The 72089-nt window shown below is 41.0% G+C and overlaps 4 protein-coding genes across 5 annotated transcripts; 2 read left to right on the top strand and 2 right to left on the bottom strand.

Annotated features, from left to right (window-relative positions):
* The first annotated feature begins 8265 nt into the window (after positions 1-8265).
* On the top strand, positions 8266-15365 carry znf710a (zinc finger protein 710a). Its single transcript, XM_040134166.1, has 5 exons — positions 8266-8310; positions 10418-11899; positions 12675-12866; positions 12962-13136; positions 13556-15365. Exons 1-5 carry the CDS (start codon positions 8266-8268, stop codon positions 13723-13725), a joined length of 2064 nt encoding a protein of 687 aa, XP_039990100.1. The 3' UTR covers positions 13726-15365.
* Positions 15366-15440: 75 nt separating this feature from the next.
* On the bottom strand, positions 15441-28050 carry idh2 (isocitrate dehydrogenase (NADP(+)) 2). Its single transcript, XM_040134167.1, has 11 exons — positions 27840-28050; positions 22116-22207; positions 21477-21642; positions 20406-20566; positions 20137-20280; positions 18920-19056; positions 18477-18628; positions 18221-18333; positions 17846-17943; positions 17670-17762; positions 15441-15860 (listed from the first exon to the last, which is right to left on the bottom strand). Exons 1-11 carry the CDS (start codon positions 27955-27957, stop codon positions 15776-15778), a joined length of 1359 nt encoding a protein of 452 aa, XP_039990101.1. The 5' UTR covers positions 27958-28050; the 3' UTR covers positions 15441-15775.
* LOC120793779 (retinol dehydrogenase 13-like) lies at positions 27340-35941 on the top strand. Of its 2 annotated transcripts, none has more exons than XM_040134169.1 (7): positions 27340-27427; positions 32642-32782; positions 32874-33065; positions 33181-33342; positions 33437-33553; positions 33693-33897; positions 35230-35941. In XM_040134169.1, exons 1-7 carry the CDS (start codon positions 27424-27426, stop codon positions 35333-35335), a joined length of 927 nt encoding a protein of 308 aa, XP_039990103.1. In that variant the 5' UTR covers positions 27340-27423; the 3' UTR covers positions 35336-35941. The 2 variants fall into 2 exon arrangements, with proteins under 2 accessions (XP_039990103.1, XP_039990102.1); XM_040134168.1 differs by lacking the exon at positions 27340-27427 and adding an exon at positions 31637-31891.
* A 706-nt stretch (positions 35942-36647) lies between these two features.
* On the bottom strand, positions 36648-39207 carry ankrd34c (ankyrin repeat domain 34C). Its single transcript, XM_040133531.1, has 2 exons — positions 39128-39207; positions 36648-38379 (listed from the first exon to the last, which is right to left on the bottom strand). Exon 2 carries the CDS (start codon positions 38327-38329, stop codon positions 36740-36742), a length of 1590 nt encoding a protein of 529 aa, XP_039989465.1. The 5' UTR covers positions 38330-38379; positions 39128-39207; the 3' UTR covers positions 36648-36739.
* Positions 39208-72089: the final 32882 nt, after the last annotated feature.

The raw sequence follows: 72089 nt of genomic DNA on the forward strand, positions 1-72089 counted from the left end.
TTTTGCATGTATAAATCACCTGCTATTGCCTGCAAAAAAGTCTCAAGGTTGTGTTAGGTTAGCATTTAGAAACAACTGGAAGTGTAACAACTTATCCCTCTCTATTTTACCTATACTTAGTACCAAATTATATGTTTTTTTTCCAGGGAACTTCTTAGGAGATTGTAAAAATAAAGAATTACTGAACATACATACTTTTGTATCAGCCTAGGAATAATTCTTTGTAGAAGATGGCTGTTGGTGTAACCTCCAAATTTACAGAAAACTTCTGGAACATTTTAGGAGTTAAGCTTTAAATAATTGTATTTCATGGAAAACAGAACATGTGTATTCATTTTTGTAACTGGAAATCTACGTGTTATTAAGGGAGGGGTTTTAAATGTTGAATTAAAGGGATAGTTTGACATTATGGGAAATACACTAATTCATATGTGCCAGACTGTCTTAACTTCCTGGAGTCTTGTTGTCCCCTGTTAACACTGCAACATGACTTTTTTACACTTTGGTTTTTGTATAAATTAAATAAATAAGATTTTACTTTTTAATCAGTGAGCTTTACAGATTCTGGTAGGTGGATTTTCTTACCTTTTCTAGCTGTTTCTCCCTGTTCCAAGTCTTTTTGCTAAAATAAGCTAAGATGAGCTAACCAGCTCCTGGCTGTAGCTTTATATTTAATGCACATGGGAATGTTATCAAACCTTCTCATCAAACTCTCAGCAAGAAAGCAAATACATATATTTCCCAAAATGTCTCACAATTTCTTTAAATATTGAAGTCAACACTGGCCAGTTGTGCATTTTGAGAGATATAAAGCTCTAGAGGGACTTAATCTTGCCTATTTGTCATGAAAACAACAAGTTAATTTTGTGTGTGAACAGTGTGATCATTGTCACTGTAAAACATTGTGATGTTACAAAAATACAATTCCAATAAACCAATAATATTACATGATGTATATAATATGATATCTACAGAATGTATGATTATGTACAATATAACCTATGCATTGTGTGGTTTAAATAGTACAGATACCAACATTATGTAAATCATGAGGTATTGTTAAAACTGTTGACTTAAAAATTGTCTTTTTTTTTTTATCCTTTTAATTATTTCTGCAACATAAATAGCACAAACCACATATATCCCCTTCTCTCTGGAGCGAATACACCTTGCATTAATAATGATAATAATGACAGTGTCCTGGCAGACACACTGATAATGAGTAATGTGAAGTAAAACACAGGGAGGTCAAATTAAGAATTCAATTTTAAATGCCAAATCTTTTTTGGTCCTCTGTTTAACCTACTATGAAGAGTTTCATAGTAATGGTCAAAGCATTTGTGTATACATTGTTTGTCTGCTCTTTGTCTTTTTTTCTTATTATGATTGTAAAATGAGGGATGCAGCCAGTCTAATTTAGTGTGAATGTTCATTTAACACAAATCAAAATAGCTTAATCTTTAGTATTTGCACAGTCTCTACTATAATTATCGATTTTTCAAACCCATTTTGGCCAATTCCAAATAAACATTTGTCTTTCCAATATATTGCTCCCCTCATTTTCTGCTCAGAATTTATTTCCACTGAAATGTTCCTGTCTTTCAGAGCTTTCAGTGTTTTTTTTCTTCCTTTTTTTTTTTTTTTTTTGCTATGCTTTTCTCTCCCTGCTTAATGCTCCTTTTGCTCTGTATCTTTTTCTGTCTCCCCTCCCTCTCTCTGTCCTTCTTTCTCTCCTTCCTTTTTTCTCTGGCTGCTTTTCATTCTGTTTTCTTTCATTGTTTTTCTTTTCTTTCTCGCCTAGGGACCCCATTTTTTTTCTCTTCCTCTATTCAGGTTTTCTTTATTCTCTTTTCTGAATAGTTGTGGTACTTTAAGGGGAAGGGGAAGGCGAGGGAGAGGGGAGGGAGGTTAGTTTCAGTCAAAGCTGCAGAACAAAACTTCCTCCCACACCACATGCAGTGTCTCTTGGAATGAGTTTGTCACTGACTTGAAGACACCCCCTACCCCCCCACCCCCACCCCCCCGTATACCACCATGGATGACAACCCTACAGTGAATTGGTATTAGGCCAGCAGACATACACATGTTCTATAGTGATGATTGTCCTCTTAAATATCAATGGGGCATGTTGGGAAGAGCCTCTGTGTCCCAGTCTCTGTTTGTGGTTAAGCGATGTTAGTTCAGTGTGCAGTATCACATGGTGACACATGATGTGTTGGTGCGTTAAACCAACCACAGCTGTGTGAATACGATTATCTCCCAACTGAGGTGCGTAGAGGGAGGCATTTGTGCTTCACAAGAACATCTTCATCACTGCAGAGAAATGACAGGCTACCTACCAGGAGGCAGTCCCATGCCGAGGAGCCCTACCTCCTCAAAGGCTTCGGTTTCAGTGGGACTGAACTCAGATAAGCACAAGTGCAGTCCACTACTAAATCAAAAATCATAAAATCATAAGCGCCGGTTTGTAAATTTGTCGACGTGCAGTAGCTGTTGATAGGGAAAATAACACGTGGGGGGAAAAAAAATCCAGTACTGCACTCCTGAAAGACAAAACCACAGCAGCCAGTTAATCTCCAGATATCATGACAGAAATCATTCCTCTTTCTTTATGATAGTAAAAGACTACAGCCTCCTGCACCTATGGTTTCCATCTCACAGTCACACACACTCACAAATTCTGCCCAAGACAATTTAATGCATGACTCAATGGCATTGAAAGTGGGTTGGATAAATTGGAAATGATTAAAAATGCAGAATTGACAGGGAAACCGATAAAACTTTCTCTCTATAAGTAAGAACCAAAAACCAGCATGATGGAATGGCAGGCTTGAAGGGGAGAGAAAGGTGAAAGACAGATGAAAGTGAAGAGAGATAAAAGCCGGAGTGAGGAGGGTGTGGGATAAAGCAGGAGGAAGGGAGGCAGAGATGAAAGCAAAATGAGAAAGATAAGAACAGAGTGAGAGAGACAGAGAGGGAAACGGAGGAAGAGATAGATAGTGTACAGAGCAGAGAGAGAGGTAACCATGGAAACAGGAGGAAGGTACAAAAGAAGAGATAGACAAAGGGTTTGATTTAAAAGAATGAAACTTGGACGAAAGAAAAGTAATTCCGACTGAAATTTGTTACCGGGAGGTGGAGGAATAATACAAAGGAGTGACGGCCATAGAGGGACAGTGGCTGTGTCCCCACTATCTGCTACAGCCAGTCTGAATGTGGTTGCCTCCAACCAGTATATAAGGCACTCCAGAGACCTCTAGTGTTAATAGGCTTCTGTGGTTCATTGTGGGCCTCACCTTGAGTAAATCCGGGGCCATTTCACTATGTAGGACACGGGCAAGATTGTCCAAATCTTGTGTTTCCTTTATGTACATCTGTCTGTCGCACAATGATTTCAGCACTGACAGAGGGGATATGGGGAGACCATACGTTATATTTCATAAGCATACTTTTCCATGAATCACATAGCAGGAAGAGACTTCAGAGCGACTAAAATAGGATAAAGTACCTTGGTAAAATTCCTCTCCCACCTTACTGCAATGAAAAACTGCATTCCTGATAAGAAGATATGAGTTCTCCATGGTCCTACATTGTGTTTGCTGACTTATTGAATGAACTTGAGGTGCATGTTGAATTCTGCACTGTTGACTATCCTTTCCCGTTGAATAAATGCATTGTGCCCATATATTAGGATTCATATTTGTATATCTATATAGAGTTACAGACAGACAGAGGGTTTTTATTCTGTGGTTTTTGAGTCTCTTGTGGCTATCCCTCTTTCTCCCTTCCCCCTCTCTGTTTTTCTCTCCTCTCTGTCTTTCTCTTTCGTCCTCTGTCTCTGTTTCTCTCACTCGCTCCCCCTCCCTCCCTCCTCCCTCTTTCTCTTGATCTCTCTCTCCTCCTCTCTCTCTTGCTCTCCCATGCCCCCCTCTTTTTCTCGCTCTCTTATGCTCTCTCTCTCTCTCCCTACTCTTTCTCTCTTTCCTTCCATAGCTCTCTGTCTCACTCCCTCGCCCCCCTCTCTGTTCCTTTTATATCCTCCTTGCTGAATGCTCTTCTCCTCTCCTCCCTCAACTCTGTCTTTTCTCCTTTATATTCAGTCTTTTTTTTTTCATGCTCTCCCCACACTCCTTTCTCCAATGTTGTATCTAAGCAGAGCTACTTCATTGCTAATATTCTGTCTTTCCATTTAGTACCCACACTACAAAACAGGGAGAGTAATCTTTTATTTAGGGTTTTTTGCTCTGGCCATCTCTGCATCCTGTCTTGTGGTTTCCGTAAGAATGATTTGTTGAGTGAAATTAAGATGTGATTTGTTTAAATTTCAATGCACAAAAAGGGGAAAAACAAGCAAACATGGAAAGCATTAATATTGAATCAGAAATGCAGAAAATGCTGCAGATATTGTTTGTTTATTTGTTTGAAGTTGCCAGCGATTCACCTATAGTCTGCCTCGTCGAATCATGTATGCCTCACATTTAAAGTTGCTCTCCTTCGCAGCAGCAAGTGAGGCAATACTGATAAAGACTGAAGCTTTGTTTTGTGTCCAGTCTGTTTTTACTGACCTTAATGGAAGAAGCTGGAGGCGTGCAACTAGGGTGTGGCTGCTTTTATACACTTTTGCTATATTCCATCTGCATTGCTTAGATTCAAGCTGTGTGTTTGTCTGTTCTGTGCTTATGAAAAAAATCCTGCTGTGCTTTTTCTTTTTTTTCTTTTTTTTTAGTGAAAGCTTAATTACGGCAGCTAATCATGCTTGAGACTTACTATTATATCAGCATGCCATGCAGAGGTGAGATTGATCCAGCACTGGAAATAACAGAAGGTGTGTGGGCTTGCTGCCTGAGACACGGGTCTGACAGGAACGGCCAGCTAAAACATCAACATCAGTCAAGTAACTCAAAGTTCAAAACACAGAGCAAACTGATTCCTCTCTTCTCCTTCCCGCTTTCCGATCATAAGAAAATCCTCACCTGAACACTGTAGCTATAACAACCCCATACACAAACCTACACGGCTTCCAGTCTGCCTGACAGTGAAAGGATGTTGAATTATAGCCATCACCCAGCACAGCGTCTCTCGCACACAGCCAGAGCAAACTCGGGCTGTATGCAGCCTGTCACTGGGCTGGATGAAGAAACAACACTGACAATGTGAGCTCCCTAACATACAGCAGGAGGAGTGGGCTGTATATATAAGAGACTAACCAGTGGCTGATACACTTTCTCCAGTATACTGTCATTTGCATTTGTCAGAGTGTGTACTCACACTTGTTTCAACCAAAAAAAAAAAAAAAAGAAAGAAAGAAAACAGGGAGTTGTCATCAATGAGCCCTCTGCAGTTTTATGATTCATTGAGCTTTTCTCAGGGGTAAAACAGACATATATCTGAATCTGCCCCCCCCCACACACACACACACACACACACCTTCCTCTCTTTCTTTCTCCCTCCTTCACTCCTTATCTCTCTGACTTGCTCTCTTCCTCTTGCTGAAAAAAAAAAAGTTAGAACTCTGACCTATATGACAGAGACAATGTGACACTACACTGCATGTTTGTCCTCCTATAGATAAACAACACAGAACCAGGCCGAGGCTCGGAAATGGACTAGTAGTCAGTGGTTAAAAAAAAAATACAGCATAAGTCATACGGACACCCGTGTCAGAAGTCTGTTGTCTCAGGGCTGTGGGGAACTGAAAGCGTGTTGGTGTCAGTGGTGTGTGTGTGTGTGTGTGTGTGTGTGTGTGTGTGTGTGTGTGTGTGTGCTTGTCCCTGATCTCAGACATCAGACAAATGCGCACACGCAACCACGCACAAACACACATTTGAAATCCCAGTTGAGGGTTAGTACACTTGAGAGCAGGGCAATGGCTTACTTCCCTTACTCTCTCCCTGTCACATATGCTGAGAGGAACCTGTAGAAATCTAAGAACTGAATGAAATTTTACGCTTATTATCCATCGTGGCTTTTTCCGCTGTTAGTTTTCCATAGCCCTACACACACAAATGTACCCAAAGTAAATGGACAAGCAAGCAGGTTTTGCTGTTATGAAGATTCAGGCCTGGAAAGGAGCCAGTGTATTTCTTCCCCAAACTTTTGTTGTCTGTGTCTTTTTCATTTTCCCCATAGGCTAGTTCTGTGTTGTTTTATGTACGTGTCCCTTGTTGTTTCTTCCATGTGGTTTCTTTGTCTTTCAGCCTCTTATCTCTTTGTTTCTTCCCTTGCTCTCCTTCTATTTTCTCTCCCATTCTCTCCCTCGACTTCCTGCTATCTCTCCCCCTCACTCACACCCTCACTCAATCTCTTTCTCTTTCTCTCTCTCCCCCTCCCTCGCGCTCACTCTCATTCCCTATCTCTCCCTCCTCCCCCCTCCCCTTTCTCTCTATCTTTCTCATTCTCGCAGCACTCCCAGCCGCTGATGATTGATCAAGGTTTTCAAGGTTTGCCCTTTCCTGTTATTTAGTGGGAAATGTTTATGCACAGTCCTCAGCCTTACAGTCACAATTGGCATGTGTCCACACAGTGTTTGTCGCGCTCCTCTGCAACTATACATACATGTATAAAATGTACTTTTTTTTCTCCCTCCCTCTGTTTACTATTTAAGAGGTAAGGTAAGCTCTGGTATAATAGAATACCTGTCTAATTATCAGGATCATCTTCAGTGCCGACTACTTAAGCACACAACCTGTACTTAGCCCGCAGGTACTCTGCCGCACTGTTTCTCAACACAGCCTGAAAGAAATCTGGAAGTTCAATAGTTAATGTCTTCCCTTGCTGTTTTTCCTTTTCCTCACTCTCTCCGTCTCTCTATCTCCTTTCCTCTCTCCATTCCCTTTGCCCCCCCCCTTCACCTCCTCCTCCTCTCCTTCATTCTGCAACCCCCCCTTTCCCTTTTCTCTTGCTGATGGACTCTTCTTTTTTATTTTCACACTCAACCATCCCCCTTTTTTTCTTCTCTCTTTTTCTCTCTCCTTCTTTCCTCCACCCCCCCCCTCTCTTTTCTTTCATTGCATTTTCTTTCAACCCTCCCTCTATCTCTCTTCCCATCCCCACCCCCCCTCCACCACTCCCCTCCCCCTCCCCTCCCCTCTTTCTTTTTTCTTTTATTCTTTCTTTCTCTTTCTTTTGCCACATCCTTTCTTATGCCTCAACCACCCCCCCCCCCCCCAACACACACACACACCCTCCCCCCCTTCCCGTCTCTCCTTTCCCTTCTTCCTCCTTTTTGCTGCATTCTCTTCTTCCCTCCCCCACCCCGGCTCTCTTTCCTCTCTCCCTTTTTCTTTCTGTCTCTCTCACCCCCCCCCCCCACCCCACCTCCACCCCTCCTCCTCTTCCTCCACTCAGCTTCACTCCCCCTCCCTCTGCTTCTTTCTTCCTTATTCTTTCTCCCCCACGTCTGTCTCCCTCCCTCCCTCTCTCCTAACTGCTTTTCTCTCCTTTCTTTCTCCTTCTCTTTTCTTTTGTCACTCAGTTTTTTTTCTTCTGAATTTCTCAGACAGTATACTTCAGGCTGTCTCAATAGTTAATTAGTTTGAATCTAGAAATAATGGCAGCAAACTACACGGTCTCTGGAAAGTTAAAATTTTAGCATTTCTCAGACATTATCTGTCTGACTGTTTTGCTACTGACAGACGCACCTCCACCCATAGTCTGTGTGTTTGTGTGTGTTGTGAGAGTGTGTACGTGCTTCTATGTGTGCCTGCTTACATACATATATATAAACATGTTTGCGTTTGTGTAAATTCACATATATCCGTCTGCACGCACAGAGAGGAACTACTGATTAGATTTTATAATTATTTGTGTGTTTGAGCACAGGCTCATAAAAAAAGGAAATGCAAAGTAAAAAGTGTGATCAAGAAGAGATAGAGCTTGTGTCTCTGTGTGCCTATAAGAGAAATGTGTGTTGAAGGGTCATGCTGAATTGTATGTAGTGAGAAAGGGAGATAAGATGTGTGTGTGTGTGTTTGTAAGAGAAAAGAGGAGAGAAAGAGAAGTGAGATGGGAAGGAGAGGGTGGGAGGAAGAGAAAGAAATGGGGTGATGCTGTGTGTGTCTGTGTGCAAATGTGTGTGTGTGTGTGTGTGTGTGTGTGTGTGTGTGTGTGTGTGTGTGGTGGGGTGGAGGGCTGTTGGAGGGGGGCAGGCACAGTCAGTTCTGATAACAGCAACAGTAGGAGGAGGATGAGCCGTGGGACCGCCCCACTCTCCCACAGATATAAATAGGAGGTGGATTTTTTTACTCCACTCATTTCTCCTGAAGGATGAGATCCCTGAAACACCTCAAACATCACTCCAGGAACAATGTGGTGAGTTTGTAATCTGAAGATGCAGAAAGATGTGTTGCTGCTAAGGGTTGGGAGGGGGGGGGGGTGTTACTTGTTTTGCAGTTTGTTAGTGAGATATTTACACTCTTGTCTGTGTGTGAGTGTGAGGGGAAGCCAGATTACTTTTCACATTCATATGAGTACCGCAGTGGGAACATCTTTTGATAAAAGATATGAGTTGTGTTTCTATCTGTGCTGCACGTTTCCTGCTACTGCTCTAATTGTTTGTCCTTAGGTGTCTTTCAGTTGCAACTTTAAATGTGAAAGTACGGACACTTGCAATTACTACCCTACCTTCTCTGACTCCTTGTCATTTGTCTTTTTCTCTTTCATTTTGTCAGCCTTTCATTTTGCTGTGCTTTTTTCTTCTCTCACCAGCTCCCCCTCCTTCCCTGCCTCCCTCCTTCCCCTCTTTCTCTCTCACTCACTCACTCACTCACTCTGTCTTTCTGTCTCTCTCCGCGCCCCCCCGCACACCCCCTCCCACTCCTTTTCCTTTCTCTCTTCCCTCCTCTCACATGCTCACTCAATCTCTCGTTCCCCTTCCCTCCCCTCCCTCTCCTCCCCTCTTTCTTTATCTTTCAGCCCCTCCATCTCATTTCTCTCTCCGTCTCCCTCCCTCCACTCCTCCCCCGCCCACAGCTCTTTCTCCTTCTCTCCATACCTCCCTCCCTCTCTTTTCTCTCACTCACACACACACACACACACACACACACACACACACACACACACACACACACACACACACACACACACACAAACACACATTTGCACTCTTTCAAATACACACCCAGTCTCTTTCCTTTTCTTTCTCACAAACACACAGTCTGTCTCTGTCTGACTACTTTAAAAGCAGTAATTATAAATGACGTGGTTATCAGGGCATCCAGGTCTACTCCCCTCTCCCAACACACACACTCACAACACACACACACACACCTTTATCCCTGCAATATCACTATCTCCTCTTCCATTTTCCCTTTTCTCAACCCTCTCTTTTCTTTTCTCTTTGTATTCTGTCAGGAAAGGAAGCAGCTCTTGCTTGTATGGCACAGAGTGAAGACTAGTGTGCAGTCTGAAAAGAAACAAGGGGTCAGAGCTTCTCTCTATACATTTTCCTACCAGTCAGATTTATGCTGAGAAATAACCTGAAATCAGTGGCTTACAATACTCGCTTCCCCTTTACCGCAGAGAGCCAGTTTGGTCATACCACATTTTTTTCCCCATAGTTTCACTGTTCTGCTTTTACAGGCGGCAGGGTAAACATGTGCATGTGGGTCTGAAACACTTCCGAACCATACAATTATGTTAGCGAGTCTTATGCATCGGTCTGGAATACAGAATGAGCTCGAAGTTCAATCGAATGTCTGTTATGGATATGAGACTGCCTGCCGGCATATATCATCTTGTTAAGGAAGCCCAGTGTGGCAGGCATTATGAAGTCAGCTACGGCGAGAGTCTCTGAGTGTAGAGCTGAGTAGCTTTGCTCCTCATGAATGGGACAGATAGCTCCAGTGATGAGCTGACTTTGGTCAGCCAGGCTGCCCCGGGACCCCACAGGAAGTGCTGAGGACAGTCCACGGAAGTCAACTTCCTGGCTGGACCCGCATCCCTTGTTGTGTTCTTTATTATTCTAAAGCCTGTCAAGGAAGGAAGCGGGGTGCTAACACAGATCTGCCTTATCTCCTCAATCTAATGTTCTGTGGATTCAGAGCAAAGAAGCAAGGCGTAGTCCGAATGCAGCTTTCACAGAGTTACCCTGAAAAATATTATCTTAATACTCTCCTGGAGTCCTGGGAAAGAAGACTGTATAGCTTCTGTTGTCAATCTGGGACACAAAATCTTCAAAACTAAATAACATGATAATTTCAATATTACAGCCACACAAGATCTTTTGTTTGTATTAATAGAAATGTTACCAATATCATGAGGCTACAATGGGGAAATGGGGTTATATGAGGAAACATTGTGTAAGGCAGGTTTGGTAACAACGGAATACTAAAAAAAAAACAACACACAAACAAACACAGAGACATATTACTGCCTCCAGTTCATTTTTTTCTGACTTATGCTGTATGATTTCTTCCAGGAGGAGGAGAGTAGCCGCTTGGTGCGAACCTACCCCAAGATGACCGAGCGCCAAGTGGATGTGGGCACGCAGACGGAGCCTGTGGTGGTGCTATCTCTGGCTCAGGCAGCTGTTCTCGGCCTCATCTCCCAGAATGAAATCTTTGGGGCCACCATTGCCCCTAATGGTTTTTACACTGGGGAGCCCAGAGAGTGCCCCCCTCCTCCACCTGAGGCGATGGAGTATGAGTACGCTGACCAGCTGATAGGGGCCAACGGGGACTACCTGGCTGAGCCTGCTGGGGAGCCGGAGCCCCAGCCCCACTGCAGTGAAAGAAGACGGCCCGGACCCCGTGGGAGGACCAAAAGGCCCAGGAATGATGGAGAATTAGAGGGTCACCCACACAAAGCACCAAGTCCACAGGCTCAGGTTAAAGGTGAAAGACTTGAGTCTGACAGCCCCCCTTCCTGCATTCACATGAACAGCAGGCGTAGTCCTGGCAAGTCAGAGGATCCAGTCACCCAACAAGGATCTCTGAAAGAGGAGCAGGCCTGCAGAAACTGTGCCTCATGTGTGAAAGATACACCCAGGCCACAAACAGACAGACAACCAGAACAGGAACAAGAAGAAAGCACCAGTAGAGACAGAGAGAGGAAGGAAGAGGAGCTTGTGGTGGCAGAAGAAGAAGAGGAGGAAGCATTAAACCTCAAGACCAGCGGAGAGACAGGCAGTCCTCTGGAGAACCGCTATTATGAGTCCAATGAGGTGGCCTACGAGTCCCTGCAAGGGGAGTATGAAGAGAATGGCCAGGCCATGTTGTGGTCAGACCCAGAGGGTCTCGCCAGGCGAATGCAGATTGACCGACTGGACATCAACGTACAGATTGATGAGTCTTACTGCGTAGATGTGGGAGAGGGTCTGAAACGCTGGAAGTGCCGCATGTGTGAGAAGTCATACACATCCAAATACAACCTTGTCACTCATATCCTGGGCCACAATGGAATTAAGCCCCATGAATGTCTACACTGTGGAAAGCTCTTCAAGCAGCCGAGCCACCTCCAGACTCACCTGCTCACCCACCAGGGAACCCGACCTCACAAGTGCACCGTTTGTGAGAAGGCCTTCACGCAGACTAGCCACCTGAAGAGGCATATGCTGCAGCATTCAGATGTCAAGCCCTACAGCTGTCGCTTCTGTGGCCGTGGCTTCGCCTATCCCAGTGAGCTGAGGACCCACGAGAACAAACACGAGAATGGTCAGTGCCACGTCTGCACACAGTGTGGTCTGGAGTTCCCAACCTACGCGCACCTGAAGCGCCACCTGACCAGCCATCAGGGCCCCACCACGTACCAGTGCACAGAGTGCCACAAGTCCTTCGCTTACCGCAGCCAGCTGCAGAACCACTTGATGAAGCACCAGAACGTGCGGCCCTACGTTTGCCCCGAGTGTGGCATGGAGTTTGTCCAGATCCACCACCTACGACAACACGCTCTCACTCACAAGGTACTGGCAGCGCACGCCCTAACACTTAAGGTACTGAAGCCCAGTGATGTGCCTTTGTCTACAGATTTATGTGATCAAAGCTAAACCAAGAGTGGACAGGCCTCATGCAACCGTACTAAGCCATCGCTGAACCTTATTATTATTTAAAATAGAAAATTCAAGATCTAAGCATGTACAGGATTTAGCAAAGTAGGGAAATATTTTAGCTTCTTTCACTCAGAGTCCTCTATATGAATCCTCATAGAAAAAGTGGGGGGTATATTGTACACTTGAATTACAGCCGTTTTTCCAAAACCAGTTGCTTTGTATACATAACCATCAAAGGCTTTGAGTTTTTTTGTGTGTGTGTGGCTGAACCCCCCACTTGCATGTGTTTTGTGTCGTTCGCAGAGCTACTTCCCTTTGTCTGATGAATCCTCCTGGTCTTTCTCTCCACCTCGTTATATACTTTGCTTTATTCTATAGGGAAAAATAATAATTTCTTTTCATAGCATTTGCTTTGTTAAATATTAAAATAAAAGTTAAATAAATATTGAAACTAAAAAAAATAAAAGTTTATCCTTTGCTAGACTTTTTACACTCCGTCTTTTAACACTTGGAGGGGCTAATTTAATCTACATGAGTTGGATCAAAAGCCAGATTTCAAATGCTAAAACGCACACACACATACAATCTCCTTGTGTGTTTCCTCCGTCTGTCTCATTATTTATTTTCCTCTGAACCGTATATTTAGCCAAATTAAATAAGAGGCCCAAAAACTTTTTTGTATCCCCAGGGTATGAAGGAATTCAAGTGTGACGTCTGTGCCAGAGAGTTCACCCTGTCTGCCAACCTGAAGAGACACATGTTGATCCATGCCAGCGTGAGGCCCTTCCAGTGCCACGTCTGTTTCAAGACCTTTGTCCAGAAGCAGACCCTCAAAACGCACATGATTGTCCACCTGCCCGTCAAGCCTTTCAAATGCAAGGTGAGTGAAGCAAGTGGACTTTTACATCAAGTCAAACTTGGTCCCACGGTGATGGAGCAGGCGGGGGCGCTGACTATTATGCTCTTGTGTCTCAGGTGTGTGGAAAGTCATTCAACAGAATGTACAACCTCCTTGGCCACATGCATCTCCACGCCGGCAGCAAGCCCTTCAAGTGCCCTTACTGCACCAGCAAGTTCAACCTGAAGGGCAACCTCAGCCGACACATGAAGGTCAAACACGGCATCATGGACGCCTCGATAGATGGACAAGGTGAGTGGCTTCATCAGTTGTCCGTAATTACACAAAGAGATGCAACTCATTGATGACATTCGGATTTGTAGATGAGTTACGTGTGGCAAACTTCCTAGTGGGACTGCTCAGTGGGCTTCATGTCGCATCATTGTCACTCAGTCTGTCCCTAATGCACTTTGACTCAGCATGTACTGTAATCCGGTGGCCAAGTGTTTTGATGTTTCTCTGTCACTCCCTCCCTGTGTGTTTAGTAAATATAGCAGTGCCTGGATTAGACATGCCTGTCTCTATCAGTGGAGACTGATACTGAGGCGGGGGAGGAGGGGCAATCTACTGGCTGTCCTCAATGAGGTCATGTGTCTTTAGGAAGAGCTCTGTATGTGTGTGTTATTGAGGACAGAGAGGGATCATATTTGTGTCTTTGATTCCTTCCTCAGAACCCCCCCAAGACACAGAAGGCCAGGAGGACTACGAAGAGGAGAGTTTTGAATTCAGCGAGCGAGAAAACCGGGCCAACAACAACAACACACCAGACATTGCTAAACTATCTCAAATGGAGTATTACAGCACCTATGGGAAGGGCGCAGGGCGCTTCAGCACTGCTTGAATTACTAAAATGACCATAAATTGAATATAAGTGTGTACCAATGAAAACGGGATTGTCTTTTTTGTTTTTTGTTTTTTTGGTTCCCTTTTATGTTAAAGGCATAGTGCTTGGGATGTTCTTCAAGGGCATGAAGAAGCTCAGCAAACTGCACATTCATATGCACTGGAATCACTCGTAATGCTACAAAATCTGAAAATGTATACTTTTTACGTAATTACATATTTTTAATCTCTAAAACACTGCAAATCTACTGAATAAATATATTATATTTGAAAAAAGTGGATTGTCTAAAATAGGAGCATTTAGGTAAAAAGAATAAATATATATATAAATACCTATATGTTGTCCTTTGCTTAAAAACAGGAACATCATCTGAGCCTAATTTGGACAAGCACGTTTTTAGTTACAAGCATAAAAGCGTATGTGGATGTTACACTGCACTTACTCATTCAGACAATCCCGGTCTCTCTCAGTATACTGGGGTAAAGTAATGTGAAGGGTTAACTAAGGAAACAAGTGTTACTCCTCTTTTCACTTGCCAAAGCTTTTCAAGATGCAGAGGTTAAGAATTCACTTTGATTTATACTGTGATAGATAAAATCTGAGGTTTGCAAAATAACTTAAATTCCATTGGATTTCCAATCCTTGTTTTATTGTATATTATTGTACAGAATGTATCAGTCCTCTTGTATGTTGGCTGGTATTGTAATCAGTGCTTTGCACTGAGGACCACTGTGTCTACTTTTTAGGTTTCTGCATTAACAAGCATCACCCTGTATTGATCTCTAGTCTATGAATGTAATTGTTTCTGTGGAATGTTTTAAGATACTAATGAAAAGAAAATCATATCAATATCCTTTTTAATGGTAGGACCCCTTTACCAAAGAATTGGATCAAATCTTGCAGCTACGGGCAATGTCGGTCTCTTTTCCTTGATGTTGTGTAGAGCTGGGACATTGGATTTCTTGGGGTCCAGTCGAAGACCTCGTGAAATTACATTCAGGTTCCCCTCCCACCCATCTGTAGATCTCTTCAAAAGATTACCACAGAGAGCAGACTATTGTACAGCTTCTATTTCAACAGATCCTCATCAACCCCCCCCCTCAAACCTTCACAAGACAAGATGCAGCATTTTTCAAAAGCAATGCAAACCCTGCATTCACATTGCAGTTCTGCTTTTTTGTTTTGTTTTTTTAAAATTGATGAATCTCAACAAGAATTGTCCCAAAAAAACCTGGGACAGAAATATTAAGTGCCACAGTGTGTCTGCGAGAGCGTGCCATCCATCATGCTGCACACTGGTCTCAAGTGATGAACGACAACCTCCCAACATGTGACAGGGCCATGGACCTCGTGGAAAATGATTTGGGAAATGCTCAATATATTCAGTTTCCCAGTGCTTAGCTTTTCAAACTTGTAACCTGCAAACATGGTATCCATTTGCAATGTTGATATAGCGCATTTAAAATAAAAATGCTTTTTGTGCGTTTTTCAGCTTCTGTGTTCATGCCATCATTTAATGATGATACAAAGGTGGAGGGGGGGTGGGGGGTGTTCAGCTTCAATGGCTTTCTGTATTAGACATTAGTGTGGAGATAATGTGGATAGAAATGTATGTACAATGTTGTGTACCAGACAATACTGTAAAATAATAAATTTATTTACCTTTAAAAAAATGGTTGAGCTTTTATTGTTTTTTAAAAACAAAAATACTATTTTTGGGTCAAACAAGGGTTTTATTGGCAAATATGTTTGACACAGGCTTCAGTCCTGCCCAAGGCATTACACAGTATTGAATACAGTACTTCAGAATACAAAAATAAAACCTTGCAAATGAGGGGACAGATTGTGAGGGAGGCATCAGGTGGAAAGACATCTCTCAACTGTTTAATAACCTAATAGAACACTACCTAATCCTATAGACAATACATTATTTTTTTTCCTTCAGGCAAAATACTTGTGGATTTATTGACCTGTTTAAGTTAAAAATGAGGTACAAAAACAGAAGAGTGACACTGCCATCTCCAGGCTAACTATTCTTTCAAGTCCTTCACTTGCCGAGGGCTTTATCCAGATTTGTCTTGATGGCGTCGAGGAAGTCTGTAGTATTGACGTAGTGCTCATTCAGCTTAACACTGAGAAGGCAAGACAAGACAGAGCAGATCAAAAAATTCAATACTTTTTTTTTTTTTTAAACAGACTTTAAAACACAATAGCAATACAATCAGGAAAATTTGTATTATTAGGGTTTAGCATTTATGAATGTTGGTTAATAAAAGCATTATTATTACTTAAACATTTGGATTGGCGAGATGCATGATATTAGCAACTTTATTAAACGCAGTATGACTTGGTACTTCAAGACAGTTGTACTATTTAAAAAAGACGTCCTGTATTTACAGGTCTCTAGTTTCCACAGAACAGTATCTTCACTGAGAAAAAGAACATCCAATCATTGGCAGATGTGTGTGCTGCAATGCCCAATGGATGCAAAATGCTTATACAGAAAAAAAAAAAAAAAAAAGATGTGAACAGGCCAGTGCAACTTACAGATAATCTATTACAGACACCAGTTATGTGCAGAAACAAGGTGGTGAACAAGAAAGTATATAGAGCACATCCACCAGGGCTACCCAACCCTTAAATAAGGGCGTAATAAAAAGTTAAAAAAAAAAAAAAAAAAAAAAAATATCTTTCATCTGTACTTGGATCTAGATGGACAGTCATGCAGTTTACGTGCAGTTTGTTCTTCATTCATGTGCATTTGCTCATTTGAAATCAGCAAAAATGCGCTCTTAATTAATATTTCATGATACTAAACATCCTTTAGAATCTCCTAGTTACACATTTTCATCTGCAACAAAAAAAAGGGATATATTTTTCTTGTACCATGGCCTCACCTTTCACCAAACCTCATTGATATTGGTAATGTTTTTAAGATATTCGGCTAAAAAACGAACAGGAGCAAAATTAATACTTCTGTTGGAGAGGTATAAAACTTCTCAAAGATGCTTGAAGATGAGGGCATGTTTGGGACCAACCTGTATTACATGCTGGCAGATCAGAATCAGGGTAAGAAACACCATCTTATGGGTTTCAGACTGATGGGGGTGGTTTTAATCAAAGGGAATATTTGCATCTAAAGTTAAAGGAAGGAAATCAGCCAGTATAAGCACCAAACATTATTCATTTACGGGTGCCATTATAGGCTTAATGTCCCAATACATGAAGATGCTCCATGGACTTCAATTTGGGCCTGCAACTAATGATTATTTGTATTACTGATAAATCTGCAGATTATCTTCTTAAACCATTTGGTATATAAATAGTAGACAAGAGTGAAAAACGGCCATTACAATTTCTCAGAAGCCAGGGTGACATCTTCCAATTTCTTGTATTGTCTGACCAACAGTCCAAAACACAGATGATTAATTTACAATTGGAAGCACATCCTCACAACTAAGAGACTGGAACTATTAATATGTTCGGTACCCCCCCCCCCCACCCCAAACAGACTAAAAGGAAATATTTGATGATGTTTGTGATGACTTCCCATTTTATTTTTTGTATACCAAATATTTACACATAGGTCCATGGAACGCAGGAACCTTATATCCACGAAACTTTCACTCATGCTTTTTAGTATACACTTTTTTATTTATTTATTTATTTTAAAAAGGTGTGATGTCCCATTGGTAACAAAAGCTTTCCACTCCTTATTTTTAGTGGTCTCTGGGGCGAGACTGTTCCTTACACCTTCAGAAGCCTTCCAGGTAAAACATGCCGTTTATGTAACCATGCAGTACGCCCAAGTTATTTGATGCTCTGATGACCCCTTTCAAACTAAACATGTTAAGGGTGTGCTTTCATGGACATGCTGCATGACACTGTGTGGATGAAGATCCCTATCGGGTATTTCCACTACGTTATTGAAATGAACTTACTTGGACAGGCCGTGGATGCAGCCTGCGAGGTCCTTGGTCATTGTACCACTCTCAACGGTCTCAACACACACTTTCTCCAGTGTTTGGGAAAACCTGCAGACGAGCAAAGACATTTAGAAAAGCCATGTCTAATCCAAGGGGGTCAGTATGTTCGCTATATTATATATTTCTTTTACTTCATAAGGTCGGGATTGCCATCGAGTTTGCCACGATGCTCCAGGCCTCTGGTCCAGGCAAAAATGCTGGCAATGGGGTTGGTGCTGGTCGGCCTTCCCTGAAAGTACAGTTGAGGATGTTAGCTTTTTAGCTACAAGACGAGTATTCTTTCAAATTTTCACGAATGCAGAGCATCAGTTATATACTAGTTTAGGAATCTATGCATACATCTCATTCTCAATTTTCACCACATGATGGCAGTATAACTCCACAGATTACACAGTCTATTTGCTATTTGCCATATTTTGGCTTCTCACATTTTCCGTTTCATTGCCCAGCTGCAATGCTTTCTAATACAGAGCCACAGGACTGAGAACACTGTGATGGTTACCAACCTTCTGGTGCTCGCGATAGTGCCTGGTCACAGTGCCATGGGCAGCCTCGGCCTCGATGGTCTTGCCATCGGGGCACACGAGAACTGATGTCATCAGTCCAAGAGAGCCAAAACCTAAAACAGGAAACAAACTCCTGCTTTAGTCCAACCGACAACTGCTCGAAAACTGGCAAGCATCTCATACACTTATAGGTTTCAGTATTTTGTAAGAACATCATTTCCAAAGAAGAGACAGAAGTTTTTTCCAAATATCTCACCCTGTGCCAAGATATCAGACTGAACATCTCCGTCGTAGTTCTTGCAAGCCCACACAAAGGCTCCAGAAGACTTAAGCACTTGGGCGACCATATCATCAATAAGCCGGTGCTCATACCAGATCTTCAGTTTGTCAAACTCAGGCTTGTAGTTCCTGTAAATAACAAAGAACAAAATAAACTAAAGTTACTTTTTTATCGTGTTAAACAACAATTAAGTGAAAAGATGGCCTAATTTTCTATAAAACTGTACCTAACAACTGTAATCATTATCTGCATTTACAGTACATTAAAATAAACCAAATACATTTCTTTTAGTTTAATATTCCTACTGTGTTCTACGTCACCAATGACACCGAAGAAAAATGAAGTTTTACAGAAACTCATACCAGTTTATTTATGCAGCAAAAAAGGGGACCAATCAAACACGAAGAGAGGACACTTACTTTTCAAAGATATCCTGGAAGATGTCTTTAAATCTGCCGTCGTATGCTTTAAGAATGGTGTTCTTTGTGCTCATGTACAGGGGCCACTTCTTGCCAATAGCATACTGGAAGCAGCTGTGTGCAAAGCCTGTAATAGACTATTGGAAGAAAAATACAAACAGTTCATGACTGCTTTAGGTTTTATCAGTAATACAAAGGTTAACAACCTTCCCTTTGACAAGTTGAGAGTCACCTACTATGACCCTTGATGTTGTTACGTCAAACAGACCCGCTCCGATGAAGGCAAACAAAACAGTAGCAACACAGGTTGAAAAGAGGTTAACCTACTGCAACAATTGCTGTGTCAATTTTTACAAAAAGTTATGGTATTGTAGTCTCACAGTAATATGAGGGATAACTGCATAAGTACTAACTAATCCAAATAAATGCAAGAATGAAGCAAGTTTGAAGCAAATTCAAAGAATAGGCCCCACACTTTCTGAAGCCTATACCTAAAGTACTTTCATTAGCAAACAGACTTTTCAATCTGACAAGCATCTTACTCAAGTATGCAGGACTTTGTTGTATTTTATCCAGAGACACAACTGTCCAACACTTTTATAGAGCACAGGGGAATCTTTTGTCTTAAAAGTGACAAAAACTTAAAAGCTAAATCATTTCTTATTGTCAACGAATCCCCCAAAATCCTACTAAGAAATATCTTCTGTGTAGCTAAATCTTGATATCGCTCATTTCTCTGAGCCACAGAGATCCATTGTTGTCTAAAACTATTAAAAATATATCAGTGAGCCACATAGTTGTGATGGATGACATCTTCCTCTGTGTATGATGAACATGGGCACTGCAGTTTATTTAGAGTTCATTGCACACACATTGTCCTGCTGCTATACATATCTAATAGTGCACAAAATCAATTGCAGCAAATAGTCCAGCAAATGCACTACTTAGTCCTGTGTCCCACATTTTCTAAAAACTACAGTGACCTACCTGTTTTTTAAAAAAAATGAAAGTATTCACTCCTGACCCATTTTTCAAGATTTACATCTTTAGCAGGAACAAAGGGACTTGGGGCTGGGAGCCACAGACACAGTGGGGTAGTCACAGTATTCAGAGAGGGATTGACACACTGTTGCAGTTTGGGTTTTTTTTAACGTGTTTTCTTGACAAAATAAAAAATTTAGAGTATCTCCAGCCTTATCCTTTAAGTATACGCTCACCTCATCTGTGTTGTACATGCCCATTCCACAGCCACCCGCAGGAAAGTCATAGACCTCCCATTCCTTGCTTGCACTGCCATCAGCAGGTGAGAAGATAATCTTGAATTTGCCAGGCTGGTTCACAACAAAGTCTGTTGCTCTGTACTGTAGAAGAAACACAGCAAGTTTAATTAACTTTAAGAAATTTGATATCAATCTTGAAATTTTGGCCCTGAAAATTAAAAAGCGCTGAACTGCTACGTTTTCTTCAGCATTTACGGGAGACTCACCTGATCCCCAAAGGCGTGTCTGCCAATGGTGATGGGCTGTGTCCAGCCCGGTACAAGCCTGGGAATGTTCTTGCAGATGATTGGCTCACGGAAGACGGTGCCGCCCAGGATATTCCTGATGGTTCCATTGGGGCTTTTCCACATCTTCTTCAAGCTAAACTCTATATGTAAAAAAAACAACAACATAGAAATTACTTTAAAAAAACATGCTATGGAGCACCAAACAACACAACCAATGTTTTTGACCATCCTACATTTCAACATTGCAAATGAAATATGCTGTATGCTCACTGTAAAGAGTACTGTTGCCAATTTGCACACTGAAGAAGGGCATTTGACTGAAACATCTGTGCATTAATAAATCAATTAATCAGTTGTAATGCAAATAGGTATGCAGTAAGTGAAATTGGAGATGTTTGGCATTTTATTTTGTGTAAGTCTGTGTTTCTAAAGCAGTTTGTTTCTTACCCAGACTGGGCTTTTTTAGCAGTTGTTATGCCTTCGTAAACCATTAGTAGAGCAGCAAACTTGTCTTTTGACTTTTGCAGCCGTAGCTTGAGAGGAGGGTGGGCCCTAGCAGAAATAACTGACTATTGCTGTCAGTGATGTTGCAGTCAGCCCTGTGTAGCAACCTACAGAACCTTCTCACTGGAAATTTCATTTTATAGTCCTTTCAATACAATTATGCTTAGCTCTTTTTTTTTTTTTTTTTATTCCAATCAATCAGAGTTCCTCCCACTTTCCAAGGACATTTTTAAAATTGTGTACTTCGTCTTCTAAATATATTGTATTTTCTCTGCTGTGAACAGCAGGTTTCCTCCACTGGGTAAAATAATTCTACTTCAGTCTTTGTATTTAAAGGACTTCAAAAGACAAGCACCCAGATTATTAAAGTTCAATCAGTTTAGCTTACACTGGATGCTGGCATTGTATACATGCTCACATTAAGATAAATATACTTTGTGTTGTCCCCTACACTGTATTCCAAAACATTTGACTGGTGGTGATTATTAAAATCAAGGCAATGGGTGCAAGTCTATACATTTGTAGTGTCAGAATAGTTTAATCAACCTTCCACTCTGGCTTCGTCGGGTGTGATGGTGGCACATTTAACCGCCACATGGTACTTCTTAGTGGCCAGGGCAGAGTCGATGGTGACCTGGTCATTAGTCTGGTCACGGTACGGCAGACCCAGGTCAAAATACTTCAGCTCAACATCAACATTGGAAAGGATGAGCTGAAAGACCACAAACAAAAACAAACGCAAAATAAGAATTAGCATCTACAACTTGATCTAAATACAGGAGTATTATGTTTTGCCATCTACAAAACCATTTGTCTTTTTTTCCTGAGACTAAATAAAAAACCCGCCATGCAATGGATTCTGGGATCACTGGGCTTGTTAACAGGACAATACAACTCCTCATCAAACGTCAGAAAACATTCAGGCATTATATCTCATGCTTCTCCATGTTTTCTTCCTGAGCTCTTTCCTGGAGGCAGCCAGCCAACAACTGCAGAAAACATCAGAAAAGCCCCTCCCCCACACCATTCATACATATATAACCTACCACAAAAGCCTCCCCTCACGATCATTTGTTAGTCTGTGTTATAAAAATAGGCGCATCAGAAAGCGTGGGCTTGCCGTGCTCAGTGTCACACCAGTGTTTGTGTGTCTGCCCCTCCGCCCCTGGAACGCCACTATATCACCTTTTCTTTGATGAACTCCCAGATGATCCTGGTCATCTCGTCTCCGTCCATCTCCACCACCGGCTGGGCCACTTTGATGCGTTTGTCGGCATCTGTCAATCATACATACAGAGGGGTTCAAGTATTAATGTTAGAGTTTAAGACAGCTGAGCATCAATAATAAAACCGGAAACTACATTAATTGCAGAAAAATATGAGAGAGATCGATCCTGTTTTCAGGTTATCTGCAGAGGACAGGCAGTGTTTTTTTTCCTTTTTCCTTTTGCCAGATAATAACTAAGCCTGCATCAAATGATTATTCACATTATTGATTAATCTGCCTATTATTTTCTTAATTAATAATTCAGTCTATGAAGTGTCAAAAATAAGCAACAAATTCTCAAATTTTAGAGGCTGGAACCAGAAAATGTTTAACATTTTTGCATGACCAAAGTCCGAGAACATTAACTATCAAAAATGTTGCCAATAAGTAATTGTCAAACTACTTGTTTCAACTTCACTCAGGAATTACTGCCATTCCTTGCCATGTTAATATCTAAACAATGTTTCAACCATTTTACCTGGTGATAACAAGATTTTAATTACGGTTTAATCGCTTCAGTAAAATGGCAAACATTTGCTGCCTACATCTTTTCAAATGTGAGGTTTTGCCTGCTTTGCACTTAAGAGGTCAACTTTGGGTTTTCTGACTGCTAGTGAGCTAAAGTTAATTTTTTGGGATTTTGAAGCATTTGGTCTTTATTGGATTTTAAAGGTATAAATAATCAGTGAACTGAAAAATACTAAAATCAATATATATATGAACAGATATACTGATGATATTTAAAAAAAAGGTAGATTGCAGAGTTTTCCTGTAAAAAAAGTTTAAATTTGGTGTTTCTAACCAAAATTCATTATGTAGGTCTAACAAACATGTTTAATACATTTTCTTCCTCATAAAACATTTGCAAATGTTATATGGGGAAATGTTTTTTGTTTCCAGCTAGCAGTCTGAATCTGGCCTCAGAAAAATAGTACTGAGCCCTTTGTGTACATGCATGTGATACAAGCAAATCAGGACTTGCTTACTTAAACACTGCTCTATAGTGGGACTAGTTGCCAAAAGCTCCACCTTTAATCTGTAGTTGCAACCCTACTTATAAATTACATTTGGTAAATACAAAAATACCGATCCAAGGTGTATAGTTACATCTCTGCTAAGGTGATTACTGATTTGACTCTTTATGTGCAGTCCACGGTTAGGGAAAAAAAAAAAAACCCCACCTCTCTCAAACCTCATGCATTACTCATGTTTAAAAACAAACAAACACTTTCCTAAGTTAGCATTTTCAAACACATCTAAACTAAAAACACTCAAACTGTTTTTTATTTCCATGCCAACGACGACTTTGAGAGAGTGGTCACTTAACTCCTTTGCTTTACAATTGCATCGACGTGGATTAGTATCTCTAATCATATCTGCTCTCATTCTGCTCAGTGTGTTCCTGACAGCAGGATCATTTCAGTGAATAGAAAAGTACAGGGGGAGGTGCAAAGGATTAAGTGACTCTCAGATTTCCCAGCCAAGTTGATGCTCCCCCCCCTGCTGCCAAAGCCTTCCCACAGTAATGCAAGTAAACAAAAACATAAGGTGTCTGGTTTTCCTTAAAGACAAGACTTTTAAATCAATATAGTAAAAATCAAAAATCCACATGGGTTTGTGAAGACCTTTGACCCAGTTGGAATTATGAAGCCTTGGTAAGTACCTGTCGAAACAGCTTGCGCTCGGTTCCCATGCTCCAAACATGAAACATGAGTCCTGTAGAGTACAGATAAATGGTGACCATGAAGCACTGAAAATAACCTCATACCAAAGACTATGCTGTGACCTTTGTTACGATTATGTTACACAATAGCATAAAGCAGACTGAAAGAAAAACCAAAAGAGAAACTAGTATCTCCGTTCTACTGGTCAGAGTGAACTTCTGTTTTCTTTAGTTGGGCAGGACAACCACTACTAGTATTTCTAAGTATCTGTCACCCGCCCTGGTGATTGTGAAAAAACAAAATTTCCTGTTTTTAATTTATGCTGGTGACCTCTCTTGCCATTGAACTGACTTTGGCATATGAGGGTCATTACATGGTCCTTAATTAACTGAAAAGTCATCACTTGGGCCTTCTTAGGAGAATTTGCCATTTTTGACCAGTAGATCATGTGACAGAGGAAACTGTGTGTACCATTTTTTTTCAGCAGTTTTATTGTAATTTTATCCTCTGAGAAAACTGAATTTACTGCACAACAGAAAACTGAAACCAGAAACCACTGTCCCTGACATCATGTTGACAATAACCTGTGAACTGATAAGTCGACTGAACACCAACTGTGGTGATTTTCTCTGTGAAATCGAAAGTAAACTGAATATTTTTAGTGTTTGTAGCATCTGCTGGACAAACAATCTGAAGATATAACCTTGGGTTTTAGAAATTTTTTGATGAGCATCTCTCACCATTTTATAAACCAAATGATTAATCGAGAAAGTAGTTGGCAGATTATTGATTATACATGTATTGAGGATTGAAAACAATATCAAATTATCAATTAGACTAGAAACTTGCACTGCTCATACTGTTTATGACGTTCATGACAAAGATTGGCAGAAATATAAACATTAATAAGGGGAATGATCAGGAAAAATAAGTACCTTGTGAGTAGAGAAGATGAACTGGATTATTGTAAATTCAGTAACAGCTTTTGTCATTCTCTATCTACTACAGGAACAGCCGAGTGTCTGCCGCAGTGCATCATGGGTAAGTCATTAACATCTACTGGTTGGCATATTTCTGACTCATCCAACCTAAATCTGTTAAAAACAGGACCCCACTATCACAGCGCAGGGGGGAGGGGAGCGCAAGAGGGAGCTGAGTTGGTTATGCAACTTGGGAGTATATCAACAAACTGGACGCTGAAGGGCGAGCTGAAACAAAGTCATGCGGGGCCTGCCTGCCACATCACCCGCACATGCATTGGGGATAGGTCTGCAAGATGTTCTTTTCCTATTGCACCCGTAGCTTGAGACGAAGGTGGGCCGTAGCAGAAATAACCAACCATATATGATTTAGTACATCCGAAGAACTACACAGGAGATCATACTACAATCCATTGCTTAGTCTTTGTCTTTTGACAATAGTTGTCTCCATTTAAAACAAAATACTAAACACCAGAGCAAATGTAAAATGCAGAAAACAAATAAACAATTACTTTTAGTGTAGACTTAATTTTGACTAGGACTGGGTATCGTTCAAAATGTTTTCATACTGGTGGCAATATTTTGCCTGGGATAAGTGATCATACCAAACAAATACTTTATTAAACCCTACTTTCAGTATAAACCCATTTCTCTACAAAACCTTTTAAATTTTTTTAGTAATCTAATTTCTCAGATGGCTTACTCATGAACTTTAGTCATAACTCAATCAGCTGTACAAGAAATTTACCTAAATGCAGTATAACAACAACAAATTACAGTTTAAACCGAGGAAATAGCTGATGAAAGAATACATAAACAAGACTAACAATTGGACGTAGCATTCAGTGACTTTCAGTATTTAGCGGTCTCAAATACCCTGTCGGTAGAACAGGGTTACAACTGATTTACAAGTAATTTTAAAAACGGAACTGTGAGGTTGGATACTGAGGTCTTTACTAGGTGCTCAATATTATCTATGTACCATACATTAGAGGCAAGTAGTCAAAGAAATTAAAACAACGCGTGTCCTGACAAGATGACCGGAATAACCTTTGGCCCTATGTGCCCTCTGTGGTTAATTTTCAACATAGACAGGAAGACCTTAAATTCTTTGCTTTAATCCTATACCAAGAAAAGGTATTCACTAAGTGAACTAACTGACTAAAATCATGCTACGGGAGAGATTGAAGACATTTGTGAGAAGGTTAGTTAATGAACTGTTCAACCATAGACACAAATAGAAGCAAATGCGAGGCTTCAAAGTTTACAAACTAAAGTTGGAGACTGACGGGAGCGTTACACCTTCTCTTCTTCTCTGAGCCAATAAACAGGCTGGTGGCCACTTTTACAAGCAGTGTGAAATTCAAAGGGGTATTTAATTGCAGCGAAGAGTTGCTAACGCAGACAACAAAACTTATGACTGCAATAAAAGAAAGCAAACAACATCAAAAATCTTCCATTCTTGGTCTGATAAAATCTTATTGTCGTCTCAAAGACTGTGGCAGGATTTAAATCCCAGATAATTCTGAATTAAACACTAAAAAAAAAAAAAAATACACAGTGAAATGCTGCCATGGGTGAGTGTTTAAACACATTTTATACCTATTGTAAGTATCTCCAGGATTCTTTATAACTTGCATTTAAGAGCAGACCTAATTATGACAACATGAGCTGTTTTATCTACCTGACACATTCCTGTTGGTGCAAACTGGGCAACTGCCATTCCCCATTGACAGCTAGGTGAACCGCAGAGCTCAAAAGACATGTTGATTCAATCACACCGTGGGCCAAAGTGCCCTTCAACTGACCCACTACTGGTCGGGGGCAAGTTTGGTTCGCATGGAGACTCGTATCTACAACACCTGAAATGCTATGTAATTTTATAAATGTCTGCGGAGCCCAAGTGATAAATCTGGATCCTTGCTCCAAATCTTAAACAATACAGCAACTAATTTTTTTATGTTCTCCTGGAACTTTTTCTTTTCTTTTTTTTTTTTTTTTTTTTTTTTTGTAAGTCAAATTTGCAGCCAACATAAAAGTAGCAAGTTACAGTTAGATGCTAGGGTCAGAAGTGGTCAAATGTGCAGCTCTTAGCAGCGGCCTGGATGTAAATCAAATGGAAAATATTATGTAGGGCAGACTGAGCACTAGCAGCGGCAGCCATTGCTCTCTATAGCGGAGTCTCGTATGCGTCGACTGACCTTGGCAAAAGTTTTCCAAGTCAGTGTTGCACTAGTTGTGTTTGTGGCGGAAGAGCAGCTCGTCATTTTCGATTTAGACAGCTGACTGGACTTGATTTTTAGTGACAGTTATTGTACTTTCTGCCCCGGTGTCGAGCGATGACATTTCCGCACAGACAGCACAAAACTGAAAGAAATATTTGATTCATCTGCTGCCAGTTTTTTTTTTTTTTTTGCACCGCCAATTTGATCCTCTTTGATTTCTTTGCTTCTTTTCGAGTGTAAACGGGATGTAAAACTTGCCCAGTCACACTCCTTGTTTTTTTTTTTTACCTCGACTGTTTCATTCATTTCTGTTGCCACATATCTTCACATCGCCTTGAACTGTTCCTCAAACTTTGGATGGGTGAGACAAAGACAGCGCTCCCCGACCCGTCGCTTCGTTGTCTCGGCCCTTATCTCTCTCGACGTTTACGGCCGCTTTATTGTTTAAACAACCTATGGCTCGACCAGCCACGACACAACCATTAAGAAACTGGACAGCGATAAGAGCATCGTTGCCCCTGGGCTCAGAAAAACCAGCAGAACCATAAGCAGCATCCCAGTTGGCTAGCAGCGCGCGCAGGCTGGCTAGCATGGCTGCGTTAGCTCGGCGCCGCCGCCGGGTTATAACAGATGGCCGATTTTTGTCGCTCTCTTGATAGGCTGATATTACAGTAGTTTACCAAATGCAACCCGGGCTACGGTATCACAAAGGTAGCGGTGAACCTTCAACATTATGATGTTCAGGACGACCCCGCTTAGCTCTCTCCACTCACAGTTTCTTTGTTGCAAAGTCTGGCAGTTTGCAGCCGGCGCAAGCACCGCGGGGTTTCTGGAAAAAGCGGCACCGGCAGACCTCGAAAGAGAGCTGAGGACTTTCAAATATCCAGCCATGTCTCCCCGGCCCGAGTCACTTTGCGGTTAACACTCGACGAAGCTCAAAGGAACGAGAGAGCAAACCACTCCGTGGGTCCCCGCAATATAGTCAGGAGCAGCAGCAGCACCGCCCTTCCCCCCCCCCCTCCCCGGCGGGACACGCTGAGCCCTACGTCAGAGTCACACAGACCCAGAGGAGGGACCGAAACATCGCGGTTAAAACCCCGCTCAGCCAAACAGGGAGTCCAACGCAGGGTGAACCCTGAGCTTCTTTTGTCAGGACGATCCCAGTCCAAAGTCACCGTCTGCCATCACCGGTGTCTACACATTGAAATTTTGGTTCCTCGAAAGCCCCATACTCCCACGCACCGTAGAAATGACTGTAGAGATTTGGCACATTGGTTCTCACAGCAGGTTTGAGACAAAAAATGTAGATGTGCAATGGATATTGGACACCTTAAAGCGGCAGTCCAGTTTTTTTTAGTTTTCCACTTCCATAAAGTTGTGGGTCTGACAACGGACGTATTTAAAAAGAAAACGACAATCACAATCGATTCAACAGAAGCAGAGACACCCTGACATTTAGTCTCGGGTATGGGTAAAGGCCCCCAAAACACTGGACCCCACATTTCCACTAATGCAAATCAGTAGCATCATCTCTTGACTCCTGATCCTTTCCTGCAGACCCTCTGTTATAAATTTGTAATCTCCATGCAAGCCCAGTCCCAAATAACCCCGGTGACATCAGCAGAGTTATTTTCATCAAATCTTGGGAAACTTCCTCCAGAGCCACAGAAGACATTGTTTAACTCTTTTCACAGGCTGAGTGACAGGCTACTCCCTGTGACGAACAATCTGAACATCTTGTTTAAGATCGTTGATGTCCCCCTTAATAAGGGCGGCCTTTAAAGCCCCTTTAAAAGCTTACCAACACATTTCCTAACAGGCTTGTCTTATGTTTGTGACACTCAATTTTGTGTTTGTGGAAATTCAATTGTACTGAAACAATTCTACTTTTGAAAAAAAAGAGAACATAAAAATGCAAAGAGGTAAGTTGCAAGAATACGGATCAAAAGACAAACAAACAAACAAAATACAAAAATACAATTTTGTGTTTTTTTCTGAAATAATTCTACCTATTGTTTGATGATTTGCTTTTAGACAATTTACTGACCTTAAGCCATGTCTTGATTTGTTTAAAAGTGTTAACCACTACATTACTGAATGCAACACACTTGCTAGGAAGCCTTGCAATATTAGACAAGAGCCCATTTAAATTCACCTTATGACAAAGTTTTAAGTCAACTATTCACTGTTCGGCTTATTAAATATATAACAGGTGCGGATATAGAAAATATATAGATCTTGCAGATATTGTTGTGTGAAATATGTAGCTAGACAGAGGGACCTTCAAAGACCACTATTAGCATGCAAACAAATCTGCATAAGCTGCTAGATGTATATTGTGCAGAAGTACATTCACATCAGAAACTTCAGTCAGTTGAGGAGATTTGCTCGCAGCAATATATATATATATATATATATATATTTATTTTTTTTAAAAAGCAAAACCTCAAGGGGTTTATTTTATAACTAGAACAGCCTAAAGTCTTCTCCCTAAAGTGGACAAGGAGTTAGATCAAGTAAACATTACAAAATTGACAGGCATGATGAAATTCATTGAGATCCCAAATGATCTGCAAGACGGGTTCAGGACAGTTGCGTTCCAAAATGTCTCAGCAGAGGGCCCTCTAATTTTAGCAGGGGAAGGTTACCATACTGGGAGAAGGACTGGGAAGTGTGCAGTTCAGTCACATGATTGGCTTGGTGGTGAGCCAGCAACAGAGACAGCCAGGTCACCTCTGAAGTACTCTTACATTTGTGAACAGGGGGCCTGCACTGACAAATGTCAGAACTACAAAGACCTAATAAGAGTGCGATATCCATATCTTGAGCTTTATGAAAAATAACAACGTGTTATTGTAACAACATTTCCTTCAACAAGAGTTTATAACATTATAGATTAGGTTGTAGAAAAGAGTCAGTGAAGGTCAATGAGACTGTAATGCAGAATGCAGTTATGCGGTCAGACAGGGGAAAGTGGCAATTACATAATCCTCAGACTTTACAGCAACCTTTGAACTCATGGTATGTCAACATGTCAATATGCTGCGCCCCTTCACAGACACTCAGCAGTTCTCCACAGCGATAACAGGCACTCTCACGTCACCCTGAAAACCCAAAGCTCTACATTCAGTCTCCGACCAGACTCATTTGGCTACTCCTTTGTGCTTTAAAGTCCAGAGTAAGGAGATGATTTATTGATTATACACATTAAAACTTTACTCTCATCAATAAGCAAGGAACTAAATGTTTTATTCCAAGAGTCAGTTGCTCAGCTGCAGCTCTTATCAGGCTCTAATTTACATCTGTCGCTGTGATGCCGTTATTACTGTCATCTTGGTGCTGCAGATGGATTTCTTCTTTTGTCTGCTTGTACAACAGCAGAGACACAGCTTAATTTTGCTTGTAGGAGTTTGGGATATAATTTGATGCTATATTGAGTACTTTCACGGTGTTCTCAGACATCACTGGGAACTGTTGCTGTAAAGAAGATAAAAGGCAATCCGGGGCCTAATTTGGTGAATTTGCTCCACCTACTGGAGTCCTTCAGAAGGCACTGAGACTGTGTTGGTGAGCCTCTGGTGACCTCTGCTGGAGGATAGGTCGGAATTGCTTTTGGAACATTATCTAGTTATCTATCTATGTTATATAATAACAATTCATCTTTAACCATACTGTCTCCAGAGGGAAATTTGTCTTGCAGCCAGGTGAAACACGGAACACACACACGCAGACTTATCCATAAGATATGTGCATCGTAATAAAATACATAAAACATCACATTAATGTATAAAACACACGCTTAAATCGCCAGGCGTGATCACATAAAATAAAATACTGTAAGAAACCAAAAAAAAAGCGACAGAAGAACATAAAACCTGGGAATCACCCATCATCATCCAACCCAATCATAAATAGTTCATCGTCATAATCACTGGCTTGCAGTATATTTTAGGATACATTTTAAGATTCTTGGACTTGTCTATAAATGTGTTGCCCCTGACTACTTATAGTAGTTGATATGATACTAAGCTATGAAGTATTAAAAAACTCACCTTTTTAGGCTTCTTTTTACTTAAAATCTGACATCACTTAATCCAGTTCCCTTTTTTGACTGTGTTCCGTTTTGCTCAATCTTAGAAAAATGATAATTGTTAAGATGATGATGGTCCCAATGGTTATGTTAGTGATAAGTGCTATTGGTACTTATACATTTTTATTTAATTTTAATTTCTCATTTTATTTTGTTGCTATTTATTGTTTTAGCGCCGTTTTTTTTAATGTTTTTAACTTTTTTGAAGCGCTCTTTAAAATCAGTAGGTTTTCTCTTTTTATTTTGTAAACCTTTAACCTGCATTTCGCTCAAATTCATTATCGTAGTTGCTGTTTTTGTTGTTGTTGTTGTGGCTAACGCTCTTTTAAATATATTGTGAAAAGATGCACTGTGCTTCCCGAGGCACAGGTTGAGCCTTTCGCTTTAAAATATCGTTTAGAAGTTGATCAACAAGGGGGGGAACCAATAGGATTCCTCTCCAGAGTGTCTGTGGGCGGTACTTCCTGGTGGAGGCCAGAGTGTTATGTAGCTGTTATTGCCACTGCTGTCATGTCTCTTGCCGTTAGTCTGCCGTAACCCCCGCAGCTCATGCGAGAGAAAGATTGTGTCTGAACAGAAATACGGTGGGGAAGCTCTTATCGGACTTTTAACAGGGACGGGATCAATCCAACGGTATAAGCAGCGTTGGGATGAGTAGGACAATTCAGACATTCACAGCGATGAGATCGTATGCTTTCCAGTATCCTAAAACTATTGCTCTGCTCACAGTAACAGGTAATTTATGTTTACTCACTTACTCACCTGTTCACTAATGATTCATAATATACTGCACAGTCTTTAATGTAGATAGATAGATAGATAGATAGATAGATAGATAGATAGATAGATAGATAGAAGACTGCAGTAACCCAGTTTTGGCATACAATTAATTTATCGAGGATAAATACAAAATAAAGCTCAGGTTGAAACACATGGAATACCAGAAACAAATAGAAAGACAAGGCTGATTTATACAACCAGATAAAATAGACTTATAAGAGCACACAAAAAAGAATTTCTATAGAGTTTTTGTAGACCTAGCCTACAAAGATGTGTTTCAGTCGTGAAACCAGTTTGTTAATGGATTAATCATTTAATGTATGACCATCAACACTCACAGCCCACGATGACATCTTAAAATTGCCTGTTTCCATAAATTTAAAAACAACAAAGACCACAACAGAAACAGTAAATGATTACGTTATTATTATTATCATTTTATATTTCAGTTTTAGTCATTTTTCAAGAAAATATTTGGCATTTTTGGATGAAATATGACTTAAATGAGTAATTGATCATCTTAAGAGTTGCTAGTAGTTTGAATTCAAAATCTTTAGGATATGAAGGCAGTGTTCAATAATGTATTTTGGCACAAAATAAAAAGCTGTAAAGAGTTGTCATAGTTCTTTGTGAGTTGGAGGGGGGTTGTGATTGGTGGAGACTAATGATTGTAACTGTGCGTGACCTTCTCATTTTTTTTAACAGGAGTGGGACTTTTTGGTGTGAAGAAATGGATGGCGGGTAGAATATGTCGCAGCAAAGCCCGGCTGGATGGAAAGACTGTCTTGATCACTGGGGGCAATACTGGAATTGGCAAAGAAACAGCTGTTGACCTGGCTAAAAGGGGTTAGTGATTTACCTGGGTTTTGTATTCTAGCCTGTAATATCTAATTTAATTTATAACTTAACTAACTAAGTTCTTGCTGCTTTGTCACAGGTGCAAAGGTCATTTTGGCCTGTAGAGACCTGGACAGAGCTAATAAAGCCGCAGAGGATGTGAGGAAGAGGAGCGGAAATGACAGCGTGATTGTCAAAAAGTTGGACTTGGCATCTCTGCAGTCAGTGCGACAACTAGCCAAAGACATCCTCGCAAGTGAAGAGCGACTGGATGTTCTCATCAATAATGCGGGTAGATTCATAAATCACGTCTGACCCCTGTGTGATATATCATATTCCAGCAGCTTTGAGGCAGTAAAGAGAAACTGAAGAATTAAACAGACTTCCACCGATATTCTTACCTTCAGGTGTTATGGGCTGTCCAAAATGGCAGACTGAGGACGGCTTTGAAATGCAGTTTGGGGTGAACCACCTGGGTCACTTCCTGCTGACAAACTGTCTGTTGGATCTGCTGAAGAAGTCAGCTCCGAGCCGCATCGTCAATGTCTCCAGTTTAGCTCATGAGAGAGGTGCAGTTTTCCTCTTGAGAATGTCACCCTTTCAGTTGTATCTAATGTTAAATTCAACATCCGTGTATAAGCGTGTTCTGCTTTCATGCAACAGGTCACATCTATTTTGATGACATAAATCAAGAGAAAGAATACCGCCCTTGGAAGAGCTATGCACAAAGTAAACTGGCTAATGTCCTCTTTACCAGGGAGCTGTCCAACAGACTACAAGGTACTGAAACTTTTTATGTCTCACATCAGACTTTAAGCTGGATTTAAACACGTCTGTCTACACCTCCGTCGACTCTTTGATTGTGCACTGTTGTGACCCAGAGTGAATACATTACGTCCAACGTCTTGTCATTTTGCAGGTACCGAGGTAACAACATACAGCCTCCACCCTGGAGTGATCCGGACTGAGCTCGGCCGGCACTTCTGGCCCACAATGCCCCTGTGGAAGAGAGTTGTATATACGCCGCTCATGTTCCTCATCAAGTCTCCTACAGAAGGAGCTCAGACCACCATCTACTGTGCTGTGGAGGAAAGTCTGCAGAACAAAAGTGGACTGTACTACAGGTCAGTCATGGAACAGAGTTTAGACCATAAATATCAATGCAGTGTACCGTGATACCGTGTCAGCCGTGTCTGCGTGGGGGCACAAGGGCAAAAGTAAGCTGCTGGGCTCCTCTTAACACCCATTCCTTCCTGTGTCTGTGCGCTCTGTAGAGAATTCCTATGGTAAATTATTATACAAGGTCTGCTTTGTGGTAATTTTAATCAAACACAAGTAAATTTAAGAACATTGTGCATACCATATGAGTCTGGTATCTCCTTGAAGCTGAAATGATTTTTAGATTTTTAGATTTTTTTTTTGGCCACTTGGGAGCAGTGGAACAAACTGAACACAATATTGGCCTGTTATGGTGAACATGTAGGCAAATAGTTGCCTATTAACTCACCCCGAAGACACGGAACAATGTTTGCATTCATTAGGAGTCGGCTTTCAGACCACCTGATAAATCTAGGTCCAATATTCACTCTCCCTTTAGCTCTTTCTTTCTCTCAACTGACTCCTGAGGGAAATATCTGTCTCTTTAGCTGCTAAATGTTCTCCACTATGTTCACCAGTGTCTGCCAGCGAGTTGTTAACTTTGTCAGTCTACTGTTTAGTGCTGGACAGGTAGTGTACAGTGGGATTATCAGAGCATTTTGCTGAGAACAGCTGCCTGCTACAGGTGGAAGCTAAGTTGATGAGAGCAGAGCTGCTGGCTGAAAAACCAAAACAATGATCTAAAACACTCCAGAGAGCTGAGCGCCCCGTTCACGGGTGTCATTTGATCTATTTTTACTATAGAAATATTGATTAATGCAGGTTTAAAACTAGTTTTTCAGTACAGGGATCCTTTTCAAGACAGGATCTCAAGATCAGTTAATAATAGTACCCATCTTAAGACCCTTATTTTGTTAGTAGATATTGTGCTTTAGTAGCACATACAGTGAACCTGGGCCACCAGGGATCTGGGGCCTTCATTCAGTCGCCCACTTTGCCCAGTTGGTAATCCTGTAACACATTTAATCTTTACCTTCTACAGATTTAAGAAAGTGAAAGTTCTTCATAATTGAGTGAATAGATAAGAAATACTGATTTATTCCTGCTTTTTCGAAAAATTATTTTGCTGGCTGTGGTACACTTTCCTCTTAATAGACAAAAAAATATGTCAATATATTGCTTATCACAGAATTATCTGAATTACCACAATCTTGAATAAAATTTCAGTATTGGTGTATTATAAGATACCCTGTGATTCCCATCCTCTTTCATCATGATAACTTGTTCTTGTGATTAAATCGGCACAATAGGAACAGGTTGAGTTGTGTGTTTAACACTAAATTCTGCGCTGATTACAGCGACTGCGCCCCTAAAACAGCCGCCCCTCAGGGTCTGGATGATGACGCTGCCAAGAGGCTGTGGGATCTGAGTGCCTCTATGGTTGGTCTGACACAATCAAAGTGACATCGACAATGACGATGATCGTCATCATCACACTACCAGTCGACTTCCAAGTGGCCTGAGGAAATACCGGTGGTCTTTCTAATGAGCATCTGTGTGGCTACTAGCAGCTGAGCTCCTGCTTAATGTGACAAAAAAAACAACAGAAATTCACAAGTGATAGACATTTATTTAGAATATACAACAAACTACTTGCAAAAATACTATGAATTTTTTTTTTTGTTCTTAAACAGAAGCAATGCTTCACAGGTAAGTTACATGGAAGCTGTATGATATTACGTTTTGATTGCCATTAGCGTGAAATGACATTTTAATTGACAAGTTTCACCAATGTCTCATGAAAACTGTTGACTAGGGGCTCAAATGTCATTCAGTGTTTCTTGAATTCATCACATAAGAATTTCATGTGTTTTGAAAGTTTTTTTTTTAACACTGTTAATGGCAACTTTTTGATTTTTTTTTTTTTTTTTTTTCCTCCTGGGCAATAAAGTGCTATTATACATAGCCCATTGGTTTACCTGATTCTTAAGGCATATTGTTCATTCATTCACATCACGTGTATTCTGGGTCTTCATTTTGTTCCATGTGAAACCAACGATATTGAAATAAAACAGAATTTTGGTTACATCATCGTGAATCAAAAATGGTCTTAATACATTAAATGTGTAATTAAATGTTTCTTTATCTTGAAGGCACTTTGTACAAATTTGCTACAAACAGTCAAATTTCATCTTACTCAAAGCTACATCTCAGACAAGTGCATCACATTTTTTCTTTTCAAGGAAAGTCCATTAATGGTGCTAATTACATATGCACAAAGTGCACCCAAGTGGCCCGCTGGCTACAAATGGACCCCGTGTGTTCCCTACACATTACAATATCTTGTAAGACAGCTAGTTCAGAGGGAAAGTACCATGTCTTGGTGTGTACATTCAAAACTGTAATACATATACAGCAGGTTTTGTGTAGTCCAAAGATAATAATTCGTAAGGTGGGGGGTAACACACGAAGGAAATCTATCTATATTGCTCAGTTTCAATTTATATAAATATATATATATATATATATATATATAGATACATACATATATATGTGTGTGTGTGTGTATATATATATATATATATATATATATATATATATACACACACATAGGTATATATGTATATATATATGTGTGTGTGTGTGTGTGTATATGTATGTGTATATATATATATATATATATATATATATATATATATATGTATATATATATATATATGTTGTTATTTTTTTTATATAAATTATACATTATTCAACATCTAGATGGCTGTGAGTGAACTGACCATATGGATGTATAGTACTTCCTGGCAATATATGGTGTTAACATTTCTACTCCAACAAAATGTGCTGCATAAACACGATCACTTACTAATGAGCCAGCTCTTCAAAATCAGAAAGCTGTTTCATCTGTTCCACTTGCATAGAGTGCCTTCTCACAAGCTTCTTCTTAGACTTGAGGCCACCTCTCTTTGGTGTGTTTGGTGCTACTGGAGCTATAGCTCTAATAGCTGTGGCCAGAGGTGAGGAGGGCTTGCTACTAGCCCCGATATCAGGGATGGGAGGATTGGGGTTTACATTGAGAGGGGGCAGGTGACCGGGCCTGGTGTGGGAGATGTGGTCCAGCAGCAGCGTGCCCGATCCTCTCCTCTCCAGGAGGCCAGGCGCTCGCCTGCGTGCTGTGCTGGGAGAGGATGTGCTGGCATTGCTGTCTAGAGATTCTCTGGAGCTGGTCAGTATCGCTAGTGGGGAAGTGTTCAGTTTTCTTCGCTCCACTGGGACCTTAGGAGAGTCTAACATCGCAGAGTCCGTGTAGAGCTGTGAGTCTGAGTCATAGTGATCGTTCCCCAGACGTCTCCTATGCATTGTGTCTCTCAGACTGGCTAGTCCACTGCTGCAGCTGCTGCTCTCCTGCTCTGTGGGAACAGTGCTGCGCCGTGCCAGCGGCTGGTGCTGGCCTAGAGATCTCTCATATGATGCTTTAGACACTGGAGGAACTGATAGTGAGGTTGTCATTTTGCAGGGCTGTTCACCTACTAGTGGGAATAAGCTGTCCTTCCCATCCACACTATTCTGCCGAGATAAAGCCGATCTCTTACCCAGAGAGAGTCCGTTTACCCCTGCAACAACATCCTCATCAGAGCTGGCTTTCTTACTCTCCTCATGGGCGGCGGCTGCAGCCAGGACAGAGGGAGCAATCAGCCCCCAAGGCTCTGACTGCAGCCTCTTCAGCTGAGGCAAACGTGCACGTTTTGGGTTTGCGGGCCGCCGTGTTGGAGATGTGGGCCCGTTGGCAAGCTTCGCTGCTGAACTAGAGGTTTTCAGCTTTGTCTGGAAACTGAAGACTGTGTTTTGTTGCTCTTGCTCAGGTGTGGGAGATGCAGTAATGTCAATATCAGAGGGAGAGGTGCAGTATGCCGGGCAGGACCTCTCATCCAGCTCTGGCGATGGGGGGACATTTAGGTACTGTTTGGTAGTTTTAGTACCAGAGGGCGACTTGTCTGTGGTGATTATGATGACCTCCTTGCCTTTAGCTTTGCATGCATCCAGGAGCAGTTTTAGTGTCTCCTTATCATCTGCATTGATGGCATAGACCAGGGCTGAGGCCCCGCTCCTGTCCTCCAGACTGGGATCAGCTCCGTTGCTCAGCAGGTGATCCACCACCTCGTGTCCAGTCTTGTGGATGCAGGCGTGCATTAGAGCCGTCCTACCTGTTTTGTCCTGTATGTTGGGGTCTGCCTGGTTGTCCAGCAAATATTTCACCAGCTTCAACTTGCTTACGCTTTGCTGGTCAGTGTGTGTGGACATGCAGGCCACCATGAGCGGTGTCTCTCCACGTTCATTGCTCTCGTTGATGTATGCACCTCCTTCCAGCAGGAGCCGGGTGAGTCTCAAGCGTCTGAGCCACACTGCCTTCAGGAGTGAGTTTCCATCTGTCCGCAGCTCCAGTATATCTGCCATCTCCCAGCCAATCGCAGATCTTCTCAGTGTTGAATTTACAGCTCACAGCCCTTTGAACAAATCATTGAAGTAATTCAGCTTACACTATTAAAATCTTTGTAATTTCACACTCATATTGTGTTTGTTCTCCTAATTTGCAAAATCATCATCACCAGCAGGTGGCAGTCTGTCGCAACATAAGGGTTATAAATATAACTTACTATTACAGATTTCTGATAGAGGAAATATATTCTTTATATAATAGTTAAGATGGGGTAATATTCACAAAATATAAAGTGGGAACTGATTATGCCGATGGCCAAAAATCATGTGAATGCAAGAGACAGCACCTGTTAGATTCACAAACACTAATGATGGATGATCAGCCAAAGATATCTGGATATCAAAGTTTATGTATGTAGCACTGTCAGAACAGCAGCGTGCCCGCATCCTTCTCTATCATATTTACGGAAGAAGGACGAGCCACGAACGAAAGCATCCACCAGCCCACGAGTGCAAAAAAGCACCGGCCCCGTTTATCGTTTTAAAGAAACATAAATACGTGTCATAACAAAACTGCACGTCAACGTGATTTTTATATCTAAATCTGAAATACTGACAATACAAACATCTGTTCAGACAGTCGACATTAAATAAGGATTTTGGATAACTTGGCGACAGAGACGCGCTCCAAAAAGATGAAGAGAGCAGCGACGCAAGAAAACGACATAAAGTTGAATTAACCAGCCCTCGTTTTCACCAATTGTCTAGTTAAATAATAATTTCGCAGAGCAACTTGGTGTCTGCCAATTCTCTTACCTGGTCGGAGGAGCGGTTTTCCATGCTCAAAGTAGGCTACAGAGTGCTTTGTCATGTAAGAGGGAAGAAATCGGGGGGGGGGGGGATTAATTATTCAAAAAACAGAAAGTTTGTCGCCGTTGTTATCCCTTTTTTTTTTCCCCCCCCACCTCCGCCGTTATGGTTCCCATCAATGTCCTGGCTTGGGTTTCAGGGGCGCCGTGCCTCTCTGGCACCATAGCACACGAGCTGTGTGGCTTTTGTTACGCAGGCACACTACATCAGTCCAGCGGGGAGTATTCCTTTCTCTGCGCACTCAAGGATCACCACCTGGAGATGCTGCGGGTTATAAATAACTTACTTTCCTGCTTGCTGAATGAAACGTGTACTCTCCTGACGTCAGAGCCCACCAAAATAAACTGCGTCTGATGCAAACATCTGTCCCGCTCTTCGCATCTGCGGGACACAAGCAAAGCGCGTGTTACCGCTTAAATACACGTAAGTGTTCTGCGTGTGCGTGTGTTATTCTTTCAAAAGGACAATTTGTAAATGAGAGCGACGGACACAGTCGGGCCCACACATGATGGAAATGAGGGGATGACAGTGTTGCACCGGTTGCTGGTTATGCCGTTTTGTTTTGTTGCTTATTTTGTGAATCCATGCCTCAGATAGTAAGTCTGTGCTATAAATACGATTTAATCTCTCACCAGCGCGGAACATCAGTGCCTGTTGTTAAAATTTGTTCTGGATCACCATCACACTGCTTCTTTGCAGGAAATCCTTGTTTTAGAAAATCCTATTTTCTAAAACAGGGATTATTTCCGTCGATATAACTATCAATTCACAATTCGAGCAAGTTTATGCAAATCTCAAACCAACTGTGTCTCGGATTGGCATGTTCAACTTCACGGCAAATAAAGAGACAGCGCAAAAATATTTCGCACCTTTATATATTTACCGCGCAATTAAGGAGGCCAAAACTTGTAGCAGCCATCACAGCTATACAGCCTAATAGGGACATTTCTATTTTTAGGTTGCTATGAGACAGCACAGAAGCAGTTTCTAATGAGAACAGTGATGCTTCCAGGCCTGCAAGGAACAGGTAAATCAGACATATTACATTCCACCGAGGACTGGGAGGCTTTTTACGGCGTTTGCTCAAATACTTTTTTTGATGGTGGTGTTCCCCCCCCCCCCACTTACACGAGTAAACCACCACCATGTTCGATCATTAGTCCTCTGACCCCTGCTCTTTTCCTCTGAGAGTGGGACTAATCACTTTATTACCTATCCAAACACTTGATGTCTCAGGACTCCAGTCGTCAATGCTGGCAGTGATTTCTCACCTGTGATTGCCTTCTCTGTCCCCGGGGACGTGTTGTTTACAAGGCACATGGAGAAGGTGGTTTTATGAAATAGCACATACTGTAGTCACCAAGTCAAAGGAATGTGCCCCCCCCCTCCATTCAAGATGCATTATGATACAAATGTCTGTGCCAAGATCTGGTCTTGATTTGCTCAAATATCTTTATTTGGTCAAAGAGAATTAATATAGACCAGATCTAGAAGAGTATAGCTGTTATTCTAAGTATCAAACAACCTGAAGATCCTGAAATACGTCCACAAATTCATAGTTTTTGTTCTAGGAACTATTGACTCAGTGCTTTTGGACATAGAAAGCCCACAGTGCAACCGTTATTTAAATAGTATATAATGGACAATTTTAATTTTTGTGCACTTGACTGGAAATAACCTGTATCATAGACAGACCTGCTGTCCCCGGGGACATGATGGACCAGGGACCAGACCAAGGCCAAAGCTCACTGGTTTAGACACCTTCATTAGCACGGGAGGCCGGTGGGACGTCAGCAGTCTACACTCACCATGATCTTTAACCCAATGATGCTGTCGTCGGCAGTATATTAAAGGGAAAATAAATAATTAAAGTGGAGAGAATAAGCGCTGTCACCCCTGGGAGCAGTTTCCATTTTCAGATATCTTACATCGCAGCTGCTGCTCTTCCTCCCCTCCCATCTAAATATAACCATTTCTTCCATCTGCGTTGTGAGATTTTTACTCAGCAGACTACAGTAGCTCTGAGACTATTTATAGATCCTAACAAAGTACAAGTAAAAGTTATCAACAGTTCTCAAATTTAGAGTCTGTCTCGTAAAGCAGTCAGCAGCAGAAAAACGTCTACCCTTTATCCCACCCAATGTCAACATTCAAGAAAAAAAGAAAGGAAATGGATTCGAATAATATGAAAATGGAAATAAGCTTAGAATGAATGTAGGAGCTCTGGAATTGATTACCCTGGTACCAGACCCTGAATTGGCCACCGTGTCTATTTTTAAAATCTCATGTTGATTAAATGTCTGGCTTCACGCGCTTATCAGAGGACGGTGGGAAATTCAACAATGATGTAAGCCAAGTTGAAAAAATGTTGTGCTGATATGTCACAATCTTTGTATTTTTAGACTTTAACCCTTACAAAACCCATGCGACTTGCATGGGATTGTAAGGGTTAGGGTCTAGAATGTGATTGTTTTTATACAATTATAATAACAATAAATAAGTAAAAAACACAGGCTATTAATGAGAATGGGACTCGACCAGACTTTAAATTGGCACACATTGCTTGAACAGCCATGACAACACATAACAAGCCATTACAACCAAGCACAATAGCCTCATTTTGCTGTTAAAGACTGGAGCTACTGATGTTGAATGATAGGCAGATACATTAGTTCATGAGCAAGCCTCACTTAAACAGTGGCTGATAGGGTTTTGTTTTTTTTTCTTTTCTGAGAGTTAGATGAGGAGATAAATACCGCTCTCATGTCTGTACGCTAAATATGATCATACAACTAGCAGCCTGTTAGCTTATTTTAGCATGAACACTGAAGACGGGGGGAAACAGCTAGCCTGGCTCTGTCCGAAAACAAAATCTGCCTATCAGCACCTCTAAAACTCACAAATTAACACGTCACATCTTGTTGATAACGGCAAATCTGCGTTTTACAGGAGATTATGTGCCCAGATATTCCTTGGTTGGGAGTCACTTCCTACAGTGTCCACTAGTTGGCAGGAAACTCTTCAGAAACAAGACAGAGTTCGTCCATAACGTCAATTTGTTGTTTTTTCACTTCGGTTTTTGTAGCTGTTTACTTCTGTTTCCAGTGTTTGTACTAATCTAAGCTAACAGGCTGCTGGAGGTGGCTTCAAATTTAGCATACAGACTTGAGAGAGGTATCAATCTACTCATCTAACTTTTGGCAAGAAAGCAAATATGCTGTTTCCCAAAAAGTCAAACTTTTCCTTTAAAAGACTGAAGAATGATTTTTGATTGATGATTGATGCACACTGATTGAGATCGGAAAACTGTGTGTGTACAAATCTGGACTGAGCTCAGACACATCTCCATTGCTCCACTGTTGAGATTGATTTGAATCTTCTTTCATAAGAAATCTGCTGCTGTCATACAGAAGGTTTTTTGATATTGTGAATCTAGAAAAATCCACACAAGCATGTTTTCATACAATTAACTCACAAGGGAGATCTTTTTTTTATTCTGCCCATCTTCTCCATCTCAACAACTCCATTTGCATTTCGACACAGAAGTTGATTTTTCTTGAGTGTATATCCTCTGTTGCTGTGGTGCTGTTTGTGTTTCTTCCTCTGTGCTGGTTGTCTCTTTAAAGACTGAGTTTGACATTCTCATGGCATTTGGTGTCTCTGCGATTGTATCAAGCGAATGTGTGGGCTGCGACAGCAGTGAACTGGCACGAACCCTGCTGCAGCTTTGCACCGGACTGCTCCATGCCACCCTCCTACCTCGGCAGATTTCGGAAAATGCCTCCAGTGCAGCTTAAAAACCTGCCACCCCTCACATATGCTGTGAATGAATTTTTTCCCCCCTCATCCACTCATGATTATGTCCCATGAAGTATAACACATTTTCAGACACTTTGATCTTTTCATATTGAGAAGTGCTACTTTCTTATACGTGAAATATTGAAATGGTTCCGCTCCTCTTCTCCCTCCTTCTCCTTGATCACTCGTCTGTTCTTTCACATCTCGCAGTGCAATACAACACCTGCCCTTCTGGCAAGCAGTAATTTAGTAGAGCATTATTCAAGAGCATTATACAGGCGAAAATTTTGCTGGGTGATCATTGTGTATGTTGGCTGTATCCTAGGAGATTGGTGCATATCTAATAAGGAGTTTGTTACTCATTTTGCAGAGTGGGCACTTTGATGTCCTCCATGTTGAATTTTCTGTTTTAGCTCAACATCCTCCTAATGAAACGGGTTTGAAGCTGCAGAATTGGTGGCTTATCAACTCCACACCCCACTTATCAGGAGTTGTTGTGGAGCTTCTAATTGGATATTGGGACAAACCTTAATGGTTTGTCACTAAAGTGGACAAGATCATAGATGACAGTATTGTTAACATCATTAAGAATCATCAATATTATCAATATCCAAACCAAACACCCGTGCACTCCCACTCTCTTCTCATGTTTCATGATCGCGTTTCCTCTTGCCCTCTAAATCGACAAGTGTTCCTCACTAACTACAGAAGTAATTAGTGGTAAAATTGATGTTTTGGTAGGATCTGTCACACCTCTGTTCACACCGCCAAATCAAAAGCTTAACAATGTGTCTGCCCCCCATCAAAAGGAGAGCAGAAACTCTCCCTGCTAACAAATAAATTATCTAATGAAACAGTACAGAGAAAATACACAGCCGTCAATATGAGTACAGGGATACCTATCTGTTTATCAAGATTAATGGGCTTTGAACCCCATTTGGTTTAAGGTTTTTTTTTTTTTTCATCTAAACCTTATGATAAATACATGTATAGTGTTTTATGACTGTACTACTTACAGTTGGATTTATAGGTAGAATAAGGTAGAAAATGTTGATGTGGCTTTAAATAAATTTCAATGCAAAAAGGGTTTTGTGCTGTGAATTCATCACAGACTGTTTCAGAGCTGTATCTGTTAGAAGCTCGGGTCTGTCAGAATATGCGGGAAATCAGTGTGGATGAGTGGAAGTTCTGACAGTGTGTTAGAGAACTTCACTCTGCCCGCGGTTCACACCCCTGAGACTGTGACGTCTTTGACACCATGAGGCACTCTTACCAAAATACACCTCCTCTGCAGCACAAGGTGGGCTAAGGAGCTTTTTCTGTGTCTGTTGTTGTTGGTGACGTCAAATCATTCCTGTCTCTCCTTGAAGATGTCAGGGCTCATCTGCGGATTCAGACATGATAGGACCAAACAGGATCAGCCTGGCCTCTGCAAAATGAGTCCTCTCTAGGTGACAGAACTAACAATAGATCTGAAGCATCATAAACATGGCTGCAAAGCAGGATACCTGCCACCTGTTAATTTAAGACTGAATCATGCTCCACTGGGTACATCCATAATTAATCACTGAGCAACCGAATCAACCGTGTCTACCTATAGTAGGCTGAATTTTACATTTCTTTATATATTTCATCTAATACATTTAAGTAAGCATTTATTCAGCCAGAATCTTACTCCAACAATAAAAAACGTTTCTTCGGAGAGATGATTATCCTCCACGTTCCTGATAAGAGAATGTGGCAAGTGGTTAGGAGGTGGGAAGAGCTGGCAGGTACCAGAGGACAAACACAAGTCAGTAATTATTGCTGGGTGGTGCAAGAAAGGCGCCGTGAGACAAAGAAAGCTGTCATGCTGAATGCATTCCAACCCTTCAGAGATGAGCTGCTCTTACACACACTTTCTGGTTTGTTCTTCCTTTCATTTTGAGAGATCTACAGCCACGCTAGCAGAGGCTTTGTACTAAATGCTAATGTTTGTATGCTAAAATGTTGCTATGCTATTTAGCAATTGACACAAAATGGAGAATATCAGTGGTTTTGTGGGTATTTCATGATAAACAAAAGTACTGGACCAATTAAATGGTGCTCAATGAAAAGTCAGGGACCATTTAAATTATTACAGTTCAGGACCAAATTTTATGGCAATCCGTCCAGTATTTGTCAAGACAATTCACTCACAACCTCAAATATCAACCTTATGGTGGCACAAGAGGAAAAGTCAGGAAATCACCTAAGTCATTAAGATTCATCCTCTGGGCGCCATGACAGGCTGCACAAAATTTCATAGAAATTCATCCAGTCTGACCAACAGTGCCATCCCTAGAACCGCAATGCCAGCATGGCTAAAAATATCAAGACTGATGGCAATACATCGGCAATCAGTCAATTACAGTCATGTAAATTAGCAGGCATTGATCTGACTTAACCTAAAGGAAGGTTTACTGCATATACTGGCAAACAAGAACTTTTAAAAAGCAATAAATCAGCACCCTGGTGTTGAAAGCATAGTATCACCTGTGTATTCTTCACATACTCGCTTACTCTCTAAATCTGAGTGCTTTAGCTGACACAATTGGATGAGCTGCCGGTGTTTGTATCCTGCTGTTTGCGCATACAACCCAGGCAGGACTCGTATCAGAGTTTCCAACAGGAGGCAGAGCCAGCTAGGGCTCTCTCGGCTTGACTCATAACTATCCCCGCTTTTAATCCCTTTTCCTGTCTGATTTCAATTCAAAACAGGCATGATAATTATACACCACCACAGTGATCTGGCTGCTAGCCTGGTAGCAAAAATACTTTGAGAAAAAGATAATAGATATAGTTAAAATACATGGCGCTCAGTTAAGGGGAAGGAAAATTAATCTAGATTCTGGTTCCCAGTGTGCTTGTGAGGCCCACAGCACTAAGATCCCTGCCACTGTTCCCCTGGGTCAGTAGCTCTCATACCTGACTGAGCAGATCGAGATAAGAACCAGTTATCTTCGCTTCACAGCACTCCACATCCCAGAGGGAGATCACCTCTCCAAGTAGACACAGCAGCCTGGGATTCAATCAAACCAGAATAGTTCCACTTACTCTGTCTTTCTAACTTCCATCCACAGTCACTGTAAAAGCACGGGTGCACTGAAAAGTCATTAATTGTTAGTAATCACAGAAGAGGGTTTTGAAAAAGATTGCCAGCTTTGAGAACATAAATCCTATTTCTGCCCAGATTATCTGTAGGTAAGATGTACAGTATTAAAATAGACGCAGCTAGCTATTTGAGGTTAGTATTTTCAGTTTTGAGGTTAGGGTTTCAGTCCTGAGACAACATAGTGATATCAACAGATACTGAATTGCTCATTCACACTTTACACACCTTGAACTATGATGTATAAAAGCCTGGAGTTACAGGAGTTAAAAGAGTACCCCACCGATTTAGCATTGCACTACTATAAAACTGTTCCGCTCAACACAAACAAAATCGATGCAACAGAACCAGAGATATTGTCTTTTTATTTCACAAATTCATCTTTCTTGTCGAAAACCTGGCACTTCATTGCCCACATTGCAACTCAACCGCCAGCACTTCAGTCAGCGATTTGGGTGTGCTATGCTAACAGTGGCTAGTGTAGCCCAACCCACGCTTATTAGACTTCACATAGCTCCACCTGGAGTCGCAAAAGACTTTATATAGTGGTGCTCCCCCACCTGACACCGATAAACAAACTTTGATGTGTAAAATTAAAGTATCTCATCACTCTTTTCTGAAATCCCGAGATCCCTTTTAGAGAGGACTTGTCATGAGTAGTGTGATGTTGGGCGTCCAGTTTGATAATGTTGTTAACCACTGACTGTTGAACGGAAACCTACAGTATGGCCAATCTATTGATTATGCACATCTTACAACAAAACATTCTGACTAAAATTTTTTTTACAAGAGTTTGTAAAATATCAAAGTCACAATACACTGAACAAATGAAATGACACAGAATTTGACCACAGCCGTCATGGAGACTCAAAACAGAGGTGGATTCGAGTGGTCTGATGCCAAACTTATGAGATGTGAAGTACCACACTGAAATCTCTGAAACCCATTACTGTTTTAGCCGTGATTCACCATTAAAGATAAATTGATTGATTTTAGTTGGCAACTTATGGAATGGAAATACAACATTGATAGATTATCACCTTTTAACATTGCTGATGAGCATGTTAGCAAACAGTTGCTTATTTACACATCTGGCAGACATTAAGCAACATTAGCATTTACTTGAGTTGTGTTTCTGACCACCTGATGGATTTAAGTCCAATAACCAGTCTCTTTTTGACTGTTTTGGCATCCACCAACGCCTTGAAAAATATTTGGCTCTTTAGCTGCTAAATGCTCCACTATGTTCTTCTTATTTCAGCTCTTCATAGAGCTGAGGGGAACCGCTGAGCTATGTGATAATTCTTTGCCATTTCACATAGTTATTTGGTCCGTTGCTAATATAAAAATATTGATTTGCGCAGCTCGAAGTTTTTTTTTAATGATTCTGTTTTCGAGCAGACGGAGGATGAACTGGTGTAAGCCCTTTTCATTCCACCGGGTTCCTCCAGCATTTGTGTGAAGAGGAGTCAGTTTGGTTTGGCTTTAAACTCAGGGTGACAGAGCTCCAGTTGGCACATTTTGAAAACAATATCTTGTGGGGTAGGATGACAGAATTGTGTTTTGGTTTGAAAGGCTTTCAAAGGCATACCGCTCTATCCAGATAAAGACTGCGTATTTGGTTGGTATAGCGCTAGATCAGGCCACTGCTTCATTCTGCAGGGTCACACAAGGAAATTGTTGGATCAACCTCATCTTTGCATTGTCCTCAGAACTGGTTTCAAGGGGAAACTTAAAATTAGGTTCTTGCAGCTCAGCAAGATTTTTCTTGAAAGGATGTTCCTCATCTGGGCTTACTGATATCATTTCTATTTCTATTTTATTTGTTTTACCATTACATTCTTGATGATTCACTAATTTCTAATTTTAAACATTCTAACAATTGTCAGGCTCTTCCTTTTAAAGATTCCCGATCCTCTTTTCCTTTTAAGCCTCACAAAGGCTCACTTCCTGTGGAGTTAGAGACACCCCATGTGCTGCTGGGATGTTTTCCATGGCACGACTGTGTCAGTATCACAATGAGGTGACTCATGTTTATCATCTTCTCTTCTGTTGTGCCTCCTCCTAATGAGAGCTTTGAAGAATGTGGTAGAAATAGTGTGTGTGTGTGTGTGTGTGTGTGTGTGTGTGTGTGTGTGTGTGTGTGTGTGTGTGTGTGTGTGTGTGTGTGTGTTAGTATCAACAGTATATTGGTGTCTATGTTTATGTTAAAAACTGAGTGTCATCAAACAGTTCATTGTAATAAAATCTATATGTTCAAATAAGTTAAATATACCATATACAGTTAAGGGTGTCCTCTAAACATACACAACTTCAGAAAAGTCTGATGATATTTCAATTGAGTTATATAATTTGTCTCCTCTGGCAACACATTAGCTGCATGTTGCAGCAGAGGGACGCAGTGAATGCTGAGTGGAGAGGGAACCTGATTTCGTTAGCGCTGATCAAACGGTTCACCGTACATTTCACTGGCCTTGACAAAATGGTCACAAAGCATAATGCAGTGGCTGTGATATCACAGCAGCAGATTTGATCTACACAAGAGGACAATAAGTTGTGTTTCAGAGGAAGTAACGCAGCAGTTAAGGCATTACTGAGCACGGATGATGCACAACTCAGCCATTTAGTTGGACCTCGCATATACTTTGGCTCCTGTGGATCCGAATTATCAGCAGAAGCACGCACACACCAGTATACGAACTTCATGAACACCTTGTCTTTGCACGGTTTCGACTGACATGGGTGTAGCTCACCAAAGAAAGAACGCATAGAAATATTAATTAACCTACCCTCACAGCCAGCTATGGTTACCTTTTCGCCCCAATTGATAAGTAGATATCGGGAAGGAAGATTTTGGGTCATCACTAGAGAGTCAACTACAGCTCATGCTCTGCAGTTGCACTGCAACAACACAGGTTCAAACCTGTGTTTTATCAAATGCTACTTGCTCTGCATTAGTGTTGCTGCAGAAGTAGCTATTCTCTGCTATAGTGCGATCTTGACTATTACACTTCTTACGCCAGAATTTTCTCAAAAATGGTGCGTAGGTTTTAATGTGTCTCTGTGGGCTTTTCTATGCATCAGATAGAAAACTGTTGTATCACTAGTGTTGCACCTCCACAGTCATGAGGAGATGCGGCTGTTTCTGTGTTTTACAGTGTCACTGTTGATACAGGCACAGATGGAGGGGATGTGCCCTAAATAAATATGTAAGTAGACATGCTGAGTTTTTGGTCCTCCTGCTGCTCTCACTGATGCTATTGATCTAACTGATCTAACTGGATCTTATACTTAATTTAAAACACAACAAACAAACAAAAAAAGCCAACAAGTCCTCCAAATTAAACAACAAAATACATCATTGGTCCATGCCCTCCAGACCGACATATATAAGCTGGCAACATCACTGTTTCAAAAATAAAATCATTTTCTGATCTGACAGCACTGTTGTTAAGATTTGATAAGGTTACGCACAAAAATTACATGATTGAGTTAAAATAACCAATTTGTTAAAATTAGTGGGCTTTTGTCATCATCGTTACAATAATAACCACTTGGTTAAGGATAAGGGGACCACAGCAATCATGGTTAAAAGAAAGCAACGCTTACTGTCAATAGGAAACCAAGGCCAGTCTTCTGTCCCTCCTCCCTCTGCGGACTTTGTTGCTCTTTAAGAACATCAACCAGTTTCTTTCTTGGCGTCTGGTGTAAAAGTCATAATTGCCACAGTTGCCAGGGGGGCTGTACCACTTCAACATGAGCATATGTCAGTTTGGGGCACTTGCTGAAACGAGTGATACTATTGTTATTCTTGGGAAAACAGTCTCAAAAAACTATGACCCTTCCCGGTGATATCAATATTTTCTTTGAACCCTTTTCTTCACTTTATGGCAAACATAACAAACGGCGATAAGGCCACTCTGTCTCCCCTGACCGTCCCCTGCTCTAACAAAAAAAAAAAAAAAAAAACATTTAGAATGCCTTCCCTTCAGAAAAAGAAAAAATACATACTGTAAATTTTCATACAGCTCCTTAGTTGAATTAATATCTGACATAAAAGTTATTTCCTGTGTTTAAACACTACATTATGCAGTGTCCTTGCATATTGCATGACAGGTTTTTTTTTAGCCTGAAAAGAGCAATCAAGATTTTTTGTTTTGATAATGTCACATGCACAATAAAGGATTTCAGGTATAAATATATTCTACGGTACCTTTATCTCAACATCGGCAAACTGCGCTACTGGCATTTGACAACAGAGATATGATTGACATTTGGTGTGAAGACATTTAAAAAAGGAGATAGGACATTGGATTTGAGGTTTTCAAGGCACATTGCTGTTGTTGTTGTTGAGTACTCATTGTTAGTAGAGGTCTGGCTCGATCAGTGTGATCAGCCATGCACAGCCAGGTGTGTGGAGAAGCTCAGCGAGGCACAGGGACAGGGTTTATAAATAAACCAAATAAAGGACAGTGCCGTCGGTGACCCTTGAGATGTGGCTTTGGAAGGGGTGGAAAGGCAGACGTTTATCCCGAAGAAACTAATAAAGCACTGCCTGTCAGCTGGAAGGTGAGTCAGCCCAGAGTAGCATCATTAGAGGGAAGCAGTGCTCTGATCATGTCTCGCAGGGGAGATGACCACCACACTACGCCACACATCCAGCCGAGACCACCAAGAACTGCACAAAGCGAGCAGGCTCGCAATGCAGACTGTTCCTGCAAACAGCAGCTGTGCAGCACGTGTAGGCTCTAAAATAGAAAAACGCTTAATGGTGTTACAGTCAATTGTCACAGTGATCATCTCCAAATAGAAAAAAAAAATCATTCATTTTATCACGCATCTTTTGTTGGATAATGAAGCGTTAGCTCGCCAAAGCTGTCATTACACCTCTCTCACACAAATAGTCATAGACAATAGTCATCCTTAACACAAGGATATTCTTTAACTTTTCCAGCGCAACAGTTGGCAAATAACCAGAAGACTGCTTTATATTATTATTTCCTAAAATTGGATTAAATTACAAGACAGCAGTTTTTAATAGTGGAATAGGGGAGGAAGAGCTAGCCTGCCTCTGTCCAAATACCAAGCAGCACCTCTAAACACTTAACACATTGTTTACATTTTTTAAAATCTGTGGACACATTGGGCTAAGCTGTTTTTCCCTGCTTCCAGTCCTAATGCTAAACTGAGCTAACCACCTGCTAGCTCTAGCTTCATATTTAGTTTAAAGATATGAGAGCGGGATTGATCTGCTCATTTACCTCTCGGCAAAAATATTATTGTGTGTTTCTGAGGATGCCGAACAACTTCTACAACGTTTCTTAACAAGGCACATGGCATTAACAATGGTGAAATTTCTCTCACAAGACATAGACTATGGACCTGGATTTTAAGTCTGCATACGTTCACTCCTATGCTGTGTGCAAGGCTGCAGTGTCTTTCAAATCCCAGGCATTTTCCAGCTGTCTTCAAGTGCTGATACATTTTTCAGAGCTGATGAGAGTCAGAAAAACTGCATGCTACTGCAGATATCAGGTACAAAGAGGAAACAGGAGTATTGAGGACATGAGGATCTACTCTAGGCTCTTCCACATTGCTGAGCTGTCCCAGTCCTTAATGTGGCACTGAGTTTGCGCTGCTGTTGTGTATATGTGGAGGAAGGAGGTGGGGTCAAGCACGAATAAAAGTACTCACGTTAGAAGTAAAACCCTTCGCATATCACTTTTTTGATGAGCTCTATCAGTCTTGATTTATTGATGGAGATGTATCACATCTTTTAGACATGACAGAAGATGCTGGGATCTGCACTGTTTATGTTTATAGGCTGATTCATGTTTGAAGGGAGGGAGGAAGTGATCCAGCCCTGTGCTGACACTCTTCCCACAGAGCTACTTCACACCCAAATATGACATCAAGTGATGAGACTCTTGTTATTGGAGTTACAACTGGCATCATTCAGATCGGCTTGTTTGTGAAGAAATGAAGCACACAGGTCCAATCACTCAGGTTGAATCACGCTGCACAGGGAGAAAGCTTTCTGTGAATATGAAGAATTACAGCACTGTAAAACTAAGTAGGAGATTTTTTCTGGTTGATATTGTTTTAATGCTTTGTACAATATTCTAATGTTTCCTTTCATGTACTTTACAACTATTTTGGATATTTTCCCAAAAAGTCTTCCAGTTTGAACGACCATATGCTGTGCAGTGAAAGAAACAAAGCTGACTATTGGTTCCATACAGGAGACTAACGGTGTTCTCCTGTGTAAAAGTCTTGGGCTTTGTCGATCCATCCATCGACCCCAACCTCCTCCTCCTCCTAACGCAGACCTTTTTATACTATGACACCTGACTTCCGTCTTTGCTCCCGTCATAATTACTGTGGCCGCTAGAGGTCACCTAAAAATAAAACGTCACTATGGGTCGTAATAACCTGCTTGCACAGACAAATTATGGGCTCGTTTTTTTACATAAAGTCAGTGTCCTGACTTTACTGCTCTTCTTGCATTACTGTCACATTATGTTTCAGGATTTACCATTGTCCCGTAATTGTCACTTATGTCCAGAGTTACATAGTCTCATGTTAGGTTTATGAGTTGCAATGTGCTTATTATTAGTGACACACACCTTTGTAACACTGCTGAAATAAGTTCCATTTGTGTCAATTGTTTCTGATTTGAAACAGTGTGCCTCAGCTTCAAAAAAGCTTTTAAGCAAATTGTACCTATTTTTCCTCTTTCTCTGCATTTTGATGGGCTTACACAACTTGTTCACCTGTCCTGTGTATGTCACATACAGTTGAAAGGGTCAATTTATTCATGCTTTTGGTTTGTGAAAGGTCAATAAGGTCAATGGCAAAGGCCATATGTCCTGGAGGGGAGGCTCTCTAGTCATTTACCCTCACTGAGAGTGTCCAATAAAACCCAATGGAGAAAAGGTTTAAAAAAAAAAAAATCCAGATAGCCAATGGGAGGGAAAGCTAAAAAAGCGGCTCCCATTGTTTTGTTCATTCATTCTGCTGCATGTGTGGTGGCTCATCTTTGCTTGTGAATTTGCCTTCCTTGCCTTGCTATAGTTTTCTAGTTGGTGGCAAACAGGCTTATGAAATAAGAACATTTGGCAAAAATATGCTCATTTTTGGCAGCAATCTCTTATTAGCACGTTGCCAGACTTCCTGTCAAAGCTGACGCACAGAGGCATGAAGATGTCACTGGCAGACTGCTTATGAGCCACCTTCCCTGGTCTTGTCAGCGTCCTTTGGCGCATGAAGGAGGAAAAATGCAAACCCAGTGTCACACAGCAGCTGGGCACCATTTGGAACCTCCAAAACTAAATTTGTTAGAGGGAAAAAACGCTAAACAGGTACAGAACTTTATATGGAGTTACTAGAGTTTTCAGTGACGATCCAACTGAATGAATTTGCGGGTTCATTTCTGGTCTTCTGTGTATTTACCTCATTACTTGCACGAGATGTACACACATGAAAGGCATCGTGGATCGACCCTGATTTTTGAAAAAAAATTGTTGTCGTAGGGTTCCAGGCCTGCGCCACTAACTTCGGTGTCGTAGATGCCACTTGTGAGTAAGGCTCTGACGTAGGAGCTCACTGCAATTAGTGTCAGCAATCGCTTTGCTGCGTGTCGAACCATAGTAACTGCTGAGCTTCTTACTAAGCACATGCATACAAACCCGTCCCAACAGGCACAGTGTGGCTCTCTATAAATTAATTGCTGGGCTCCTTCTCCGGGTGTCCTGAACCCACCCCGGGATTGTTTCAATGGGACCTGTCTCTCAGCCCGTCCCCTGTGGTAAGCTGATGTACGGATGATGCAGGTCTGAAAAGCCTGGGTACACACTTAGCACATGGCAACAGATGATGGCGGGGAGCTCCGAGCATCAGCGGGTGGTCTGCTGTTGGCTCGAGATGATGGGAATTTGTTACCCACCCAATTTAAGGTGTGCTTCATCTCTCCCCTCTTGTCCGTTTCCTCCTTTAAAAAAATTATGAGCAGGCCATTTGTCATCTCTTAAATATCCCAGACATAATCATTTCTCATTAACTGTTCTATATTTTGACCAGTGTGGAGCTGCCATCCACTCAGAGGAACCTCATGTGCCACGATGTCGTCACAGCTGATTTGAAGACCGTGTCAAAATAAATTAGCAGCAGATATTAATAGAACGCAGAGATTGCATCACAAAATTATAGCCAAATGTATGGTGATATGCAGTGCCCTCTCTGCTTCCGAGAGATGCGCACCAACCCGTCTTCCTTCGTCTCTATCTTTTTATTGTGTCGTCATGGAGATGGGTTTTCGTCTTTGTGTCTAATTAAAGAGAGCGCTTTAGATCTGTTGACTATCTCAGATCACAGAATACATCTCTTCCAGTTCCTTTCCTCGTGTCGTCATCAAACGGTCAGTCTTTAATTAGAAACGTGGACATGCAGCCATAAACAACATACAAATTACGCGTGGATAAAACGAGCAGGATCAAAAACAGAGACAGTTGTCACACATTATTATTAATTTAAACTGCTGTTATTCTTGATTTACTGATGCTTTGAGAGAAGATCCTTCCTTCTGTGATGAGGTCTTTCGCAAATAAACTTTGTGTGACATTTGCTGACAGACACTGGTGTCGGTAAACAAGTTTCTTTCTAGAAATACACAACTCTGGAAGTGAGAAAATCACAGATTTATCCCAGAGTGTGTCAGCAATCAAAAATCAAGATATTAATTAAAAAAAACATAGTTTCCATAGTTACCAGGAGAAGATATAGAAATGAGCCAAAGTTTTTCCTGTTTCAACATGTCATGTTCTTCATGGTCCCTATTAGAAGGAACATCTATGTGACACAAGACTGTTAATCATGACAGTGACGTTTAGGAATCAGCATCATCATTTTATTGTTGAGCTCATTCCTTAATTTGCTTTTTCAGAGAGTCTCTTTTTCTGAGATGTTCTGTAACAATTTGGGGTGTTCAGGGGGCCATCAAAGAAGGAGGCCTTTGGTCAAAGATGAGAGAAATACGGTTATTGTTATGCAAATATAAAAACACATAATGGCTTCATAATGGCAGCGCAGCCAAAAGAAAGACTTCAAAGCAACATCATTATTTTGTTTCAACACATCATTTTTAAATGAATTGAGACATCTTTGTTTGTCCTATTAGAAGGGGTATTACACTTTAATCTTTTACTCCACTGGAGTTCATCTCTGCGTTACACTTACTCACAAACAGTATTGCACTGTTAAATACTCCCCTGTAGCTTTTTTTCCCCCCGAGCTTGCAGAAAATATCCCACTGGCCTTAATGTAAATATGATTATAATAACTATTCTTAGAAAAAACAATAAGTTATTTCTTGCCCATCGAGGCATAAAAGAGTGTTCCTTCAAAGATTTTGCAAACAAATCAGGCCGGACAAAGCTGGAGGGTCCTTAACTTGACAGGTGAGGATGCTTGAAGCACAGGTTAATAATCCCTGCATCTAAAGTCCGCCCTGTTCCATGGATCATCTTCAGGTGACATTGGCTGACCTCGCACATTCAACATGGCTGACGGTCGTTGGATTAGATGTGGTTCATCCAAGTTGATTGCATTTGCTCCTCTTAGGGATCTCATTACAGGAGCTTTGGGTGTATCAGTGGTGTGTCTGGCAGAACAACATCCATAGCCCACCTGTATGTGACAACCAGCCAGCTGGTCTGTAAAAGTAGTGAAACAACCCCCTCTTGTGTCATCTGATGCAGCTGCTCCCACTGTAATCTACATCTCAGCACAGGAGAGTTTTCTGCGTAGTATTTTTATTTTATAGCTACTGTTAACTCCATGAATACTCCCATAATTCCTTTAATATTTGTATTGTTACATTTCACATCATAAAAACATGAAAGAAATTGTTTGATTGATAGAAATGAAACATGACTTTTTTTTTTTATGTTGCAAGTAAAGTTTCGAGAACGACTGCGAGCATGTCATTGAGCCTGACTGAGGGGTTGAACAACTGTATTTGTGTCTTACATGCAGAGCAAATGAGTAAAAATCATGAAACGGAGTCATTCTTTATGTTTAGCTGGAACTGCTAACACACTATTAACCGGTTATTTCAAAAAATATGCACTGGTACCGCCTAACTACAGTATAATTTCTTCAACCCAATGTAATGTGGGACATTATGTATAAATAGTGTGCATGAAAAGGTATATCATTAGATGAATATTGTTATCGTCAGAGCATATGGAGTCACGCAAATGATGTTTAGAGAAAAGTTAGGGAGTAAAAATAGGGTCCTCTTCATATTTGGTTACAAAAATGCATAAAAAATACAAAACAAAAAAAACCCAAAACAAAAAAATAATGTTTCAGCCAAAATCGGCCCTCATGAAGTTTTCCAAAAAGTAAACCTGAGAGAAGTGTTTTAAATATATGAGGCATGTACAGTCGTTAATAAGGAATAAATTGAGATTTCGATTAAGTGAAACAGGGTTTGTAGGTGGATGTGCTCTCGTCTTGACTGTTTGATTTAAGGTGCAGAGCACTATGTTCTTTTTATTTATTTTTTTTATTTTTTGCTTTAATGTCCACTTTCTTTCAAACCAGCAACTACTTCATACACACTTTTTAAATCCACACTGTATCCTGTGCCGGTGGCTGTGGGGGTCCTATAATAGAGGCAGGATAAACCCCGGGCAAGTTGCCAGTCTATCACAATTACAGCTATCACTTGACCGTATTTGTATTTAAATGCGATTCATGGATTCATCCTTTAATATTGAATATACCATCACCACTGGTGTGTGAGAGTACGCACTGAAACAGAAGCTAATTGTACGTGTGCACAAAACAGATCTGAATCGAATCTCAGTAAGCGCTCCATGAGAGAGAATAACCGTGATGATCATGCCAAGTCTGATAAACTGGGTGGTTTGACAATATGCCACCACACACTTAAAAAATCTTTACATGGGTTTTACAGGAGCCCTCATGGTATTATACTTTTCATCCTGAAATGAAAAAATGTGATATATGTAAAATTTTCTCTTAAAGAAAAATGGTCTCATATTAAAAAATGCAGTCTAAAAATGATGAAAACACTCCGCTGATCAAAAAACAAATAAAAAGTTATAATGATAATAATAATAATAAAACATATACATGTATACCAATATTTTTTGTAAATCTTTTAACACTAAAATGCCAAATTCGATGAAAAACAGTCTTGCTTTTAGCTTGACACTTATATGATTTGAGTCCAACTGATTTTAAAATGGTTCGATATCCCTAAAGATGGAAAGTTGTACTAAAAACATAGAAACAGTAAGAGTGAAATATTATGACAGAAATTAAAACACACATTTCACCAAATATCGGATTAATGAAATTTTCAGCAAACAGCAATGATATACTACTGATATGAGAGTAAAAGAGAGCCAGACAAATTTAGGATTACTGAAGCAAAGTAGTCATATTTTTGGGAAGGTTCAAACCTGTTTGACCTAACGACCCAGTCACTGGTTCTTATAATGAACTTTTTTTTTTTCCCCCAAGTGGCAGCATATTGTGTCCAGTTATCAGTGATGGAAAGTGTCAGACACATACCCTTATCAGTTCTCCGTCCAACAAACATTTGATAGATAGCTGGGCTGGAAAAGTGATAAGGAGATGTGCTCGACAACATTATAACCTGAACAGCATTTTTAAGATAAAGCAATTGTGAAAAATGTATAATAACACAAGAACAACAGAGCAAAAGCAGTTCAGAACATAACCTGGCTTTAGCAAAGGTCATAGGAAATTAAAAACATATTTAACAAAGAAAAAGCCTCACTTAGTCGTCATATCATCACCACAAAATGTTTGTCCAAAACGTTTATGAAAGCTTTTTGTCCACAATTTAGTGCTGATAAACACACATGTCCTCGGAGGAAGCTGATCGCCGCATCGCTTCATCATCAGAACCAAAATGCCGTCCCGCTGCAGTCTTGGTCCACTCGTGTTAGCACGGCTCAGCGTCCACCTAGCATTCATCTGCATCCAACAGGCAAAGTAAGTTTGAGGACACGTCCCATGAGCAGTTTTATGTCACTCTGGCCCCACCTCATCCCTGGTGCTGTCCCGTCTCTTACTGGTTGAAAATGAATACTCAGATTATCTTTTCACTCCCCGGTCTGTGCTTTGTCAGTCGTTGTTGTACAAGGGGACAGACTTTGTCCCAGGAGAAGAAAATAATAGTTATAGCTTCACTACACTTTTCGAAAACTGTGTTACAAAGTGCTTTGCATTAAAACAGGATGAAAACGTAACAGTGACAAATTATTTTTTAGTTATGAAAAAGCAACTGAAAAGGAAAATTGTAAAGGATAAAATGAGATAATTGTAACATTCACAGCAATTTACAATTTTTTAAGAGAAAGCTATAAAAGATCATTCATTTTTTTATCAGCTTAAGAACCTGTTAGCTTTCCTTTTATCCTAAAGAGGAGGACAATTTTTATAACATTTACACCTACATTATAAGTACATTTGATTGTAGAAGTAGTCACTTTATAATGTGAATTGCTGGATGCTGTATGGACAAATCAGTAACTCATTAATCCTAACATGTCGGTGTCCTGATATCATAATTGTTCACCAATATTTAATAATAATTCTATAAATTAGGTTGTAATATTAGCAGAAATTAATATTAGTAGGGAGTTTGATTTGATAATTTTCCAGAACGTCAAGTTTAAATCCAAATTGCTGTACTTCCTAACTACGGAATGAATAATAAACTATGTTCATCATTTGATATCTCAAAATCAGAAACTTTGCCACCTCATCTGTGAAACTGTTGTTTAGACATTAGATCAGTATCAGTTACTTTCTGTCTTTAAAAAGGAGCAAAAAGTTGTTTTTTGTATGTTAAAGTATCACAGGCAACTATCACATCTTTAGGAGGAGACTCTTTAAAGTTTGCCCATCACCTTTCATTGCAACACAATCTTTTAAATGAGGAAAAAGTAAGGATGAAAAAACAAATATGTGACATGCTCTGACCCCTTCTGCCTGTTATCTGTAGTCACTCCTGGGCATGCAGTTGGCAGAGGAAGGGCAGCAGACGTCTCTGTATGCTTTGGTGCTGGTTATCTCTGCCTAGTTCCTCCCCTCGGCGTGAAAAGTCCCGCGCAAATTAAACACGGCTGGCTCGCTTTCTGATCCAGTTCCGGATTTCTTCTCCACACCAGCCGCCAACAGCAGTCACACGGATGAGGGGAGATCTGCCAAGCATCTCCTCTGCAGTGCACTGCTCTCCTCTGGGATTAGCCGCACTGCATTCCCACCGTCAGCAGCACCGGGGCCATCACACACACACACACAAACACGCACACACACACACACACAATTCAGTGTAGGCCAGGGCGGGGTCGTCTATACAAACAAACACACACACATAAATTCCTTTTCTTTCTCTTCTCTGTCTTTCTGTCTCCCACAGACTCACACCAGTCTGGTTTTACCTCCTCTGTTTCCTCTCTAACTCTCAAGCTTTATCTCTCTCTCTCACAAACTCTCTCTCACTCTCTCTCACACACACACACACATACACACGCGCACGCACACGCACACGCACACAGTTTCAGTCTACAGCAACGTCCACTCTCTAGTTTGTTCACTGAGATGCACATGCACTTCCTCCCAGAGACGGCGCGATGCTATAGGTTGACAAAACATTATCAAAGGTTGTGTTTCTGTTGCGTCCTCCCTGCATTTACATGACAGAGACCCTCTGCCCTTGTATCACCCACCCCGGGGACGTTGGATCGGTTTGTATGAACAAGAGGTCAGCGCACACATCATCACATACTGCTGCAAGCCTGCAGCACTCCTGCAATCAAACCGCACACAACCACTGCTGAATTTAACACTATGATGACTTATTTTGAAGAAGGGGATTGCATTTATTTGTAGCCATAATAGATAGAGCAAGACAGATGCCAAAAATGTTGTTAAACTGTAAAATGTTAAAGAGCCTGCATGTTTTTAGTCCTATTCTGACTGACTTTAGGACCACGTTTTTTTTTCCTCACCATATTCTTCAAAAGAAGAGACCAGAAGCTTCCTGATCCCCATCACATTTGGTGAAATAAATTAGCTTTCTCTTCTCTCCCTCAGCCAGTCCACAAAGGTCGCATCCCAACAGAGGGCTGGCCCCTGGAGTGACCTTGGACCCCCCGCTGCGTCCTCCTGGGTCATGATTGCCAGTTGTTAAATAACGATAGATGATTAGCCTAAGACAGAGGGGGATTTCCACTGCGCTACGTTGTCTGCAAACAAAAGAGGCTCTTAATTTAGTGGAGGCTTGATTAGGCTTTTCCTGGGGAGACCAGGTAATTCCCACTAATGACACCCTGAGAGAGAGTGTGCAGGGGGAGCTTGGGGATTGGCTGACTGCAGAATGATGGAGGACTGCATGTGGGAAAATGGGGAAACAGGCCGACTTTCAACATCACAGAGCACAGACTGACCAACACTTCAGTGAAATTGAAAGTGCCAGTCTTACAATTTGTTTTGCAAGAAACAAGCAGCATAGTCCTGCAGCTTTGCTTGATGCTCCAAAATACGGTACAGTGCACGTCATTGGCTCAAATTAATCTCCAGCAGAGGGCACCATAGATGTTTTCTATTTATAGAAGTTGCCTAAGATTTCCAAAGGGGATTAGAGGCTTCCTGAGGTTGACTTGTTCTGTTTTCAGAGAAAAAAAGGTCTATTTTCTCTCACTGAGCACTTACAGGAGACTGCACAGCAGCAATTTATAGTATTATCAGTCTTAAGAAACAGTAATAATTGCAATACTTTCAACACTAGATCTGTGGATGGATTTTGCCATTCCTTTTGTGCCATGGTATTTATGCATCTCACACCAACAGTAGCAAAATTTTGTGTTTAATATGAAGTTTTTAAGGGGCAGTCACTGAGATGCTGTCAAATGCAAATGATTCTGGTAACACTGCAGTATTGAACGTGATTTGTTGGTATGCTGGTATGTGCCATGCAAGGCGCTGGCATCTTATACACATATCTCACATCTCTGAGAACACTTTTGCCGAAACCATTTTTGGCAGCACTAAACTTGACTCAGTTGCTATGGACACAGATGATGTTTTAGTTTTCTTTTTTCTACTTTTTTCCCCCCTATCTGTGTCCATGACAACAAAATGGATGTTAACGGAAATGGTATGCATTATAAGACTCCAGAAAGAGAGGAGTAGGTCCTGTTTTCATCACTAACGGCAAGTTAACAAGCCTACTGTAAGCACAGCATTTTTCCTGCTTGTAAAGGCTGGATGAAGGCGGACAGAAGAAGGAGGGGGGTTGTGGGATATCCCTGATGACGGTCTGTTGCTGTAAGGAGTGTATCAACTCTTTTAACACAATGGTTTTTAAGACATTATAAAGTGAGCACATGTAAGGACACTGTTCTTATTAAACTACAATGATTTTTGTGTAGTAATTCTTCCTATGAAGCATCCACAACTTGTGCATTAGTAGTTAGTTGATATGTCTTCAAGGGTTGTTAACACATCTAGAAACTGTTTTAAACAAGCATGAGAAGGATTTGTGCAGGTGTGAAAACAGTTAATAAATGCTTCATAACACACTGTAAGGATTTGCTCGTGTGTGTAATCATATATCATAAAATATGATGTATGTTATACTGTGCTTTCAAGTATTCACAAAATGTTTATACACCATTTATTTTAATTTCCCATTGAACATTAATAAGAAGTTTATTTAAAAAAAAAAAAGTAGTTCATAACACTAAGCAAATTTATAGACTTTAAAACTTAATGTATTATTCAACAATATAAACTCTGAAGCATCCATAACTGGTGTATACAGTTCGTGAATACTTACTAACACGGTATAACATAGTTGTAATCATGCTGTATAAATATGATATGATAACACATGAGTGCTTATTATCTGCTTATACACATTTGAGAATCTTTCACAGGTGCATTTAAAACTGTGTTCAACAATCTAAGAAATATTAGTAAACGTGACTACAAATATGTTATCAAGCGTTCATTGGCTGTTTTGCCGCAGCTATGGATGCTTCATAAAATGAATTATACTTGTTGACAAATACGCTGATTATCACCAGAAATGTCCACATATCTGCTCATGACTACATTATTGTGCGTTAGAAATCATCCATTAATCATTTAGATACTGTTTATGAATGCAGGGATGGTTAAAGAGTAAAAGAGTAAAAGAGTTACCCACACTCAAGGTTTACCATGTTTATTGGTTGATCCCCAGAGTACCTGCTTCTTTTGAATGACCACTAGATGGTAGTGTCAAGTCAACCATCAGTAGGAGGGAGCTGTGTGGCCACCAGGCTCATCATTAGCACATGATGAGGCTGCACTTCTCCAGAGAAGCAGATGCAGGCTGCTGGATAAATATTTACGAGGGATAAAGGAAACAAAGTGAGGAGCAACAAATTCAACACGAGTGGACGTGCAAGGTCACTGTGAAATAGGAAAACCGCCCCTGTGGCCCTCAGCTTAGCAGCAGCAGCTTTTTCTTTTCATCTCGGCTAAATTACAGATGGTTTATAAGGTGTGCATGTGTTATATGTTAAGAGTTTTGTTAATTACAACAGCTTCACATCTAATTTTCAAAGGACATGTCCCTGCCAGTTTGTAGTGACCTCTTGTATCTCAAAGGTTTTTCAGTTGATCACAATTTAAGTCACACACGTTTTTCGGACATGCTTACATCAGAGGACATAAACTCCTGCTTGGTAATACTGAAAGTAATTTTCAGTGCATTTATTGATATATAATATAAATACATTTTAAAATAATCATGAAGAAGAATGGAGTTCCAGCTGTGCGAATTTAACCATCTTCACACTTATCCAGTAACTTGCTGGGACTTTTTAAAATGACTTTTCTTGATACATGTAATAATAATTGTAGGTTATATGGCACACATGCTTTTGAATGTCAAAGTATGAGAATGACTGTGCAAATGGTTATGGTTTAAACTGAAAAGCATCATATAACCAGCAAAATATACATATTTGAGCCACATATGTTGATTCCAAACTAATTATTAGACCAGTTCGTTCCTGGGTGCGTGTTCAATCTGGGACGAGAGTTCCATTTAAATGATCATTTCCAGGTGAGAGATCATCTGATGACAGCAGAGGGCTAATGTCTTGGTAGTTGTGACACAAACACATTAGGGGTGACGGTGAGGAGGGGACAGGGGGGCACCGAAATGCATTTCCACAAAATACTGCAGTAAAAAGGGAGAGAAAAGGGGTATAAAAGATCACAACCTCAAATATCAACTCTGCACAGTGTTGCCAAGTCTTGTTGCTATGGAGATTGCATCCTACTGCAGGTGTGAGTAACGACAGAGGAAGTCAACTGTGCTTCCCTCTCTGTGTCTCTTTCTGTTCCTCTGTATCGTACATGGTCCTCACTGCATGTGTTTGTGTGTGTGTGTGTGTGTGTGTGTGTGTGTGTGTGTGTGTGTGTGTGTGCGTGTGTGTGTGTGTGTGTGTGTGTGTGTGTGTGTGTGTGGGTGTGTGTTTCCACCACAGACGTGCTAATAAACAGCCTTGAAGATTAACCTCGAGCGACGTGTCAAAATTCTTACATGTTGTGCACTTTTTCAACTTTCTATGATCTCTGGTTGTTCATTACAGACAACAGTAGATCTCAATGAAAGGCTCCATTGTCCTCAAATCTCAGCATATTTTCCTCTCTGCCACTGTGTCGGGGAGGTCTGTCAAAAAGGCGACAATGATGGACCTCTGGACTGTGCAAATGTAATTAACCCTCAGGCAGAGTGTGCACAGTGTAGGCTGAAATAAATAGATGCATGCGTCGAAATACTGCTAGGAGATCTCCAGTGAACCGAGATGGCATTGCTTTGTGTCAGCGCTGCTGGAGGAAATCCAGTCTGAAAAGCCAAAAAGATCTTACCTGGTGAGATGTGATACGACTCTTTCCGAAAATGTCCGTCGGTTTCCATCTATTCTCTGTTCTCATCTTTCCTTGTTTACAGCCACCAGTGCAATGACAGTCTTTATCACCTATTGCTTTCGAGGGATCAGTGGCGTGACCTGTGATCACAACTATGGATGTTTTACAGAAACACCCAGAACTACAAAAATATTCAACACCCAATTACCAAGAAACAATTGGTCGATTAATTGATTAGTCAACTAGAAATTAATTGGGAAGTATTTGACAGTTGTTTAATCATTTGGTTTAGTTCCAGCTTCTCAGTTGTGAGGATTTACTGCTTTTCTTTGTCTTATGTGTAATTAACTAAATATCTTTGGAGTTTGGAAAAAACAAGCTATTTTTACACATCACCTTGAGCTCTAGGAAATCGTAATCTGCGTTTTTTACCACTTTCTTACATTTTATTAACCAAATAATTAATCAATTTATCAAAAATAAATAAATATCTAAAAATAATGAAAATGATCATTAGTTACAGCCTTATAACAAGTTATTCAAGATACTCTCCCTCTTTCTAGTAATTTTACAGCTATAGTACATGGAACATTAAATTTAGATTGTAAAAGTACATTTCTTCTGTTACCACAAGAATTACATCCTCACATTGACTTGTCCAGTTCCATCACATTTTGAGTTTTTGTTATCCACTGCAGGCGGCTGCTGCTTGGTTTCATTGTGGCTTTGTGGCTTTGAGTCTAACTGAGGCAGACTGAGAGAGGCTTATTAATCCCAGGGCCGCAGCTTCACTCTGAAGCCCACAATCGGGGGGGGGGGGGTGCACTCACTGTAACATAACTAGGCTTCTAATGTTGACCATCTAAATATACTGTATGAAGTGCAGACGTTAAGGTTCAGCATGCTTGATCCAGCATTGTTATTAACAGGGTCTGACATTTTCACAGTTCACGGCCCAGTCACTCTGTGCAAGCCTTGGTGAGCCTGCGCGTTTGTATTACGAAGCATAAAAGCTCACCCAAGTGTTCGAATTTGTTCATAACTGAATTTTGAAGTAAAGACAAAAAGCTAAGGATAACCATCTGCAGTGAGAGGAAACGAAGAGGTTTCTACTTCCAAGATTACTGCTCCTAAAATCAACGGCGACAAGAAGACATCAAAGGAGAAGCAGAAGAGGGAGAAGAGTAGGAATTGATTTACAATATTCCATCATCATCACCGTCATCACAATAAAAACATGTTTTACCACAGCGTTCCTTGTACATGGATCATAAAAAACCCTGACGAATGACAAATTGAACACCTGATGATCTGTATCTCATTAGCAGGAGACTGGAAAGGGCAGCAGCCTGATAAACAAATATAAATCAGAGATGGCAAGCCAATGGTTTTGGCAGATACAAATTCAACGCACTGGATTTTAGTGTGAGCAAGTCGTCACCATCGTGCTGGTTGGCATGTAAAACCACCAAAAATAGACCACAATCGTTTGAGAACGACACAGGAAGGAAGCTCCAGCAAAATGGATTCGGGTTCTAGCGACCACTACTCAAACTACAGAAAATAGTGCATTTGTAGAGGACTATTTTGAGATGCGGATTAATACACATTTGGTTTTTTGTAGAGGCAGCAGGGCGAGTTACGTAGGATTAACTCAAAATATACTACAGTGCCAATGTTCATTGTAATAACAGATCATGTTACCGTGCAATGGTATGCCTCACTGATGTGTGTGTAATAGTTTTTGGACGGTGGGGGGTCTATGACACAGAGGAATAAGCTGTATCAGGTTTTGGCTGCACAGGAAATACTTACATTTAGGTCCAATTCATTGTTATTTTTGGTCTTTTCAAAGGATTTGTTGACGATAACAGAAATACAGAATACCTCCAGCGTCATCCCTTAAATCTGCACTGAGCGTCACCCAGACAAGAAAAAGACCAATACACTGAAGAAGCCTTAGGATGGGTTCATGCTAGGTGGGGCAATGGTGTTAAAGGGGCTGTTGATGCACTGGAGTACTGGAGCTGAGATAATAGCATTTTTATTGAGAGCACTCGTCAACAGTGGTATAACCTTGCCTGGGCCTGGTGAGCACTGGGCTGTAGTGTAAGTGATGGCGCTCTGCCAGGATCTGACCACTAAGGCTCATTAGTCCCTATTGATAGCCCTGATGATAGGCTCTCTGAAAGGAGGCAGCCAAGAAAAAGGTCAGCGTATGGATCTTAATTTGACCTCACTAACCCGTCGCTGATTGGCAGCATCTGTCATCCTTAGATTTAATTTAACAGTGATTGAGTACTGCAGAGACCATATTGGCAATAACCCCTGTGGGCCATCTCATCGCTCTCATCTCCGTCTTCCAGATGAAATCTCTGCCTGCCATCCTTTATGGCACAACTGTCTCCTGTGCCCATTTCTTCCAGGCTGTGAATACAGTCAGACTGGTGTTAGGGACATTTACCTTCAGTGGCAATTTGCTTCTCATATTAGTCTTTTTTTGTTTTTGTTTTTTTTTACTTCCTCTGCATGATGTATGGTATCAGATTGACACGTTGTTTTCAGTCCAGTGTCTTATTTGCAGTGTTTGAATAAGGTTAATATAATTTCTGTTTCTGTCTATTTCTAACCATAAGCCACATGTTTGATTACAGTAGGGAATGTGGTATTTGAGCTAAATGCCTATAGCGTAGGCTCAGATAATTTGGAAAAGTATTGACCTAATGATGGCACTAGATGAAAAGTCAGGGGATCACCCAAGTTATCAGGATACATTTTCTGGGAACCATGACGTTTGTGCCAGTCCATCAACTAGATGTCAAGCTATTTCATTGAATTAGTGAAAAATTTGATCTGCCGGTTGTGCTAGATGAAAAAGTCAGAAGATCACCAGAGTCAATAGGCTTCATCTTCTGGAGATCATGAATGTCAGTACAAAATTTCATGGCAATCCATCCAGTAGCTGTTGAGATATTTCGGTCTGAATCAACAGTGGTGGGCCGACTGTTAGCATGGCCAAAAGGACCTTGTCTTGAAGAGCTTTGCTTGCCACGAGCAGTGGATGGGCAATGGGTGAAGTAATGAGGCAGCTACACACTGTGAACGCCAGAGGACACATGGAATTAGACAACATCAACGATCCTCAGTCTCTGCTTTAGCCAGCGCGCAGAGAGAAGACATGACGTGGAATGGGTGTGTAAAATGAGCGATGCTTCAAGGGGGAAGGGGCCGATTATATAATGGAGGAACTTGTTTACGTGTCCCTTCTGAGTTCATGTTAGCTGAAGGAAGACACCCTGCCTTCGCTGCTCTTCTTGTGCTCTGCCACGTTGCATTAATGTCTTTATTCATAGTGGCTGGCCTACTTTGAGGCGAGCGTTTGTCTCTTATGTGGAACTGTATAGTAAGGAAAAGCGATAGAAACTGCTGATTCCAGTTAAGTGGACATGCAAACACAAATGTAGGGATTAAAAATGTGAGAAGAAAAGTCTTGAACCTGTAGAGAACCACAGAAGCTTCCGTTCATACTAGAGTACATAATCACCTCCAAAATGTTTTTTTTTTTTTAAATTGAATACAGGTTTTTCACTTGCTTTAGGAGAGACTTTCAATAGATACTAATAAATTCTTGATCTGCAATCACTAAGTCACAAACATGTTTGCATTTGAGTTGTATAGAGCAAGCTGTCACGAAGTGTGAGCTGAGACGACTGGGGAAATATTTTTTTTTTCTGCATTATGTTGTAGAAATAAGAATGCACCTGTTCAGCACACGTGCCTGTGAGTATTCTATTTAATGCCAAGCACCCTGCAAACTCCTCTCTCATCAGCGTCCTTTACGGACACATCGGGCAGTTTATAAACCCTCTGTAAAAGGCTCGATGAGCACCAACTGCATGCACGGCAAAGTTAGCAACTAGATGGTCAACATAGTGGAGCGTTTAGCAGCTAAATAGCCAGATATTACCCTCAGTAATTGGTGGAGACTAAAAAAGACCTAAGAAGAAGGTAAATATCGCACTTATATGTGTAAAGTTGTCAGGAACATGTAGGCCTGCACGTCCCCGACTGGCTGACAATTATACTTGCGCTGATGTTTTGTTTGTTTTCCTCACAAGTGACCATCATTTGGCAATTACTTTTACATTTTCACCACTTTGATACTTTGATCTAATTGTATATATAGTGTAGACTATGTGGCATTTAGGTATAGTTTCAAATAAAAAGGAAAACAACTTCCTGCTGTCATTAGCTAATAAAGCTGAAAGCTGACAGTGTCTTGTATTATTGCCAATGTAATGAGGACTCAATAAGTGAACTCACTTTAAAAACTTTTTTTTATTTTGTGAATGGAGGAGCTTAAAAGTCGATAAAGATCATGTGACATTTTGGAAAGGCAGCTGATAATGCTCAAGCACATGGGACATTCTGCACAAAGTTAAGCTTTCCAGACCGGTCTTCCTCTCATACTGGATCCCATCTCCTTTACCTGGATTGGCCAACACAAAACCCCAAACATGGCCAAACACATCAATTTACCAATTTACTGTACTGTATGCCTTGTATCCACTGTATTGATTATTAGAGGGTAGCACAAAGCCTGGGAGGAGGTGCAACCTGCAAGGCTCGGTAAAGGTCAAAAATGTCCCTTGCAGGGCGGGATCAAATGTTGCTTAAGGCTTCAGTAAATTCAGAAAAGGCAATGAGGAAGAAAACTCAGTGGCTTTGCAGGAGAAGGTATGGAAGATTGATAATACATCCAGATAATGGCATACTGTACCTTTGGTGGGTCAAGGTTAACCCCCTGAAATTCTGGGCGTTTGCACGACATTTATGTTTTTCCTGCTATGGTACCATGAATAGTGTATTTACAGTAGTAACAGCAATTCAGAGTGTGCAGGGGAGCTGAAGTATATCCTCCCTCATCACGATCATTCTCAAGCATATCAGGACAAACTTTTTCAAGGGACACGCACCTTTGCAGAAAACACAGTTAAGCTGACCGTGACGTGTGAAATTCAATTCCAGACCTGCTGTGGATGCACTCTGTGTAACTGGGGGAGACTGGACGGAGCGGCAGCCAGGTGGTGACCCTGTAGGCAGCAGCGAGCACAAATCACAATGGCCTGGGCCGCTGCCAAGAGCAGGGATTCTGCCATCACACAGCCCACCAGCACTCCAGGAGCAGCTCATGGTCACTCATCGCAGACACTCTCTTCACGAGGCTCTCTCTCAGTGCACTCAGGTCAGTAGAAAGGGATTGCAATACACATTGTTGGCCACTTTGCTCTATAATTCATGTCCTGCTCCTAAAATAGAGTACTAGAACAGTACACACTGTTTCATGGGTTGCTGCAAAAAATAGAAGCATGCATTTGGAGTAAAAAGCTGCATATTTTGAGATAAAATGGGATTACGTTAACACATTAGAAATGAGTGTGGTTTATTGTGTTTAGGATGCGAGGTGTACAGTGACATTTGCCTCAATTTCACCATGTAGGCTAAGTGAAGAGTCTAGTGACTCTGTGTGCTCATCTCTTACTCTGAAATCTGCATTTGCGCAAGCCCAGACTTCGGGCATGTGACCAGGAGTCAAAGTGGCACCTGGGGGTCTTAGAGCATCTCTGCAGTGTTACACAACGGCTGTGAGCGATGGGAGTATCAGCGAACAACACATGGCCACAGTCATCTCCGATAACGAGGCAAAAAATATAACTTGCTAAACACAAAACACACATGCTGTAAAGATGTGCCACAGCCAGTAGTATCACTGTATTGTCCGGACATAACGCAGCCAGTGTCTGGTGGGTCCAGTTTCTCCCACTCCCCCACTCATGAGCTGTGACTGGCAGGCCATCTAACTGGTCTTGACACAGGAGAATCAGCCGGAGTTGAGAGAGAGCAGCCGTGGGAGCAATGGCCGCCTGCCACATTGGAGACCGTCAGCGAGACATGTCAGCCTGCATTCCAGTTAAAGTAAAGTATTAACATTTAGAACTGCAGAGCTGATGACTTATTAATTAAGGAGGAGGAGAAACAACAGCAAAATTAATTTTTCAGAACACAAAAGTTGGTCTTATTAATGGCTTGTAACTGTAGTCATTTTTTATTAACAATTAATAAGGCTATTAGTTACAGCTTACAAACCCTTTATAACGGAGACTTAGTACTCAGTGGTAACCCTGAGTTGTCTTCTTTTTAGTTTCACCCCTGCCGCTTAGAGAGTCTGTGCACGCCACTGGCTAGAGAATATCCCAGCATGCACTGGGCAGAAGGTACTGAAGCATCCAAGAAAAGGTCTCAAATCTATCACAGAGCCTGGGAGTCATGTTGGCAAGAGAGAAATATTTCTTCTTGCGCTGCTCCATTCATCGGACTCGACTAATTTTATGTTTGGACAATGGCGCACATGATGACCATTTGCATGCGGTGTGAATGTGGCCCCAAACTATTACTACAGTCGAGGGAGCTGTTTGGCTGTAGCTGTAGCATCGGGGAAACGCTTTTGAACACTGGGAAGAACGTTTTGGTTGCCCTCTTTGAGGGGGTTCTGTGGGCTCCGGCAATTCTGCTTGTCGTCCCAAAATTTCTGCACTGCAGCTTTCCCCACACATCTCTCTCTTTTTCCGTTTAATTCCTGACTACAGCTAATCCAGATTGTTTAACACAACATCATGCTTTAAAGGGATTTGAGATGTCTGTTTGTATGTTTGCTTACTCACTTTCAATCAAATAGGCTGTGACTGCCACAACAGCCAACTTGTTTGTTCCTACATGACAATGAGCATGAGGGGGCCTGGATCAAATCCAGAAAGCTGTTTCTAAAAAAGGAAGGAGTAATTAGTAAATGTCATTTGAGAAGAGTATGGCGAATTAGAAGCCTGGTGGATCATGTAATTAGGACTGGTGCCTTTTCATAGGCGGCTCAGGAAAGGACGAGGACACCACACCAGCTTCCTCTGCCGAGCGCTGACAGCAATAATGGCCGTTACAGAAAACAGCATTTGACACACACAGTTCAAGTTCGCACACTCGCACACTGACAGAGACATATTTCTGCAACATACACACATGCAGGGCCAGCTCACAATGTCAAACAAGGCTGACAGTGATGCATGACTGCTGTATTTTTTCTTCCCCGTGTCGCACGTATCCGACCAGATGTCATGAATGTCACATGTGAAAAACAGCACGCGGACTCAAAACATACAGTATGAGCGCTCGGTGAAGATTTTGGTTTCTATATGTGTTAAATTAGTTTTAGATCAAATGACATTTCAAGGATTTGTGTTTTTACAACAAACTACAAATTCCTTTATAAAGTTGTTTGTTTTTACATTTTTCCATGTCTTTAACATCAGTCAGATATGAAAACCCACATTAGGTACAAATGGTATGGACATAAATAACTTTCACATTTTGTCCAGGACGTTTGTGCTTTCAGTTCAGGTGTGTTTCAACAATTAATCAATTAGTCAGTTGATAAGAAAAAAAGAATTGGCAGCATTTTCAGAACCGATTTACCATTTAACCCATTTATCAAGCAAAAATATGGCAAGTATTTGATGGTTAATGCAAATTAAATACGAGTCTTATGTCAGTATAAACTGAGTATCTTTGGGTATGAGACTGATGTTTGAGCTTGATGGCTGTTTTTCACAGTTGTCTGGCATTTTATAGTCTAAATGAATAATGATCACCATTAATCGATGACAAAAATAATCTTTAGTTGATGTTTCAGTTTAATACACCATTTTCTATGCAATGGTCACTTGTCTCTGGGAAAAGCTGTTGGAGAGGTGAACAGCACAGATTAACCGGACTACACCCATATCAGTTGTTAGAGACACCCATAGACCACAGACTCTTCCCCCTCAGGTAGATGTTCTCTCCAGTAGAGACCCTGACTCTGCTGATTCAGATCTCTTCAAACACACACTACTTCATTTAGGTATCTAGTAAGCCGTACTTTCAGACACAACATTT

This window comes from Xiphias gladius, chromosome 8 (genome assembly GCF_016859285.1).
Source record: "Xiphias gladius isolate SHS-SW01 ecotype Sanya breed wild chromosome 8, ASM1685928v1, whole genome shotgun sequence".
Classification (NCBI taxonomy): Eukaryota; Metazoa; Chordata; class Actinopteri; order Istiophoriformes; family Xiphiidae; genus Xiphias; species Xiphias gladius.

Excerpts from the sequence above, each read along its gene's own strand:
- znf710a (XM_040134166.1), top strand. The coding sequence starts at position 8,266 with ATGAGATCCCTGAAACACCTCAAACATCACTCCAGGAACAATGTG. Across the intron at positions 12,867-12,961 it reads TCAAGCCTTTCAAATGCAAG|GTGTGTGGAAAGTCATTCAA; the intron begins GTGAGTGAAGCA and ends CTTGTGTCTCAG. Across the intron at positions 13,137-13,555 it reads CGCCTCGATAGATGGACAAG|AACCCCCCCAAGACACAGAA; the intron begins GTGAGTGGCTTC and ends TTCCTTCCTCAG.
- idh2 (XM_040134167.1), bottom strand. The coding sequence starts at position 27,957 with ATGGCTGGATATTTGAAAGTCCTCAGCTCTCTTTCGAGGTCTGCCGGT. Across the intron at positions 20,281-20,405 it reads GACACGCCTTTGGGGATCAG|TACAGAGCAACAGACTTTGT; the intron begins GTGAGTCTCCCG and ends TTTCTTCTACAG. Across the intron at positions 18,629-18,919 it reads TTCCAGGATATCTTTGAAAA|GAACTACAAGCCTGAGTTTG; the intron begins GTAAGTGTCCTC and ends TGTTATTTACAG.
- LOC120793779 (XM_040134168.1), top strand. The coding sequence starts at position 31,807 with ATGAGTAGGACAATTCAGACATTCACAGCGATGAGATCGTATGCTTTC. Across the intron at positions 31,892-32,641 it reads TGCTCTGCTCACAGTAACAG|GAGTGGGACTTTTTGGTGTG; the intron begins GTAATTTATGTT and ends TTTTTTTAACAG. Across the intron at positions 33,066-33,180 it reads TGTTCTCATCAATAATGCGG|GTGTTATGGGCTGTCCAAAA; the intron begins GTAGATTCATAA and ends TCTTACCTTCAG.
- ankrd34c (XM_040133531.1), bottom strand. The coding sequence starts at position 38,329 with ATGGCAGATATACTGGAGCTGCGGACAGATGGAAACTCACTCCTGAAG.